At 33.0% G+C, this 72,089-nt stretch overlaps 4 protein-coding genes across 4 annotated transcripts in view; 2 read left to right on the forward strand and 2 right to left on the reverse strand.

Annotated features, from left to right (window-relative positions):
- Positions 1 to 8,108: 8,108 nt before the first annotated feature.
- Positions 8,109 to 46,808, reverse strand: LOC139498173 (N-acetylglucosamine-1-phosphodiester alpha-N-acetylglucosaminidase-like). Its single transcript, XM_071286506.1, has 8 exons — positions 46,597 to 46,808; positions 20,696 to 20,904; positions 19,312 to 19,524; positions 18,070 to 18,163; positions 17,451 to 17,584; positions 15,764 to 15,875; positions 12,135 to 12,263; positions 8,109 to 8,677 (listed from the first exon to the last, which is right to left on the reverse strand). The coding sequence occupies exons 1-8, from the start codon at positions 46,689 to 46,691 to the stop codon at positions 8,473 to 8,475; spliced, it is 1,191 nt and encodes a 396-aa protein (XP_071142607.1). The 5' UTR covers positions 46,692 to 46,808; the 3' UTR covers positions 8,109 to 8,472.
- On the forward strand, positions 27,972 to 32,835 carry LOC139498172 (uncharacterized). The gene is made up of 2 exons (XM_071286505.1): positions 27,972 to 29,749; positions 32,127 to 32,835. The coding sequence occupies exon 1, from the start codon at positions 28,219 to 28,221 to the stop codon at positions 29,737 to 29,739; it is 1,521 nt and encodes a 506-aa protein (XP_071142606.1). The 5' UTR covers positions 27,972 to 28,218; the 3' UTR covers positions 29,740 to 29,749; positions 32,127 to 32,835.
- A 15,446-nt stretch (positions 46,809 to 62,254) lies between the features above and the next one.
- On the reverse strand, positions 62,255 to 70,089 carry LOC139498188 (lipoyl amidotransferase LIPT1, mitochondrial-like). Its single transcript, XM_071286538.1, has 5 exons — positions 69,910 to 70,089; positions 65,952 to 66,488; positions 65,192 to 65,305; positions 63,736 to 63,867; positions 62,255 to 62,892 (listed from the first exon to the last, which is right to left on the reverse strand). Exons 2-5 carry the CDS (start codon positions 66,441 to 66,443, stop codon positions 62,491 to 62,493), a joined length of 1,140 nt encoding a protein of 379 aa, XP_071142639.1. The 5' UTR covers positions 66,444 to 66,488; positions 69,910 to 70,089; the 3' UTR covers positions 62,255 to 62,490.
- The window catches only part of LOC139498191 (coiled-coil domain-containing protein 43-like), an 8,013-nt gene continuing 5,958 nt past the window's right edge, over positions 70,035 to 72,089 (forward strand). The window contains exon 1 of the mRNA XM_071286542.1: positions 70,035 to 70,252. Coding sequence (XP_071142643.1) covers positions 70,082 to 70,252 — 171 coding nt within the window. The 5' untranslated portion in view covers positions 70,035 to 70,081. The remainder of the gene's footprint in view (positions 70,253 to 72,089) is intronic.

Raw genomic sequence — 72,089 nt, forward strand, 5'->3', positions numbered from 1 at the left:
TCGATTTTAATTTCATCATTTCATACTTTAATCAACATTTTGTAGAACAAACTGCTGAATACAATACATTTATGTGAAAGGTTTAATAAATCCAAAATGGTTTGTTCTGAGACAAAAATATTGATATTTAAGAGAAATTGAGTATATTTTCATTTTTTCAATCCTTCTATGAGCTTATGAATCACAAACCTTATAGCAATTTGAAACTTTGCTGTAAGATTTAAGGTAATATTGTAAAAGGTATTTATGGAATAACAAACTATAAATTCTATGTGTAGATGTTTAATAACTAATATGAAGGAATAAATCTTAAATAGCAATGTAGACTACTTACTAGTAAATAACGAACTAGTAATTAACCAAACGTCATTCTTTAATATATCATACCAACCATTGCAATTGTACACCGTAACTGCAGCTTAGACGTGCTTTCATGTTAGGGGGAGGGTTGGAATCCCGCTAATGTGTTTAACCCCGCCACATTATATGTGTATGTGCCTGTCCCAAGTCAGGAGCCTGTAGTTCAGTGGATGTTGTTAGTTAATGTAAAGGATATGAGCCGATATCAATCCCATCTGAATGAACTGTTAGATGCTTATATCTTACTTGAAACATTGTTTAACACGTCAAAAGCGAGAAATAATGCAAGTGAACTGTTAAACGCTTATATCTTACTTGTAACATTGTTTAAGACGTCAAAAGGGTGAAATAATGCAAGCTAATGCAAATTTTGTTGCGATTTATTTTCATCCAGTGTGAAAATTGATTTGTTAATAAACGTACATTTAAATGTATTCTACATGTTGGCCACTTTATACAGTAGCCCAATTTAAACAATAGACAAAAAAGGTACAGCAGAAGCAAAACCACGTGTATTACTGCATGACGATTAAGACACAGCGTATGCGTATCATGATTTGCACGTGCGAAAGGACTACTCTAAATATTTTCCGTGAACACTTTCATATGCGTTTTGTGCTTCAAAATGGACAAAGACGATGAAAGTATATTCTTAATGTAAACAGATATCGTTAATAGTGATTGTGGTGTATCAAACTTGGATTAACATCAAATGTGTATTCAGATATATTCGATTTCAGTGTGGATTTCAAAGCGGGTATAGTAATAGTAGCTCATTATAAGGATGGCAAGTTTTATATATATTACATTTCAAAATATAGCCATCTCCTTTTAGATATTTGTTATTCTACGGTTTTATTTCTTTCTGGGTGAATTACAAAAAGAAAACAATGGGAAGAAAGGTTCACGTATAACCATATCGATTTTATTTCAAATATATGATTAATATGAACAAATGAAGAGATAACAACCATTTTACATACTTTTGTTCGCTTGAATTTTCAAGACACTGTTGTTTCTCTAAACGGTTCAACCTGAATATCCCCCTTTTTGGGTGGATTTTTTCTGCCGCTGTCGTGTCGGTCTTGTTTCGGTTATAAGTGTTTTAATGTCCCTTATGTTGCTTTTTTTTAATGTTACCGAAACATGATTTTGTCTCTCGATTCCTTTTGTAAAACAACTCTTTCAAATTTTCTGTTATCACATATTGCATTATATTCATATTCAAGCAATCATATCAGACGTAAAATACAATTTGTAAATAAATGCCAAACTGAAATTTATTGATTGGTTGACTGTTCGTTGCTTAACGGCCAGTGGCAAATATGTCATGCATGTTCAGGACGAAAAACCTTATGAAACATTTGCAGTCCCCTAGTTCATAAAGCAAGTTCTAAATTAATAGACAGGGCGAGGTTTAGGTTGTTTATGTATTGCAGTACGATATATCATTCGTTAGAAGCTTTAAAAGAAATCATTTTAATTGTAGCTTAATATGATGTTTGGTAGAATAAGAGCAGCATCAGAAATCAATTTTGATAACCAAAGACGAATTAAGATATAAATCTTCTGAAAAAATAAATAGATAAAGCAACAAAAACGACTTACAACGAGCATTATCAACTAATTTAATTAGTGCTAAAGTAAAGGATACAACCCAAAACATGAGAAAATGGCTGTGATATAAGTATTGTGACTGTTAAAATCAATTTGAAAGTGATTTTTTTCTCTAAAGAAACCGATAAGATGATTGACAAAACTATTGTTTAGGAAGGTGACTTTTATAAAAAAAAAGTTTTTGTTTGTAATTGCCATTTGTTCTTTGGTTGTAATTTTTTCACATGAAGGAAAAATTGACAGAATTGATAGTTTTTGTCAGTTATTTGACTATTATTTAGCTGTAAGTAACCATTATTCTACCTTCAGCTATCAATATTTTTTAAGAAAGATGAGGGCTATTCTTTAAAATATTAGACAGTTAAAGGTAACATAATGGTTTCTTACAGGCAAATGATAGGCCAACCACTGTAATAAAGAACGGGTACAACAATAGAATGGCGTCACAATAATGTTTTAAGTGATAAATATTCGTTCATTGTCATTGAACATAAATTAGGCCGTTCGTTTTCTCGTTTGATTTGTTTTACATTGTCATTGAACATGTTGAAATTGAAATCATTGTCGTTTCCACTATAATTATGGAAATCATTTAATAACACTTTGTTTGATATTGAGCTTGATATACTAACGATATCGTGATCTTATGATAACGTATGTCACAAATTATTTTTGTACTAAATTTAATATTCCAAAGATCACGTTAACGTGAGTATATCAAGCTCAATATCAAACAAAATGTTATTAAATGATTTCCATAGTTACAGTGGAAACGACAATGATTTCAATTTCAACATGTTCAATGACAATGTAAAACAATTCAAACGAATATTCAATGAAGATACAATACAAAATCTTTGTAAAATTAATACATATATAAAAAAAAAGATGTGGTACAATTTCAAAGGAGACAACTCTCCACAAGAGACAAAATAATACAGAAATTAACAACTACAGGTCATCGTACGGCTTACAACAATGAGTAAAGCGTGATAATTTTGAATTGATAAATAGTTTTGGAAATTGAAAACAACCAAAAGCAGATGGCATTATAACAGCAAAGACAAACCAACCAAACAAATTTTTACACAAGAAACTTATTAATTGTTGTTTGACCTTCAATTCAATGCTGTTGCCTTTAATTAAATACGGGACGCATTTTCTTGAAAAAGGGAATAGTTCTTTTACAGTTTATAAACGTGTACATTTCGTATTCACCAGGCGTATTTAATTTATTCAATAGTAATGATCGCGACATTTTCAATTAATTTAAATGTCAGAAATACTTGTTTACACCTGAAGCATTTTAGATTATAAATTTATATATGTCAATATTTATGGTCAATAATTAACCTAAATCTTACGCTTATTCAATATTTCCATTTGATCAATTATGTTATAAGTTATCTCTGCATTATTTAATTTATTTAAGTGTTCTTTGTAATCTGTCATATTTGTCATATATGTATATACCTTGTATTATGCTAAAGCAGTGTTGTTGTTAATGCAATAAAGATTCATTCATTCAGTATGTTTAATTTAATACACAAGCGTGGAAACAATTTCTCTTTGATAAACGTAATCATTCTGAAATCTAATTTCTGTTGACGAAATAACCATTACAAACTTTGTTGTTAGCAACGAAATTTGGTATTTAAAGAAAAATAAATTGATATGCAAGGACTCCGTTTGGATATGCCAACGAGAGCACATGAACTGCGTTCGGATTTTCCATCGCAATCATATTTGGAGTTTATTAAATGAATTTGGACTTTACCAATTTGTTTATGTTTATTGTATTGAACTACCGACTTGTGTGTGATTAAAGAGCTAGTACCCCGCATTTGAATCTTTTCAAAAGACGGAATCCCACTCGACGCCGTTCTGGCAATGTTTTTAAGGAAAATACAAAATTTTCCTTCATAAATATACCACAAGAAATACATGTATGTATAATAACGTCATTAGAAAATAGAAAAAAAGTGTAGTAATCATATTGAATTACTATCATACAACAATCAAAACTTTGCACATACTATCAATATAGATACTAGTGACGTAGACATGGTAAATGTACTCAATGAGCACCTGAGATCACCCCTAGTTTTTTGGTGGGAGTCGTGTTCTTTATTCTTTAGTTTTCTATTTTTTGTCATGTGTGCTGTTGCTTGTTTGTGTTTTTCATTTTTAGCCATGGCGTTGTCAGTTTCATTTAGATTTGTGAGTTTGACTGTAACTTTTGTATCTGTCGTCCCTCTTTTGCATATACATGTACTATCAATATAGATGACAACATGGTCAATGTATTCTACTTGTGACAAGGTGTTCTTTAGGAAATTGAATGTTGACCAATTACTGTTCGTTTAAATAGACTGTTTTTCCTATTTGCACTTCAAGTCTGCGTCCACATCAAATATTATGTTCACTTTTAAATGTTATTGATATACTTGTTTCAAGATCCTTATGCTTATCTTTTTTACTGCAAATTCCACATCTTGATTCTAAAAAACATGTTATTTAAAGATTAAAATTTGGTTTGACTCATTCCAAAAAAAACCATTCTATTAAGGTAAAAACGATGATTCTAATTTCTAGTAATTATTATATATCTATTGATGATAATAGTAGGCATCTGTTGATAATTTATTTTTCAGGGATAATAATTTTCGCTGATTAAGGAAAATTGACATGTTAATGAATATTTAATTGCGTGGTTTTGCATACCAGCCGATTGAAAATTTGTTATTTATTTGTCGGCAATGAGTGATTAAAAAGAAACAGAAATATTATAGGTAAAAGTGTCAAATATAAGAGTACAGCAGTCAACATTGTGTTATAATCTTCATCACAACAAAACAAACATAAATACCAACAAAGAAAAGAAAAAAAAGTCATATAGACGATGCCCATTAGCAAAACTGGAACATGATAATTAACCACAGCAAAAAAAAACCACACACAATAACGGGACAATAAAGTACAGAGCCACGTCAAATGAACTAAAGAAAGACTAAACAGTAAAAGTAATAATCTACAGAGACAGCTCAAAATAAGAACAATCAATACAAAATCAGTTGAAAATAATTTTACTTCTCTGATCTATACAAAGCAGAAATACAGTTAACAAAAATACAAAGTGGACGTTGCAGCACAAATATACATTCGCACAACAAAATGAAACCACGTGCTGATCTGAGAGTACTCGCAGTTACTGACAACTAGATTTAAGTCAACATTTAACAATTAATTACAAAAATAACATGCATCTAAGACTAAAATATCAATCAGTATACATCCAAAACTAAATGGATTTAATGTTAAGACGTCATTACATGTAACAGCCATGGGAAAACTTGACCAAGTGAAATGCCATTATCGACATATTGTAGAGCCATGAATGTGCATACATGTTTGAATACAAAAATGATATTTAGTCTGATTTAATTTACTAAAACCAAAGTCAGTATCAATACCAATAAATCCAAGATTTAATTAAAGTGTTGAATTGGTAACCTTTTAAGAATAAGTTTATAATAACCTCTATTGGTTTACCTGGATTATATCTTATTTAACTGACTAGGCTGTTTGTTAATGGGTTTACCATTGTCATTTTGCTTAGTTTCTTTTCTTTTACTATTTCTTTTTTTGTTTATGGGTAATTTGAGATTCGCCTTTTGTTTTTCAATTAAATCTGCTTAAATTATGGTATTGGCCTTTGTATGAGCTATTGACGACTTATATAAAAATAAAAGTGAGTAATACGGGGCAAAATATCTTACCCGGCCTGTATCGTAGAACGAACATCTGACAAAAATCCTAAACCTGACCTAAGTCATTCTTAACTCGTAGTTTTGTCATTGCACCAATATATGGTGGCAAACTTCTCAATTCTCGAACCCATTAGTCTTACTTTGTCTAATAAGTACAACTTCACAATAGGTAAGGAAATCAATAGGAGGAGGTTGGACAATATCGTTAAATAAGAGAATACAGTTATATATATATCTTATACAAATTCTATATATGTGAACAAATGTATGCTATACCAGGCAATGAAGATTAAAAGAAAAAGTAAACAAACTTTTACACTACTTTAATATATGAACATGTATGTATTACAGAAACATTTAAAAAAAAAACAATTGACACCGCTACTTGTTTACTGTTTCGTCACATAGTGTCTCGAAACACAGAATATTTTTTGTATTTCACAAATTAAAACTCCTTAAATATTTTAAATATTTGACAATGTTTAATAAATGAATGTCACACAACCGTTACAGGCAAAATTGGTATAGTAACAAATAAATGTTTAGCGTTCATTTCGATTAAGTGTCACCAAATCCAGTTTATGTATGCATCCTTTCCTGATTATGTGGTCGAATCGATTTCTTTTTCCAACAAATCAGCCTTTTAATCAGTTTGCGGAAATCAGCTAAACAAAAGACGTATATAACTGGGTAGAAGAGCGGATTAAGCATAACCAAAAAGTTACAGTACTTAAACCAAAGCAAAGTTGCTTCACTAGATGTCGTGCATAGCGAATACACGAGCATAAATGCACTAGGCAGGTTAGCCACCAGACACAGAAAGATGACGATGCTGAGGGTTTTAAATGCTTTTAGCTTCATCTGGACAGCAAATTCTTGAAACAATCTAAAAAGTATAATTTCCAGAAGAAGCACTATATCGCTAATACTTAGGTTTAAAACCAATCTTTTAAATCTCAATTTCTTTTAGATCTGAAGATTTTGCTAATGCGACAAGTGACGACATGTTAAACATTAATGCAAAAACACAAACTATCATAACAGAGAGCATTTCTTATTGTTTAAAAAAAAAATGGTCGTAAACACACTTCCGGCAATGAATATGAATACAATGTATGTCTCACTTGTAGCTAATATATCACAAAAATATATTTGTATATGACATAAGATAAGCTAAATCTTATACTTAAGGTGGTACCTAACACTTTAACTAAAATTAATTTGGCTCGTTTAATTTTCTTAAAATTTTGACAAAGTATTTACTTTGACCCTTTGACATAAATATAAAAATTTCAAAAAATGTGAATCAACCGTTTTATCAGAAAAGTTACACTGGTTATATAGCAGTTTGACAAACACTTATTTTGATCATTGAGAAGTTTAATATTCCCTTATGAACAATAATTCATTAAAACGGTCTGCTGAATTTACAGAGTAATCTCCCTGTAGTGTTAGGTACCACTTTAAGTTGAGAAAATAATTACCAGTGACTATAGTAAATGAGCCATAATCATGATCTATTAAGTGACATAAAGAACCTATCCAATACAAATATACTTAACCACAAAATGTGGGATAATTGTTCCAAATGATGCCTAATTTCATAGAAATTCAGATGATATTGATTTTGGATAAAATCATATTGTAAATTCTTTTTTTTTTCAAATTGGTATCCAACGAATGTTAATGAACCCACAGTATTGTTAGAACCATCACAACTTTCTGTATATTTGTACAAAGTATTCAGTTTTATCATTATTATCCATAAGGAATTAAGTAACAAAACTGTCAAACTTTAAGTAAGGTAAATTAAAAAAGGTAAACTACTGTGGACTCATTATTTTTCGTTGGATACCAATTTTCGTCGTTTTCGTGGGTACAGATGAACCACGAATTCAAAAGCTCAACGAATTACACATAATCTATAGGTTGTATATGCACAGATTGGCTAAACCACGAAATCAGATACCCACGAAAATGCTGTTTTTCCTCAATCCACGAAAATTGATACCCATGAAAATAAATGAATCCACACTAACTGACAGAATCAAACGTTAGACTTTATCGATCAAAGTACTAAGAGGAAAATAGCTGCCTGATATTTCTGACTTTTTACAGATTTCCAGAATATTTTTTTTTGTGTTTATCACTAATGAACAAAATATATTGTTTATTTATCTGGGATATTTTCGTTTTCGTAATTAGTTCTAGAAGGCAGATTGACGAAAGAAAGCTAAATTGAACGACGAAGATCACTCATTCTTTCAAAAATCAGGTCAAAACCAGCAATTAAGTTCACTTCATCAAAAATACGGGCTTGGGATTTATATCATATGTACCTTTGTATTACAATGATTTAAACACATTTTTATTAGTGGAAAGAAATCTGCTCAATATATAAAATTTCAAAGTAGTTCATTCTTTTTTTTAAGTTCTCATCATTGGTCTTGTTATATGTATATATAGTGTACATTTGGTACTAAAGTACAAACAGATGGCATCTGACAAAATGGAAACAACGCTTACACTCTAAGAAAATAAAGAATCTGTCAGAAAAACAAAATTACTGTTAGTTCAATTTTCACAAATATATTTCAATCTCAACAAAAATATGCTTGAATAACTCTATATATCAAACTGAATCACTATTCAAATAGTACCCAAAGCACCGTATAAGTATTTCCTGAACATTTAATTAACGTCATTTTTTGTTTTGCTTTTTCATTCAATGATTATCAGTGTCCCGCTGTACCTCTTCTTTGATATTATTTGAATCAATAGTTCTACTTTGACAGTGTTCGGATATATTCGAAACAGTTTTTAAATCACACTCGGATTGATCATTTGCTTCCGATCTTGTAGAATGAACGCTGTGAACGCACAAAATTGTAGAAACTTTTCTTTCACATGTAAATCTGGGATCATTCTCACTAGAAAGGAAAAGAACAATGTTTACATATTCTGTTCAAACCAATTATCAACTAACTATTGTATCTTTTAAGACCTTATCATTACCTTCTACCGGTTCACAATACCATTTTACGTGATCAGAGTTGTGCTCGATTATTATTAAAACATATAAACATAAAGATTTTGTTTGAAACTAATATGTCCTATTGATCTTAACTAATAACCAAATACCGTTTTATAATTTGATGATACATTTTCGAATTACTGTCTTACTTTTCAAATTGTGGGGATTCGTTATTTTCGTAGGTATCAATTTTCGTTGATTGAGGATCACTTACAATGTCGTGGAATTTGATTTCGTATTTTTTGCCAATCTTTGCATACAAAACCTAAAGACAATTTGTAATTCGTTGATAATTTAAATTCGTGGTTCACCTGTATCCACCAAACCCACAAGAATTAGTTAATAAATAATAGATGCAAGCTATTCTTTATTGTAGTTTTAACATGGGTAGGCATTATATTCGTGATTATTTTTGCCCGAGCGATATCGAGGGCTAAAATAACACGAATATAATGCCTATCCATGTTAAAACTATAATAAAGTATAGCTTGTATCAATTATTTCGATTCTGATTAGGAAAATAAAAGGTAATTTTTATGTCAGATAGGTACAAGTGTAACGCGTTTGTGTAGGCTCTTCCATGAGTCTCCTTTTTTATGTGTAAAGAATTAAACGGCTGGTACTGTGATTTTTCAGGGCCGGGGAGAAGCTTTGAACAGCCAGCATGAATCTTTGACATATCTACGTCAAATTTGTCAATTTCTGAATGCAACACATTACAGTCATGATAAATGAATTAGTAACACCATGTGCATCATTTAATAGTTTTTAACGTGTTTAGGGTTAATGAAATATAGTAAATGCCTGTTAATTTGAGAAAATTTATTATTCTGCAGTAGTCAATATACGCATGTGGAAATAAAATTATTGGATTTAGAGCATGGGTTTGTTCACAAAGCGAAAGAAGCACTTCATATAAGAATATCAAACGAATAATAATGAATCCACAATAAACGTTTTTCGCAACAAAAAACAACTTTTAAGAACGACAGACTGATGTTTCTTGTGACAAAAACATGGTATGAGAGACAAAAAGGGGTTTAAACGAGAACATCTGAAGCTGTCATATGTGTGAGTATTTTGTGTACGAACTTGTAGACCTTTTCATATTTTTGTTGTAGTTGTCCCGAAGGTAGTATACTTAATTCAGAAAACGCAGTTGGACTATTGTGTGTACGCATTTGTTCTTAAACATTGCAGCATAATATAACTGTGTAAGCCATAAATAGAAAAAAAAAGTATTAGATTTTTGAGTTGCAATCAAATCCTCTCAGGATTACTATGACTACGTTATTATTATTTTTGGATACATAGAAGATTCACCAAGAGATCAGTATTTCAGTTGAATAGTAGACCTTTAATGATGTTCGCATATTTTATTTTTTTTTTCCAGATTTTTTATAATCCTCTGGTTTTATCCATTTGAATTTCTTAAAAACATTTGTCCATGAACCCCCATTTTTCTATTTATATATCTTTTGCGTGTATAAAAGTCTTATAAAATCTTTTTCTTTTTTAATAGTTTTTGGGAACTTTAACTTGTCATTGATAAGGCTATAAAAAATCAAGAGAGAAATTTTCCGGCAAAAATTTCAATGGCTGGTATTTCGAAAACATTATATATATATTGACCTCTATATATGTTTTGCTTTTTTGATTCCTTGATTAACCACCTATCATTATATACTAGTTTTATGAAAAGCTATTTATTTTGAAACTGCATAGCAAACTTTCTTAATATCCTCCTGAACTAGAAATAACAAATATGCGTGATGGTGTTGAAGTAAAGATTCTAGATCAGACGTTGTTAATTGTGTAAATTACGTTTTAAAATGTTTTTTTTATTTGTCTTCGTATAATATTTACCTTTGCTATGTAATCCATTGATAGTAATATACCTTTGGCGTATTTATACATCCTGACATTGTGTTATTGTGCAATGGTATTGTTTATTAATTGTCTATCATTTTTGTTGATGTGCTATGTCTAAAACCATTTATTTTTCCTTGTTGACATAGATGTTTTAAATCTCTATTCTTTGTTTTATATTTTGACTACTGCTTCAAATCTGAAATTAGTCAAAACAGAAAGAATGCCAAATGAACATGATGAAGGCTTATATATAAAAAACAATGTTTTATTTTGGTCGTCCGTTCTCTGTCACGTCTAAATCAAGCTGAACACCTTGAAATACGTTTCATAGTTTTGTAAACATAACTATATTATAAATCATAAGTATTAACGAAGACCTTCTTTCACTGCGGACAGAATTATTGAAATATAAAAAAGAAGATGTGGTATGATTGTCAATGAGACAACTATCCACAAAAGACCAAAATGACACAGACATTAACAACTAAAGGTCACCGTACGGCCTTCAACAATGAGCAAAGCCCATACCGCATAGTCAGCTATAAAAGGCTCCGATAAGAAATGTAAAACAATTCAAACAAGAAAACTAACGGCCTCATTTATTTAAAAAAAAAATGAACGAAAAACAAACACATAAACAAACAACAGCCACTGAATTACAGGCTCCTGACTTGGGACAGGCACATACATAAATAATGTGGCGGGGTTAAACATTTTAGCGGGATCCCAACCCCCCTAACCTGGAACAGTGGTATAATAGTACAACATAAGAATGAACTATAAAAAATCAGTTGAAAAAGGCTTAACTCATCAGATGGACAAAAATACAAGTAGACGTGGCCCGGTACTTATACCTCCCGACACAAAAAGACACAATGAACAGCTCTGAGAGTACTCGCAGGTATCTGACAGCTAGTTCAAAGCCACTAACAACTAATAAAAAAATCATGCAACTAAGACTATATTTACTTCGTAAGGATGTACTTAGGTGAAATTAAAAAAAAAACTAGAATTTAAAATCACATTATAAGTCGGAAGAGCATTAGTTAAGTAAAAAATATTGATAAGTCATGGAGCTTCTTATTGAGATATTTGATTTACAAAATAAAGCTGACTTGGACTTTTATCTTCTATTTGCATTGTTACTATTTGGGTCTCAAATCAAAAGAAAATATATCAAGAATCTGCTTAAATTTTGGTAAATGACTTTTCAGACCTATTCAGTCTTATATGGGAAGAAAAATGGGTGTAATGGAGCAAAATAATTTACCATGTATCGTATTGAAAAATACCAAGGAGTTCAAATATCTGACACAAATTCCGAAACCTCACCTGAGTAGATACTTACATGATGTTTTAAATATCATGATGTCATTTGAACGCAAATTGTGTGTAGTCTTACAAACACGTTAATTGATTCTTAATGAAAATGATTGGTTTGTTAAATTGCAGACATGTACGAAGTAGTTAAAGATAATCACCATTTATCTGTTGGATGATTAACTAATGTTCCATTGATGATTAGTGTTGTTGATCCTCCACCGTCCAGGTTAATTGCTTGTACGAATCCATAGTCAAGAAGGACATCGGCAAATTCATATAGAGTCATTCTGTAATCAAAGAACAAAATATAAAATGTTATAGAAATTAAGGCATTTCTATAATAATCAAAGGTATAAGACTTATCAGTGACGCTCAGTTTAAGAAATTAAATTAGTGTGCATGCTGGAGAATGTGTTCTCATTCGTGTGGTGTATGCCCTTATATTCTTACAATTATTGGTTGGAATGTGCTATGTCAAGAGCGTGTTGTTCAGTGGTTGATGTTTGTTGGTGAGGTTTATACATGATATAAATAAGACCGTTGTTTTCCATTTTTGAATTGTTTTACAATAGTCTTTTTTGGGTCCTGTGTAGCTTGCTGTACGGTGTGAGTAAAGGCATCTTGTTGAAGGCCGCTAGATGAACTATAATAGTTCATTTTTTTTATTCATTATCATTTGAATGGAGAGGTGTCTCATTTGGACACATCTTCCTACCTATATTTACGACGATTTTGTTTATTACTTTTAGAATTTTTATTATTGTTTTGTTTATTCCTTTTAGTTTATATATTCTATTTTATTCTAGTATTTTGTATTTTTAGGGAGGTTTCAGCCTTTTGGTTTCAATGTATTACAAACTACAGCTTTTAATTCATTAAACCAGACGGTTTTCGTGTGGTACGATAATCTTTGCTGACCAATATTGACTCTGTATTTTAAACAGACAAGAAACCACAATGTAGTAACCATCACTTATTTTAAATTGACAACGATCCCTTGACAATATAAGTTTGATTGAGTGAAAGTACTATAACGTTGGCGTCTTGGTGATTGGGGAAGGAGGTCTTCGATTTTGTTGTATGCGATGTTTTGGATTTTTTTCTATTTGTTTTTTATTTTAGATTCCATTTTGGTTTTCAGTTCTTTATATATTTGGTCCCACTAGTCTTCATTACCTTTTTGTTTGTCTATTTGTCTCTTTTTTTTAAACCTATCCACAAGACGTTAATCACGAGTCTCATAACGTTATTTGAAATAATCTGCTAATCTTTTGAATTATGAATTAACCCACGATGTCCGAGTGACGATTAACAAAGGATAATTGATACCCCTCATAAGAGTGTCCAATTAATCACAATTGTTTTGCCAATATTATCATATAATCATTAATTATTCTTTTAACAAGATAATCAATTAATCCAAAATACAATCCTAGATTAAAAAAAATATCAAATAATCATTAAATATAAGGTCTGGTAATCACGTAATCACTTTGAAAACAGCCTAGTAATCACATTATCAAAAACCCCATAAAGAGGCTCAAACACAACATTATCAATATATAATGGTACTTACATGCTCACTGTTATGTTTTTCATCGCTGTAAAAATGAATGAAGTGCTTTTCCCTTGTTGTATTGTTGCTTTGTAAATTAATTGTATCATTTTAATTGGAACATAATTGAAAAAAATATGTATCTGTCATATGTATATTGTCAATGTATCTAAATAGGGATGCGTATGACTATGTCAAATCTTTTAAAACTATGTTCAATTTATCTGATAATTTAATAGACTTGATGTAGAGCTTGTCATGTTTTGAGATGGTCCATCGTTGAAAGTCGTATGGTGACCTCTTAATAGCTATGTTTAAATTCTGATTGTGATATGTTGGTCGTTTTGTTTCAAGGATACTAATTTCTACCCAAAGTACTACCCAAGGTAAGTAATTCATTAATGACATGTTTGAAAATATATTTTCTCAGGCCGTAATATTAATGCATTGTCTTGTCTTTGAAGAATGAAAAGTAAATGCCTTATCACAGATGTTTCGTAACATTTTATCACAAGTAACTCGACGAGTGGCTCTTTTGATGAAACGGCATCGGAATTCGCTTCCGCGTTTTCGTCGGATTAACCTTTACTTTATATGTAGTGCTTTGTGGCTCTTCGATTGTTCGTTTATTTTTTATTGTCATGATAGTGTCTGTTTTTAGAGGGAAGTTTTTGATTATCTTATTAAGAAATGTAAATCCAGGATGCATTCCGACGAATAAAAGTGTCGTTTTCCTTTTCTAATGTTTTGCAGCACTGTTTGATACTGCTTGTTGTGGCCTTCAGTTCCCGTAGGTACCAACAGTTTAGTCATCACTTCTTCGGTGCTAGCCTGTTTTTTTTTCCAATAAAACTAGTATTTAGTGTTCTTACTATTTTGATAATACAATATAACCTGAAAAAACTATTGTGGGCACTTTTGGATTCGATGATATCGAACATGTCAAATTTTGATCTCAAACGAACCTTGTGAAAGTCTTAAAAGAAGACTTGTCATGCATTTATTATCATTAGTAAAGAAAACTTGATAATAAGTGTACTAAAATATACAGCAATAGCAAAATGGAAATATTGAAAACCCTGGTTAAGATTTGGGGGAAAATATAGAAAATAAGGACCAATTAAAGACATACTCATTTACAGATAGTGTAATCTGTACTTATGGATTAATGTCCAATATATTATTCAATTAAGAAATTGAAATAGTTTGCACGTGAAGACATTATAGTGCAATCTTCCATACGTTTGCTGAAGTTGTGAAATATATGTCTTACTAGAACACACCCGTATATCGCGCGTCCGTGTCTGAATTAAAGTATATAGCTATGCGCAAGGATTATTTTAGTATTAGTATTGTCATCTGATAAAGTCACGCTGATTATAAGATACACAGTTTTCTCTGCTTTCAAATCTTTCTGTTTGAACCCGTCGAACTGGAACTTATCAATTATTGATAATATTAATTATTTGGAAAACAAAAGGTCCTGGAACGGAGTATTTTTTAATCAACAGCATTGTCCTATATTAGTTATAAATATTTTATTCGCTGTTTTACGTCATGCCCGCTAACAAATTGAAAACTGTATCTATACGCCTTATTTTAGTCCAGATTTTTAGTATTCGTATTGTTATCTTATAAAGTCTAACTGATTAAAATACTACAATAGGTAACAATTTGACGATTAAGTAGTGTCAACCCTGTGATTATGGCCCGTGTAATACTATATAGCATATTAATCCTGAATACACCGTTTGGTGGTGCGCTTGTCAGATGCGGAACGTACAGATAAAGTAATCGGTAACAGGTGAATATACTATTGGCATCGGTATCGGACTCGACCCGGAACTTATTAATTATTGGCAATATTGATTACGTGGAAAACAAAAGGCCCTGGAGTGGTGTAATTTTTAATCTACACCTTTGTACTATATTAGTTATATATAAAGTTGAATTCTTTGATTCGTCGTTTTTACGTGATGACGGCTGACAAATTGGACCTCGTAATTTTAGTATTATAGATATGTGATAAAGAATGGATGTATAGAATGTCTGCTTTTTGCAATAGGTCTTGGTAGGCATATCATAAAATCCCTTTGAATGTCACACGGAGTTTCTTTCTATTTTACAGTAATTTTTTATTAAATCGTATTGAATTCTACTAGAATAAATACTACATAGTAAGCGTAAGTGATTAAATTTATAACAAAAACATTTTTGATATGAATATATTACCCTTTATGTTCGTTGAACCCGTCAAGCTGCATTAACAGAATGCGTCCTTCTTCATCATGTCCAATAGCTGATCTTGCTGATAGTATCGTTTTGGAATACATTTCCATTATTTCTGTAAAATATTCTTACAGCTATTTCTAGCAAAGTATTCTGAACAAACTTTACTTCGGAAAATAAAAGATAAGCTTGGCACATTACACTTTCCATTCATGAGTTTGAGCTTTTGGTTTTGTCATTTGAAGGGCTTTCCGATTTGACTTGGAATTCGCTATTTTTGTTATTCTTCTTTTTACTACAGACAAATGATGTGCTACGGTGAAAATATCAATGTTTAATACTGCCTATCTAGTGTCATAGATATTACTTATATGACTGTAGTAAAAAGTAGAATAACAAAAATATCTATTCCTATTCTACTTTTTACTACAGTCAAATGGTGTGTTACAGTAAAAATATCAATGTTGAATACTGCCTATCTAGTGTCATATCTATATGTAATAAATACATTAATTTCTTAGCAATAATTTACATAAATATATGGCCGAACAGCTGAAATATGCCCAATAATGTAACTCAAATATAGACAACAATAATTGTCCTTTTCTAAATAATCAGTTAATCAGTTTCACAAGAAAAATTTATACATATGCACAAATGTCGATCGAAAAGACGATTTTATGTTCCGTTTTTGAAATTTTATGTTTACTTGCGAAAATGTTTCTTTGACTCCTTCTTACAATGTGTATATTTTCCAATTCCCTTACTCAGTCCTGTTATGTAATGACTTTAAATTGAGTAACATTTTTTTCTTCTGTACTGATTTTTATTGTATGTTAAACTCTATCCCAGTGATTAGGATTAAAAGAGAGAAGGTTGGGTAGAAAAGAAATAACTTTATGCGCCTTTTAAAATTCAGGAATATACTCAATGATGGTATAATAAAGGCTAATGCTATATTTTATTGATAGGAAACTTTGTCTTGATGGTACGTGAATCTTTAGTTAGAAAGTTTGGGTCTAACATTATACTTTTTTTTTTCGATTTGCAGCAATAAAGAGCTCGATAGATATACAGTAAAGACAAATATCCTTTGATGAAGAATGTATAAGAAAGCCGAAAACAGCAGAGCGACATTCTAACTCAAAGATAAACTAGAGGCCCTAAAGAGCCTGTGTCGCTCACCTTGGTGCCTATCATAAACAAAGGACACAGATGGATTCATGACAAAAATTGTTTTTTTGGTGATGGTGATGCGTTTGTATATCTTCAACCAACTTTACTGAACATTCTTGCTGCTTACAATCATCTCTATCTATAAGAAACCTAAGAATCTATCCCAGTAGTTAAATAATTTTGTAAAAATTTACAAAATTTACAAAATGTATACAAATTGTTAAAAACTGACTATAAAGGCAGTGGCGGATGCAGGAATTTTCGAAAGGGGGGGTGCTAGCCCAGGGCAAAAGGGGGGGGGGGGTGCAAAACATATGTCCCGATTCAAATGCATTGATCGGCCAAAATAAAGGGGGGGGTGCGCACCCCCGGAACCCCCCCTCTGGATCCGCCACTGAAAGGGCAATTACTCATTAAGGGGTCAACTGATCAATTTGGTAATGTTTACTTATTTTATTATCTTCAGTTACTGTCTTATTCATGTGTTTGTCACATCTCTTTTTATTTGACTGACCTGCTTGTTCTTCTGTTTGACATTCTATATCTATGCTCTCTTTAAGATAATTTTGTCCGTCACGTACCAACCAAAACACACCACCAATCAACTGTTTATAATTATTGTCTGCTATTTCTGTTTTTGACAAATATCTACAATATACAATACACGCAATTTTATACAGGTATACAACCAATAATGGCAGAAAGAGCAAGTAAATACTATAAAATAAATGAGTTTTCTTTTTAACAAAAATAAATATCGGTAATCCTCAGGTAAAACCGCTGAAACGAAATCGACCGAGTTTATACGAGTGAATAAATTATTTGTCTTCTTTGAAATTGTACATCCGGTGAATGCATATCGTCATCCTCCATATAAATTTGTTACAAATAACCTTAAATGACTGTAATAAACCAATATATATAAAGTTAAAGAAAAATAATGGTATATATGTATACCAAAAAATAACATTTAGAATTCAGAAACAAACAAAATATAAACAAATAATTCGATTTTCAATAACGAATAACAATTTTTCATAAGATTTGTGTACAGTTATATCATGGTTTGAAATTGTTTTGTGGCAGTATCTATATAATGATAACGAGAGTCTTTCTAGTGTGATAACATTTACCCAAAGTGTAAAGATCCATCATTTGTTATTCCAAAATGCACGTTCTGTACTCCTTCTGACTTCATAACCACTTTTCCATCGCTAATAATGTTACCTATAAAATGTATCAACTTTAAACAGTGAAGATTTACTGGACTAACTATAATCATCATTCAAATAACTTATAACCTACTTCAAATATCGTCAATATATGTTTAATGGAACATTCCAACTTTTCCAACCAATAGCATTAATTATTGCAATTTAATATTCATGTTATTGTGCTGTTGTCTACGGAAGCCGATAAGGGCCATTCAAAAAAAATTAATTATGTCGTAATTACGACATAGCATGTCGTAATTACGACATAGCATGTCGTAATTTCGACATAACATGTCGTTTTTACGACATCGCTATGTCGTAATTTCGACATAACATGTCGTAATAACGACATCACTCTGTCGTTAAAACGACATAGCTATGTCGAAATAACGACATGTTATGTCGAAATTACGACATGTTATGTCGTTATTACGAAAGAATTTTTTTTTTTTGAATGACCCTTATCGGCTTCCGTAGTTGTCGACTTATCGTATAACAGCAAATACTTTTATTAGTTACGCAACATTTTTGAGGGGAAGCTGATTTTTTTTTTTTAAATCAAGAAGCATTCTTGTCATTTTCTTTCGGATTTATCAGAACCTCTCCATAAGTAAATTCTACTACTCACGAGGAATGTTGCACCTACTTGACATCAATAATTGAAATAAAGTTATATGAATCAGACTTTTTTTGGAAATAAAGATGGCATAGCTTTGTTAAAAATTGCAATTTTACATCAGTTGCAAGTATTCCAAATTTAAATGAAATGTTTAGCAGTATGTCACAGTAATATTTTCCAGAACTTCAAATATAACCATTAAGTTGCGACATTGTTAATAAAGGAGTTTCTCATTAAAACTCTAATGGTTGAATAAAGGTACGAAGAATATAGTGTCTACATCTTTGACAACGGAGTTTTTATGATTGATTTCTAAAATTCTGCCTGATTAAAATTGAGAACGGAAACAGGCTAGGTAATGTTGTTGGTCTAGTTTTCTCATTTTTAAATTCTCTTTCGCCCTTCAACCTCTATTCTATGTATTTTATCATCCCGTTATTCCCTATAATGTTCTCTTTGTTTTTTCATTTCCTCCTATTCTTTATTTCTTTCAAATACTCTCTTTTCTGCTAAGCACATTACGACCATCATATATAATATACCTAAACAAACGTTGCCCGGTCTGGGATCAAAGAATCCAGCATTTACGGCAACAATACAAGATTTCTGTTTTGATGTTTCCATGACAGTAGATTTTATTTGATTCTGACATCCATCATGGTCACGTGGTTCCAATACTGATATTGTTCTGTCAGGATTGTTCACAATTGTAAAGTGCCCGTATGTATCCCGTCTGGTCCCTTGTAAGAAATCTCCTGTAATAAACGTAACACAAATATACTAAAAGAGGGGCGAAAGATACCAGATGGAATTTCAAACTCATAGATCGAAAATAAACTGACAACGCCATGGCTAAAAAAGAAAAAGACAAGCAGACAAATGATAGTACACGAGATACAACATAGAAACCTAAAGACTAAGCAACACTAACACCACCAAAAACTGGGGATGATCTCAGGTGCTCCACATATGGCACTCGCCGTGTTGCTTGTGTTATAATACAAATATATCGTATACACTGGAGGCTAAATGTATTAATAATTATTAATATTTAACAGTATAAAATTAGTACATATTGAAGTGAGAAAAATATTGAATGTCGAAGCAAATAGTTACGAGAAAACGCTTGCGAAATTCGAATTTTAATATACGTATTCAATTCAATACAAAAATTCTGTTACAAAGAAAGTAAAACCTCAGATGCAAATTCTTTATAATGACCTATTTTAATTTTTTTTCTACCGGTATTAAAAAACATTTTCAAAGTTTTCCAATTTAGATATTTGCTGTTAACCTTTTTTTTGCTCAGTATAAATAATATGAAAAATATGATAAGATTTAATGACATTGTCAATACGCGTGACAATTTCCAGGACATGAAAGCAGAACAGACTGAAAACACGTTCATGGTATAGACTAATAGTATTTTCCTCATGATTTTCGCTTCTCTTCTCTTGTTTTGTTTTTTTTATTTTTCCCAATATATTCGGAATCCTCCGGTTTTATCCATGAAATGAAGTTCAAAAAAAATCCCGCTAACCTCCACTTTTCTTTTCACAATTTTATTACATATAGTTTAAAAGCTATGTTTGAAAATGCCATCAATCCTTGCTATTTTTTAATGATTTTTAAAGAAATAGGGTGCCAATGTTAAATTATAACAAATCTGTAGAAAATTATGTTCCGCCAAATTTTGAATGGCTTATATTACGAAAACAAGCACACGGATGGACCCTTCATATTTTTTCCTTTTTTTAGTTCCTTTATTTTGAAGCAGAGTAGCGAACATCCTTAATACTGTTTGCTCCAAAATATAACTGTAAGCAACAATTACAAATGATATACATGTATATACTTATTCTCTAAAACCAATTAACAAAGGCACAGAGAAGTAGACATGATAAATTATTTATAACAGAAACATACCTTCCGATATGATGACTTTCTTCGTTTCTGCTATTGGGTGTATTTTGTGTTCTGCATTAAAACCATGCGCTCTCCGTTCTGCTTTTGTTATTCTACCATATTTAGGATGCTGTATATCTATTGTTCTTCCGTGGTTTTGTCGATTTGTATCATGATCCATGATACACTTCGTCATAATGTTTGCTATTTCAGACACTTGTTTATACCACCTAAAAATAAAATGCATGCAATGCTCATAAAAAAGTGAAATAACAAAAATACCGAACTCCGAGGAAATATCTAAACGGAAAGTCCCGAGGCAAATGACAAAATCAAAAGCTCAAACACATCAAACGAATTGACAACAGCTGTCTTATTCCTGACTTGGTACAGGAATTTTGTTATGTCAAAAATAGTGGATTAAACCTGGTGTAATAGCTAGTTAAACCACTCAATTGTATGACAGTTATATAAAATTCTATTGTAATATTGACAACGATGTGTGATAAAAACAAACGGACATAAAAGGTTATACAATTGTCTAAAATAGGGGTATAGCAGTCATTATTTTTCATAATCTAAATCCCTATCAAACAAACCAATATTTCAATAAAGAAAAAATACAGGCATACAGACAAAGCACACTAGCGAAAACAAAAGGATACAAAATTTTACCATAGCACAATAACACAATGACGTGATGTACAAATACCGAACCAGATCAAATATACACTACAAAATAGACTAAATAAAGGCAACAGTAGTATACCGCTGTTCGAAATTTATAAATCGATTGAGAAAAAAAAATACGGGTTACAAACTAAAACTGAGATAAACGCATCAAATATAAGATGAGAACTACGACACAACAGAAACACAACATTAAAATGTAACACACACAGAAACGAACTACAATAATATAACAATGGCCATTTTTCTGACTTGGTACAGGACATTTTAAGAAAATAAATGGTGGGTTAAACCTGGTTTTGTGGCATGCCAAACCTCCCGCTTTTATGGCAATGTTAAATATAGCATTAAAATGACAACATTACATGACAGGACTACAATACAAATAAATGGGAGAACATATAGGACAGAGAAACACACGAATAATAGCTAACAGTAAAAGTAATAATTTACAATGACAAATAAAAGAATACTATAACACGTAATAAGAAAAGAGGGGGGGGAAACCCTAAGGACATTTAAACTCATAGATCAAAAAATAAACTGACAACAGCATGGCTAAAAAAAAGACAAACAGACAAACAATAGTACACAATACACTACACAGATATAGAGATAATATGTTTCCTACTTTTAACAGATAATGTTATAGGCTAAATGGGGTACAATTTCCTCCAAATCTTTGCGGAACATAATATTTTGAGACAAATTTGTCAGATAAAATATTTAGATACATAGTGTGCTAGTCATCTTAATAAATACGATATAAATGGTATCAGCAAATACCACCTTGACAAAGAGCGAGGCTCGAATCCGTGTATCCATATATGGAAATTATTGATTCCATACATATCGTTTTATGTCACTAAATACCAAAACGAGTTATCTTACCAACTATCTGATTTGTTCCGGTATATAAGTATTTACTTTATAGCACTTATCGGATGAGCAATTATTATTTTAGTTTATTAAATGAGAAATCTTTATATTTACAATGAAACATAAAAATAAAATAATAAATAATTTTATGTTAGGTAGTAAAAGGACAAAAGTTTCTGGCGCATAAAATTAAATTAATCAAAAATAGTATGTACACAGCACATTTTTGTCAATATGATTCACCTCTATGAATAAACATGAATAAATATGTTATTTACACCAGTGCCCTGCTTTGGATAATATTCAAAGTACAAAACATAATATATCGTGGTACACTGTTATTTATACACTGAAACCGTTATATTGACAACCCACGCAGACTGTATATACTATAATCAATATTGCGGTCTGAGTTTATTGATGTTTATATAGAGTTCACCAACGCAGACTGCATATACTACATGTATATTTTATATTGCGTTCTGGGTTTATTGAAGTTCATATAGAGCGCATCCCGTGCAGACGTTCATACAATAATTAATATTTCGGTCTGGGTTCATTGAAGTTCATATAGAGTGCATCCCACACAGACGTTCATACAATAATTAATATTTCGGTCAGGGTTTACTGATGTTTATAAAGAGTACATGCTAGCTTGTCATCCATGCAGACAATACTAACTATATTTGATATTACCGTTGTATTGTAATGTAGCGCCGGGGCGGATCCACCCATTTTCAATAGGGTTCCAAGCCGAGGATAAAAAGGGGGGTCCAACCATATGATCCCATTTAAATGCATTGATCGTCCAAACAAATTGGGATTCAAACCCCCGAAACCCCATCTCCACCTCCTTTTTGATCCGCAACTGACGTGTAATTTAAATTCCATTAACAAGTAAAGTCTATTACTTGAATCTGGAGAAGTTGAAATTTAAAATGCTTAAAATATCAATATCTTTTGTGTCATTTTGTATCTCATAAAAGTTAGGTATACGCCTCATGTGTAAATTTTAGCATATATCTTGTGTTTCTCTTTCAATATCTGGAAACTTGTCTATTGACTGGTTACTCTATATAAATGTCACCGGATATATTTATCCATTTTGGTTCATTATTATGCATTTCATATTAATTGTGTTTTCCGTGTTATATGTTTTCCATTCATATCATATTCATATTTCATATCATCATGTTTCTTGACGATTGACGACAATAGTTTTGCGCTGCATATTTTGAAATAGACTATAGCTTTATACGCTATGCTTTGCTTTACGTACTCAATATTTAAATTAGTACAATAGAAAGTTAAAGCGATTCTTATTATTTAAATGATATATATTTATATTTAAATAGCATGAGTTTTGCATGAGCTCAAAGCGCGGCAATACTAACCATATATATATTAATACAATTTCACTTTTAAAGTTAGTCACTGGTCATTATTACAATCGGGGAGGCGGCAGACTAATGTCTACGCTGCAGGTACTTGTAAATTTATTTATTCTTTTAGCAATGTTTAAAATGTTTCAATTAAAGTAAAGTTATTTTAGTATTTCATATATAGAATTCAGTATGGCTTGAAAGCCGCATTTTGGTATATAAGTTAAGGTCAGAATAAAGCTCCGTTGCATGCAAATATTTCAGTATAGATATTGTTCATATTTATTGGAACATAATTGTAAACTTGGGTTACAATTTGTATACTTGCAGATTATATAATAAAGTATTTATATATTGGACGACTCATTAAATGCAGAAATGGCCCACACGCATTACAACGACAAGTTTATGGGTTTATGGTGATTTATCCCTCATCCCAAGTCGATTTTATATGGTGTTCCATTCTTCCTGCGACATTTTGGAGGTTCCACCGAGATCGTCCAACGTTTATTGTTATACAGTCAAATTCGAGAAAATGGTTCCGGAACAATTAGTACCGCTACTTCATGGTGAGACAACAACCACTTGTCAACTTTGATGTCAGCAACTGCTTTATATATTGTGAATTTACGACTGTGAAACCCTGTTGTTTGAAAGGTATATTTGAAATTCATATTTCTTATAGTGCGCATATCTACCGGGAAGCTCATACTACATCATGTAAATATGTTTGATGTTATTTATTATTAGTGAAAGTCAATTTACAAATTTCAACTGAAACATGCACGGTCAGCATACCTGTGAAGGTGAATGTGTATTGCTTTATCACGTGACAACCTAGACATAGAAGGAATTTAATCGATCAACGTTCCGCACGGATGGAGATTTTTACAACTGTTGCCGGTGAACTGTAGTAGTATTTATTTGACATTCATTTATGAAAACAAACTGTTATAAATATTTATTGATTTAAAAATTCATTGTGTTTTATTGTTTGAATATATTTTATCATCTTTACTGTATTTTACAGATTTGATTATTGTTTGTGCATGAATAGAAGCACGCACCTGATTTAACAAGTTACGCACTAATAGTTACAGCAGCGACGTAAGAAAGCGACTTGCATTGACACAGACATATGAGTAAGTTCATCATCATTACATCATTTTCATTTCATTCATGTGTATTGTCCTTGTTTTGTTTTGTTTATTTTGTGTTGTTTTTGTCGTTGGTTAAAGTTCAAGTGATGGCTGAAGCGGAGTCAAAACAAGGTTTAAAAACTGAACCTAAGATTTCAGAAGAACACGTTCAGAAAATGATTGAGTTTTTGAATCATAATACAAGCTTTAGAGTTGTAACATCAGATGAGTTTGATAAATTAAGTAGTGAGAAGCATGTATCTTTTGGACATAGTACTCCTATAAGGGGAACTACTGCTCATACTAAGCCTCCTTTGGCACCTGTTAGGTCTTCGTCTATAGCAAGAGTGGCAACTTATGCTGCAGGTTTTGGTAATAATACTACCGTTTCTTGTTCAAACTCTTCATATGCAAAACCCAAGATACCTGTATTTTCTGGGGAAGAAAAAAGTGAAGTGTCTTTTGACGTATGGAAGTTCGAAGTTAAATGTATAATACGGGAAGGTAATTATACAGATACTATATTATTGCAGTGTATAAGAGGGTCCCTAAAAGGTAAAGCTAGGGGTTTATTGTTATCACTCCCAGATGGGGCTACACCCACACAGATTATTGAAAAATTAGATGGGATATATGGAAATGTGTTCAGTAGTGAAGCATTGCTTCAAAAGTTTTACATGGAAACTCAGAAACAAGGTCAGTCTGTTGCTGATTATGGTATGAGACTTGAAGATATTGCCCAAAAAGCTGTTGAAAAAGGTCAAATTAGCTCACAGGCTAAAAACGACATGCTTAGATCAAAGCTGTGGTCAGGTCTCAGAGATCCCCTTTTGAAAAATGCTAGTCGTTATAAATACGATACTGTTGAAAAATTTGATCAGTTATTAAAAGAGATCCGATCTATTGAATTGGACTTATCAAATTATGCCTCAGGTTCTGACAATAAGATTCAACATCAACCTGCGGTTGTTGAACAGTCAGGTATGCAAGAGATGATTAAGTCCATGAAGCTCTTGAATACTAGAATGGAATCATTTGAGGGAGAGTTAAAGAAATTAAAAGAAAGTAAACCTGATGATCATACAAGTTCGTCAAATAGTCAGTTTCGTGGCCAAGGTCGCGGGAACTATCGAGGGTCTGATAGAAGGGGTAAATTTAATAATAACCGTGGCTGGCGTGGCCGTGGTTATACAGGAAACCAACAAAACCAGAATTATAATTCTCAGACGAGGGGTTTAAACGGGTAAAGGTCTCGGTTGAGGGACAAACCAGAGACTTATATAGGCCTGAGAATGTGCCTAGTCCCAAACTTGTTGATACTTGTACGCAGAGCATTCTTGCTCAACGTATGATTGGTTTAGCAAATGAATCTTTTATTTACATTAATAATACAAAGTGTAAGGCTTTGATTGATACAGGGTCCATGATATCAACAATATCTGAAGGTATGTTGAATGAGTTAACACCTCCACCTGAATTGAAAAGTTTAGATGACTTTAGCTTATCAATTAGTGTGGCAGGAGGTACCACTTTACCGTATTTAGGTTACATAGAAGCTAGTATAAAGGTTGATTTTGTAGAGCAAGATTTTATGATACCATTGTTGGTTGTCTCTCTTACTGATTATAACAAAAATGTACCTGTTATTATTGGTACAAATGTTATCAGATTGTTAGATTCATGTTCTATGGTTGGTAGACAGCAAACTAACATAGACAAGATCCCAAGAGAGTGGGATATTGCTTTTAATTCTATCAAAGATGAAGCAATAGGTCAAGTTTACTCTACGAATAAAAATCCCATCAAGATCAAACCTTTATCTGTCTTAAATGTATCTGGTTTAGCAAGGTCTAAGACACCAGAAGCATGTACAGTAGTGACTGAGAGTCTGTCAGATGACTTGTCAGATGTGTCAGTATGTCCACGGGTAGTAAACGTTAAGGGGTCAACTTGTCGGGTCCCAGTTAGAATATTTAACATGACGGCCAAAGCTATGGTCATAAAACCTAAAACACACTTGTGTTCTCTGAACGAGGTTAAGGTTGTCCGTCATGTAGATGTGCACAGTGCTGAAAGCGCTGTTGATGAAGAGAAAGGGAGTTTGTCTGATCAGGAGTTATCATCCCTAGGAATTAACTTAGAGAGTTTCGATGTTCCTGAGGATACTAAACTCAGATTGAAAGGTTTAATTAGCAGGTATAGGTCTATTTTCTCCCAAGGACCCACTGACATTGGGCTCACAGATCTGATGGAGCACGAGATCCAGTTATCAGATGACAAACCCTTTAGACAACCTTACAGGCGTATTCCTCCAGCATTGTTCGATGAGGTAAGAGAACATGTACGTGAAATGCTGGAGGCGGGCTGTATAAGGGAGTCTAACAGTCCTTACGCCAGTAACGCGGTTCTCGTGCGTAAGAAGGACAGTTCTTTGCGCTTCTGTTTAGATTTTAGATCTTTAAACAAGAAGACAATTCGGGACAGTTATTCTTTGCCTCGCATTGACGAGACAATTGATTGTCTAGCTGGGGCTAAATACTTTACGCGACTGGACCTTCGATCGGCATATTGGCAAATGGGCATTAAAGAGTCAGACAAGCATAAGACCGCGTTTTCGTTAGGTCCATTGGGGTTCTATGAATTTAATAGGCTCCCCTTTGGTCTGACAAACGCAGGGGCATCGTTTCAAAGATTGATGGAAAGATGCATGGGAGAAGCTCATTTACGTGAATGCTTAGTATTTTTAGACGATATTGTGGTATTTTCACGTAACATAGATGACCATTTTGCTAGGCTTGAGTCTGTTTTTAGTCGTCTTAAACACCACGGCTTAAAACTCAAAGGTAGCAAGTGTGAATTTTTTAAGAAGGAGATTAAATATCTTGGTGTTATAGTGTCCGCCGACGGTGTCAAAACCGACCCAGAGAAAGTTATAGCAGTCCAAAATTGGCCAGCTATAAAGAGCATTAAGGACCTTCGTAGGTTTATAGGTTTCACTTCCTATTATAGGAAATTCATTAGAGACTACGCTAAGATTGCAAAGCCTCTTAATGACCTATTTCTTGGACACCCTACGAACAAGAAGAACCTTGGGTCTAAACGAAAGAAGTCTAGTAAGCCTAGTCCTTGGAAATGGGGTCCCGAGGAACAGAATGCTGTTGATCTTATTATTGAAAAGTTGACAAACCCACCAGTTCTTGCATATGCAGATTTTATATTCACTACGTTACACTTACCTGATAGGTTTACATAATTGGATATTCTCTCCGGTATTTGGTCTTATCTCGCTCAAGCGCTTAGCTGATCTTTTAAAAATCATCTACATCTATATCAGTTAAGCGCTTAGAACCTCAGTCTTCTTTCCGGCGAAAATCCAGCCGGTCGTGTTTTCGCTCTGAGAAAATACATTGAAATAATTAGTTTATGAGTTAAGAAGTATTAAATAAGTAATATTATGGCAGAAGTCGCTATGAACGGTTCAAATAGCGAGGACGACGTTTTGCAGGAACGTCCCAGTTTGTCAACTGACGCGAACGAAACGACAAAGATGGCGGCTCGTACTCGTTCTTCGTCTTCCTCTAAGAAGAGCAAAAGCAGGTCTACTAAGAAAAAGGACGACCAGCTAGACGCTTTAGAACAGAAATGGGAAAGCAAGTTTGCCCAATTTGATTCAAGGTTAGATAAGATATGTAATTTTATGGAAACTAGTCTAAACCCTGGCACTTCGGGTGAGCAGGTACAAAATGTTTCTACTTGTAATCAACAGGATAGCGGCTCTTCGGGAGCGCGCAGACCTTTACAAGAAACACAAACTCCTGATGTAAATTTGCCTACAGATAATGAGGCAGAGGAAAATTTACATGGAGATGTTATGTCTCTGGCACCAGGCCGTTCAGAGAGACTTAACATTGGGTTATTCTCAGATGAAGAAGATGGGACTTCAATGAGAAGTGACAATGAAAACCATAATACTGTAGCTAGGTTCAGTAAATATTTAAAGTGTCAAGAAACTGAGGAAACAGACTCTGGTATTGACAATCTTAATCAGTTATTTGGTGACGACGCCAAAACTAAATCAGTTTCTAAGTCAGTTGGCCTTGTTTTAGACAAAAGTCAGATTGATATTCTTTCTGGATCATGGCATTGTGAAAAACCAGAAAAGATAACTGCATACAATGAACAATATAAATTGTGTTTCCCAGTTCATGAAAGTTCTGAAAAACATTTAGATATACCTAGTCTAGATAGCTTTACATCAGACCTACTAGTTAAAAAACATGGTCAAAAAGCTTTTACAGTTTCTAATAAGAAAAAGACTTTATATACACCTTTTCTAAAATCAGTAGAAAAATTGGCTTATCAAGGACAAGCTGCTGCTAAAATGGGTATTGTTTCATCGTCTTACATGCAACAGGCATTAGGTACATTATTAGAAACATTATTAGACAAAGAGGTGAATATGGATAGGGCAGTACAACAAGTACGTGATATTTTTGCTATGTCAACAAAAAGTGTTGATCAGGTTGCAAGAGCAGGTGCATTTCATCACCTTATTAGAAGAAAACTAGTAATGGAAGATACTGGGTTAAATGACATAAAGGAACTTAAAAATTCTTTAATTTCTTTACCACTTTCAAGCAGTGGAGTGTTCGGTGACAAGTTTGAACAAACCTTGAAAGATAGGATAGAAAAAGACAAACAACTTAAGGAATTGCTTCCTGAGTTACATATTGGAAATAAACCTACATCTTTTCTAGGTAAAAGAAAAAACACTGCTTCTAATGATTGGCAAGCAAAACGTGTAAAACAAAATGTTAATCAGAACAGTTTTAAATCAACTCCAAGTACTCAGCGTTCTTTTCAGAGAACTAGCACTGTTTCAAGACCTGACAAGAGTGAAAATAAGTTCGAGAAAGCAGGAACTAATTTTCGTCCCTCATGGGGCAACCAGGGAAAAAACCTACAAAGAAAATGACTATTTAAAGGTAAGCAATATCATGGCTTGTCATCCGGAGATACCTGTTGGGGGACGTCTAATTTATTTTCTGAAAAAATGGGAACAAATAACAGACGATCAATGGGTGCTTTCTGTAATAAAAGAGGGTTACAAACTGGAATTCTTAGAGATTCCAAAGAACACAGGAATAAAATACACCTGTGTATCTGCAAAAGATCTAGATATTTTAGATACAGAAGTAAGAGAGTTAGTACAAAAAGAAGCTGTAGAATATGTACCTCTGAACGAAATAGAAAACGGTTTTTACAGCACATTTTTTCTTGTCCCCAAGAAAACAGGGGACATGAGACCAGTAATAAATTTAAAACCCCTCAACAAGTATCTCCGAAAACAGCATTTCAAAATGGATTCCCTTTCTACGGTTCTCAATCTGGTGAAACAAGGAGATTGGGGAATCAGTCTGGACTTAAAGGACGCATATTTACATGTCCCAATTTACAAAACACACAAGAAATATCTGAGGTTTTGTCTAAAAAACGGGAGAGCTCTTCAGTTCAAGGCTCTACCTTTCGGTCCAACCTCAGCCCCAAGAGTTTTTACAAAAATTGTGGCAGTAGTAGCTGCCCATTTAAGGTCAAGGGGCATAAGACTGGTTGTCTATCTAGACGACTGGTTCCTTCTGAATCAGGAAAAAAGTCAATTAATATTAGATCGAGAATTAGTACTCAATCTCCTTGTCGAACTCGGATTCATAATAAACTTAAAAAAGTCCACTTTGGATCCAACACAACAGATAACATACTTAGGGGCAATGTTTCTCTTGAATCTGGGGATCGTTTTGCCAACAGAGGAAAGAACGTCAAAATTAATAGCTTCATCCCAGGCAATGATCCTTCAAAATCAAGTAATAGCCAGAGATTTTCTTCACCTTCTAGGGATAATGTCATCCTGCTTAGAAATAATTCCCAATGCAAGATTACACATGAGACCTGTTCAAATACATCTGTTAAAATTTTGGAAACCAGTTTCTCAGGATCTGGAGTTCAAAGTCCCAATTACTGCACATCTAAGAAGCCATCTAAAATGGTGGTTAGATCAAACCAACATAAAAAAGGGGAGATCATTGAAACATTGGGAAACCCATGCCACTATGACAACGGATGCCTCAACATCAGTGGGTTGGGGAGGTCACATGGGGACTCAGATAGCACAAGGAACCTGGAACCTATCAGAGAAAAAACTCCATATCAACTGCTTAGAAATGGAAGCAGTGATAAGAACGATAAAACACTTCTTATCCCAATTGAGGGGGGAAAATGTATTAATACGTTGCGACAACTCAACAGTGGTACAATACATCAATCGTCAAGGGGGGACCAAATCAATGATTCTATGTCTAAAAACTTGGGAATTATGGAATTTGGCAATCGATCATCAGATTCAATTGAAAGCAGCCCACATTGCGGGCAAAGCAAACATTCTAGCGGATTTATTGTCGAGAAACAAAATAAGACACACAGAATGGACACTAGAAAAATCTGTAGTACAAAAAATATTCCTAAAGCTAGGGTCACCAAAAATAGATCTGTTTGCATCAATCCACAACAAACAAACTCAGATTTTTTGCACGTGGTTTCCTCACAATCAAGCTTATGCTCTAGACGCACTGTCAATTCCATGGCAGAATCTGTTCGGGTATGCATATCCCCCAATATGCCTAATACCAAAAATTCTACAACACATGTCCCAGTACAGGTGTCAAATTCTTCTAATAGCACCACATTGGCCAAGAAGACCTTGGTACCCAGACCTGTTGAAATTACTAGTAGATTACCCTTTAAAAATTCCAATCGGAAACAATCTTTTACACCAGCCGGAATCACGGATTTATCATCCAAATCCAGAAATATTCAATCTAACTGTATGGCCTCTATCAACAGACTCTTTAAAAAGAGAGGCTTTTCTAAGGACACTAGACAATTATTGTCTGCCTCATGGAGGGCAGGAACGCAAAAAGATTATTCTGGCAAATTCAAAAAATTCTGTAGCTGGTGTAATGAAAGGGAAATTGATCCCTATACTGCCTCTTTGACAGAGGTAGCAGATTTTTTGACAGGTCTGTTTACTAAGGGACTTCAATATAGAACAATAGCTGGATATAGGTCCATGTTATCTACAGTCTTACCGCCTATAGAAAAAATTCCTGTAGGCCAACATCCATACATAATAAGACTTTTAAAAGGTGTATTCAATTCAAGACCACCTAAAATTAAACTTTTACCGGAATGGGATCTTTTGAAAGTTTTAGACATGTTACAAAAAAGTCCATTTGAACCAATGAAAAACAGTGTTTTAAAATATGTTACTTGGAAAACTATTTTCTTATTTGCTATTACTACTTTCAGACGCTGTAGTGATCTTCAAGCATTGAGAATAGGAGATGGTAATATTAGTGTACATAGTACTGGTGTGTTTTTCATTAGAGAAGGCCTTTCAAAGCAGGATCGTCCTGGACATAATGGTTCAAAAATATTTGTTCCAAGTTTTAAGGACAACAAATTATTGAATCCGAAAAGGTCATTGTTTTATTATTTGAAAATGACGGATAACTTCCGTAATTGTGACAGAAGTAACAGTAAACTGTTTTTAAGTGTAAATAGTCCGCACAACCCGGTCTCTAGTCAGACAATTTCGAATTGGATTGTCCAAACCATCCAAATGGCATATAATGACAAAAACAAGTCTGTCAAGGCGCATAGTACAAGAGCTATTGGTCCTTCATGGGCCCTATTTAATGGTTCATCTATGAAATCCATCATGGAAGCAGCAGACTGGAGTAGAGAGTCTACTTTCACGAAATTCTATTTGAGAAATCTAGAACCAAGCGTTTTATCTTAATCGTTGAATAAGAAAAAAGAAAGAAAAAATATATAAAAATAAACTTTAAAAAAATATTGTACATTCATGTATATAATATATAGATATTGAAATCCTCATTTCCGACGAGATGCGATGGAATTTTAGATGATGAATATAGACTACAAAGTGTTTGAATGATAGAAAAACAGAATATTCATTATAGTATTAGTGTAAATAATAGATGAATTTTAAATGGAGAAGAGGAGGAGTGATTTTATTGTTTTAAAAATGTACAGTGTATATATATAAATTGAACAAGAAATTACTACCAACCACAGAACAAAGTACTGCTTTGAACTCTGGATGTATCCAATTATGTAAACCTATCAGGTAAGTGTAACGTAGTGAATATAAAATTATATAATTTGGTTCACAAATTTGAATTTTGTGAACGGAGTTACACTTACCTGATATACTACCCACCTCCTCCCCTCAGTAATTTCTTTTGGTGAATTCAGCTGGATTTTCGCCGGAGAAAACTGAGGTTCTAAGCGCTTAACTGATATAGATGTAGATGATTTTTAAAAGATCAGCTAAGCGCTTGAGCGAGATAAGACCAAATACCGGAGAGAATATCCAATTATGTAAACCTATCAGGTAAGTGTAACTCCGTTCACAAAATTCAAATTTGTGAACCAAATTATATAATTTTTCATTACCTTTCATTGTAAACGTTGATGCAAGTGGTACCGGTTTAGGTGCCGTCTTGTATCAAGAACAGGAGGGTAAAGAACGGGTGATAGCTTACGCTAGTCGTAGCTTACGTGGCCCAGAGAAGTTATATCCAGCCCATAAAAGAGAATTTTTGGCGCTTAAATGGGCTGTAACTGACAAGTTTCATGATTATCTCTTTGGTAGCAAATTTACCGTTAGAACGGATAATAATCCACTTACGTACGTTCTCGGTAAAGCTAAATTAGATGCTACCGGCCATAGATGGGTTGCTTCATTGTCAAACTATGATTTCAGCATTGTGTATAGAACAGGCAAGTCAAATATTGACGCTGACGCTCTTTCTAGACTTCCGTCCGATTGTAAAGAAGTTTTTAGTGACGTAGTTCAGGCTATTTGTAAATCTATAGTATTAACTCCAGATACAAACCCTGCTATTGAAACTGTATGTTTGTCACATGATATTCAGTTTATAGACAGCGATAGCGAGATTTTAGCAGATACATCCAAATTCGCTGATATAGATTGGACGTATGAGCAGAGACAAGATTCATGCTTAAGTAGAGTTATTGATTTAGTTACAACCGGTCATAGACTCACTAAGCGTCAGATGTCTCATGAGACGGATCTTGTCCGAAGATTATTGAGAGAATGGGATAAACTTTGTCTGAAAGATAAGGTTTTATATAGGAAAAGCTACATTAATCATGAAGCTGTGTTTCAACTAGTATTACCTTCTATTTACCATGAACTAGTACTGACTGCTCTGCACGACGATGTAGGTCACCAGGGGCGCGATCGTACTTTATCACTTGTGAAATCAAGATATTTTTGGCCGGGTATTGATAGAGACGTAGAGAGAAAAGTTTCGAACTGTCAGAACTGCATACTCAGAAAGTCGAAGTGCAGGAATTCTGCATCATTGGTAAATATATGTTCTTCCTACCCTTTGGAGCTCATTTGTATAGATTTTCTAACTCTTGAGCAGTCAAAGGGAGGATATGAGAATATTTTGGTCATTACGGATCATTTTACGAGGTACGCTCAAGCTATACCTACGAAAAATCAGTCCGCTAAAACTACAGCTAAAGCATTATGGGAAAATTTTATTCAGCACTATTCTTTTCCATCTCGATTTCACAGTGATCAGGGACGAAATTTTGAGGGTAAGGTTATCCAGGAACTGTGTAGATTAGCAGGCATAAAAAAATCTCGCACTACTCCGTATCACCCGCAAGGGAATGGTCAGTGCGAGCGTTTTAACCAGACTTTATTAAACATGTTGGGTACTCTTGATGATGAAAAGAAATCCAATTGGAAAGTGTATGTTGCGCCGTTAGTACATGCCTATAATGCAACAAAACACGATACAACTGGATACAGCCCACATTATCTGATGTTTGGTTGGCACCCGCGGCTTGCCATTGATGCTTTTATAGGTAATCCAAACCAGTCTGTTACAAAAGATCACTCTGCATACGTGAGTGATTTGAAAAAACGACTGCAGTTTGCCTATAGAACAGCTGAAAAATCAGCCGAAAGGACTGGGAGACGTCATAAAACGCGATATGATTTGAAAGTCAGACAGTCAGTACTGGAGCCTGGTGATAGAGTTCTACTTAAAAATGTGGCGTTTAGAGGGAAACATAAATTAGAAAATAAGTGGGGTAAACAACCTTATGTTATAGTTTCAAAACCTGACTCTGATATTCCGGTTTATATCATCAGACAGGAACACGGTCGGGGCCGTAAAACAGTACATAGGAATATGTTACTTCCCATTACTTCCATTCCCATTTTAAACCCTCAGTGTAGTGAGAACTCCCAAGATAAGAGAAATGTAGTTTCAAAGAAGAAAGATTGTCCGTCTGTATTAGTAGACAAAGTTTTAGACTCTGATAAAACAGTGGACGAAATCACTACGGACGACCAAGTTGTTTCAATTACTTCATCTGATATTTCTGAATCTGATTCAGAAGAAGAGTTTTTAGTGCACGATTGCCCGAGGCGTCGAGTAGATATAGTACTGCCTCTGAACCCTTTAGCGGATGAATTTCATCCGGGCATTTTGAATCTAGATGAAGTAAGTCAGCGATCTAGTAGTCCTGACAGTAGTATTGAACAATCTGATGGTCAGAGGTCAAGTATTTTAGATGTATCTGAGTTTAGCAACCCAGTTCCCGTCAGTAGTGAATCAGAAACCAGTCCTGATAATCAAACGTCAAGCGCCTCTGATAATCATGCGCCGAGCGCTTTAGATTATGTCCAACCAGAGTCTGAAATTCAAGTGCGGCGGTCGAGTAGACAAGTGAAACCGCCAGTCCGTTTTCAAGATTATGTTAGATACTAGTATTTTAATGTTTTAACCTTTGAATATTTTTTTATTGATATTTGGGATTTAGTTTTATTTCTATTTAGTTTCATTTTTGTTTGTTTCACAGAAATGAATCAGCATACATATATTTACACGTCTAGTAGAGGAAAAGTTCTAGAAGGCAAAGTTCGTTGTAAAACGTTAGTACGTGTAGTGCCTGGAGGAAAATTGGAAACTTTGTGCAAATATGCATATGAGGATCTTAAAGATATAGACGGTCTGAAAATCGTGTATTTCATAGCTGGAATACCGGATATTTGTTCTTTAGAAAGGAATCGTAGATCAAATTATGAGGAATCATTTCTTAAAAGAACTGACAATAGTTGTTTTGAACATGCATTGAGACTAAAGAATACTATAGTAAATACAGAAACTAAATTGAAAAGTATAAATTGTAAGGTAGTTTTTGCTACTATTACAACTATGAGTTTCTGTCTTTGGAATTTACATAGATTGTCTATTGGAAAAACAAGTCATTTAAAGTATGAGAATGCATACGATAGGATGCAGCTAGAACTTAACTCCATTATACAGGATGTAAATAATTTTATTACAGAATTTAATCATACAAATCATGTTATCACTCCATTTTTTCATTCTCCTGTACATAAATGTAAGAGTGGAAAATTTAGATATTTGTATAACAGATTAGTGGATGGGGTACATCCTACATTTGATTTGGCAAGAATTTGGATTGATCGTTTGTCAACGGCAATTCAAAGCAATGAGGAAAGATTTTTTTTAATTTTATTTAACTTTTTGATATTTTTTTGTTCTGTTATTTGTTTGTGAATCCTATTGGTTGTCTTGAATTTTGGTCATTGCTATATGGTATAGAGGCGTTTGCCGCATACCTATCTAGAATGCCCAAATTTCAAAAGTGTCATATTGTTGTATAAGGTTTGATATATTGGTTTCGATATAGTTTCGAGACGAAACTTTTTGTAGGAGGGGGTGTATGTCACCGGATATATTTATCCATTTTGGTTCATTATTATGCATTTCATATTAATTGTGTTTTCCGTGTTATATGTTTTCCATTCATATCATATTCATATTTCATATCATCATGTTTCTTGACGATTGACGACAATAGTTTTGCGCTGCATATTTTGAAATAGACTATAGCTTTATACGCTATGCTTTGCTTTACGTACTCAATATTTAAATTAGTACAATAGAAAGTTAAAGCGATTCTTATTATTTAAATGATATATATTTATATTTAAATAGCATGAGTTTTGCATGAGCTCAAAGCGCGGCAATACTAACCATATATATATTAATACAATTTCACTTTTAAAGTTAGTCACTGGTCATTATTACAATCGGGGAGGCGGCAGACTAATGTCTACGCTGCAGGTACTTGTAAATTTATTTATTCTTTTAGCAATGTTTAAAATGTTTCAATTAAAGTAAAGTTATTTTAGTATTTCATATATAGAATTCAGTATGGCTTGAAAGCCGCATTTTGGTATATAAGTTAAGGTCAGAATAAAGCTCCGTTGCATGCAAATATTTCAGTATAGATATTGTTCATATTTATTGGAACATAATTGTAAACTTGGGTTACAATTTGTATACTTGCAGATTATATAATAAAGTATTTATATATTGGACGACTCATTAAATGCAGAAATGGCCCACACGCATTACAACGACAAGTTTATGGGTTTATGGTGATTTATCCCTCATCCCAAGTCGATTTTATATGGTGTTCCATTCTTCCTGCGACATAAAGGTGCAGTGCAATCTATTATCTAGTAATAATCTATTATAACGGATATCATTTGTATCACCTCTTCTATCTTTCGTAGCATATTGTCCTTTATAGTTTACTGTTGTGTTTTGTAAACTAATGCTTGTCCCTTAGTTTCCTAATGTGTTTTGTAGACTTTCTCTTACTTTCCTGTTTTGGTTTTGGTTTATAGACTGTTGCTTGTTCTTGAGGTTCCTGTTTTATTTTCCAGACTGGTGTGTATCCTTTATTTTCCTGTTTTGGTTTGTAGACTAATGCTCGTCGTTCTTGAGTTTCCTGTTTTGGTTTTGGCTTGTAGACTGTTGATTGTCCTCTAGTTTCTTGTTTTGGTTTGTAGACTAATGCTCGTCGTTCTTGAGTTTCCTGTTTTGGTTTTGGCTTGTAGACTGTTGATTGTCCTCTAGTTTCCTGTTTTGGTTTGTAGACTAATGCTCGTCGTTCTTGAGTTTCCTGTTTTGGTTTTGGCTTGTAGACTGTTGATTGTCCTCTAGTTTCCTGTTTTGGTTTGTAGACTAATGCTCGTCGTTCTTGAGTTTCCTGTTTTGGTTTTGGCTTGTAGACTGTTGATTGTCCTTTAGTTTCTTGTTTTGTTTTGTAGACTGCTACTTGTCGTTTAGTCTAGTTTCTTTTTGTGTTTTGTAGACTGTTGGTTGTCCTTTGTTTCCTATTATTTTTGTAGACCGTTTCTTGCCCTTTAGTTTCCTGTTGTTTTCTGTAGACCGTTGTGATCTACGAAAGCCGAGAAGGATCATTCATAATTCAGAATTCAAAACTCGCAAATCAAGAAAGATAATCCTGTTTTATTGCAGTTGCAATCCAAACACAATAAATATTATCTTAATCTGATCAACTGATCTGATAAAATATACCGTAGATTAATAATATAAAAGTGCACAGACAAACATTATAACACTTTTCAAAGGATATGTGCCGACATTATGTCAGACAAGTGAAACATTTCTTGTTATCACTTTTACTCTGGAAGAGAGAGATATCGAGTGTCACTTCAATCCTTATTCGATTTTTTTTCTTCTTCTTTTCATGACTTGAGAATCTTTCATAATATAAAAATAAGAAGATGTGGTATGATTGCCAATGAGACAACTCTCCACAAGAGACTAAAATGACTCAGAAATTAACAACTATAGGTCAACGTACGGCCTTCATCAATGAGTAAAACCCATATCACATAGTCAGCTATAAAAGGCCCCGAAATAACAAATGTAAAACAATTCAGACGAGAAAAAAAATTGATATACAACAAAAAACGACAACCACCGAATTACAGGCTCCTGACTTGGGACAGGCACATACAGAATGTGCACCATCCTCATTTATACAACACAAAAAAAATGTCGTCCATTTTTCGGTGCAGTGAACGAGAATTATTGTCAGGTGTGAAATTAGAGAATAGGCAGGCGAAGAATGGAGATCGTAGCGTTGTTTTTTTTATCCACACAGGGAACACATTGAGAGTTTTATGCTGTAAGAAATTAAGCATTTCGCATTGTGTCCGAAAAGACAAATTTTCTTTCATTGTAGAGGATGCTTACATAGTTTTGACATACTATATTTGATTGTTATATAAAATTTCAACTGGTTTTTTTTAATGATTATTTATTAATTTATTTCTGTTATTTCTTTAACCCGAAACCGAATTTGAAACTGGTGAAAATGTTTTGCAATGTTCCTAGATAGCAATTTTAACAAGGGTTTTCGGATTTTTTCATTGCTGTCATTAGGAAATCTAGTGTCAAAATATTACCTTCTAAGTAAACACTGAAAACTTGATCTTGCAATGTTGGTTCTGTTTTAGCAAAGACACTATAAGTTAAAAATTCACAAGAAAACTTTCTGGTAGTAACAATAAAAAAGATTTGCACTAAAAAATAACATTTCCAAACAAAGTTATCATTTCCCTCCTAAAATAGCTAAACGGCGAGTACAACAGGCTACAGAAACTTTGTGTATAATAAAGATAAAAAAAGAAGCTTTGTGTCAAATTAGGTGAAAATACTCATATGCGAATATATTCCTGGAGTACCAGCTTTACTTTATGTTTTTACCGGCTGTATACCTCTCTGGAACATGCTTATTATCCGCATATGTATCAAATGTACATTTTGGTTCAGTGGTGCTGATGGCATTTGAAGCAGTCCTCTTTTTCATATAATGACATCGGGGTTTTATATGATTTGCTATGTGGTATGGGGTTTGTTCTTTGTTGCAGTGATAATAAGCATTGTATGTAACTTTCATAACGTTTGGTTGAGGCAAATAAAGTTAGAGCGCGTAGACGACAAATTTAATATTTTTTCCATTTATAAATGGGCTTGAACGGTGAAAGTGATGCCAGCCAAGTTTTAACTTGATCTCAGTTTGGTGTTAATTAGCATTGTGTATAAGTTTCATAGTTTTTGTTTGAGGCAAAATAAAGTGAAATTGCGGAAACTTCCAAGTTGTAAATTTTCCCATGAATACGTACGGACGTACAGACCGGACAAGCGTTAAAATTAATGCCCCCTCCACTGTAGCTGAGATTATTCCGGCGGCACGTCTGTCTGTGTATACCTTCGTATAGAAATATGCCATTTATAAGAATGGATAAGTTTGAAAAAAGTTTGTGTGTGGAAGAGGGGGGGGGGGCAAACTTCTGAAAGTGACAAGAAAAAAAAACTATTTTCTATGTAGTGTAATAATCTTAAATTTAGTGATTGTTCTCTTTCATTTTCATTTTTTATTTTCAATTTTTGTCTTAAAATGGGAGGGGGCATAGTTTTGTCCCCTTTTTGCCCCTGGCTCCTATACGCACACTGTTATTATGACATATTTTTTTCTAATAGCAATGAAACGAGTCATTTCGAATACCGGTATAAAAATGAGACTGTTCTATGACGACTTTTATTTATTGAAGGCACTAATTTATAAAATACAAAATTATTGTATTTATTGGCTCTTTGTAATGTTCAATAGCGTATTGGAATAAAATTTCAAAGAATTAAATTTACTACAATACAAACAATTCTTAGCTCTATTTTAGAACATGTAATTTAAACTTGTTGAAACGAAGATATTTTAAAATTTGTCAAATTAAGCTTTAAGAATTCTTTTTTTTTCAATTTGTCGTTTAATTTAGATTTATCATGCATGTCTCTAAACAAAGTATGCGACCCGTAACAGTTTATAAGTCTTGGTGTTCTCGTATATGCATTTTGCATTTTGATACCGTGCATTTATTATGGATATATTTCAGACTCCATTTATGAAAGAAAATCTATAGAGCAGAGCATTTTGGTTTTTTGTAGCTCTATTTTAGAACATGTGATTTAAACTTCTTGAAATGAGGTTAGTTTAAAATTTGCCAAAGTAAGCTTTAAGAATTCCTTCTTTTATTTGAGATTTATTATGCATGTCTCTATACATAGTATGCGACGCGTAACAGTTTATAACTAAGTGTTTTGATATATAAATTTGATACGGTGCATTTGTGATGGATATATTTCAGAATCCATTTATGAAATAAAATCTATAGAGAATTTAGATTTTTTTTTGTGTATCAATTTAAAATGTAGATTCAAATATTTTCCACTTCAAACGATAAAGTAAAACTTCTTCAAAACTTATATATAATGTATAGTTCGGCGTCCGCGAAAAAGAAGCCATACGTATTTCATTGAATCTCGATATTTATCATGTTTATAATTTTTCTAACAATGACGTTCTACCTCCATAAATATAAGCCTGGAAATGTCATGGCGGGTCACAATTTTAATATATAAATATATAGGTACTATATATTAGTTAATAATATATAAAAATGGGTACATTGTTGTAGACAAACATAGCACACCCCTACCAAAAAAAATCGAAGGTAACCCCTCCATCCAGATTAAAATTGACAATTCCAAGATTAAAGTTGGAAATTGCAAGATTAAAGTTGATAATTCCAAGATTAAAGTCGACAATTTGAAAAAAATAAATAAAAAAGGATGACCCTTATACGCTTTCGTAATAAATGGAATTACATAAGTAAATGCCAAAAGTATCATCTTTCGTCAATCATAGACCGTAACTCCCAAATAACATAAAGAAAAATCGTCAAAATCTTAACACGAATTTTGTTGATATAACAACATAAAATTATCAGAATTTGATAAACGATACACAAAATCTGTCTTTTGTATATACATATTTTAATAACTAGATTCTTCCGTTGGAAAACTAGGTATTTTATAAGAAATTTGTTGTTGTTTGCTTAACATCCAGTGGTAAATATTTCATGCATATTTAGACTTTACGAAAAAGCGATAATTTCAATTTTTCCAATTGTGAACGTTCCATTTCAGTGAAGCGACTTTCCAGCTGTAGTAGTATAGGGCTCGGGTTTCCTTTCCGATATCCTTGATAGAGGGTTGCTACTTGCAAGGACTCTGTGTTACCAAGGGCTTCAAATGGTTAAGTTGGATGTATACCTATGAAGGTGTAACGGACCCTTTGCCTTGTTTCAATGGGTTCGTGTTCTTAACAAACTTTCTAAAATAGCTTTCAGTAGTATATTCAAGTGTAAAGTGCGATCTTTTTTGGCTTTCGTAAGCGCGGGGAATCATGATAGATTAATGTAGGATTTTTGAGTTTTGAATTTTGAATTTTGAATTTTGAATTTTGAATTTTGAATGATCCTTCTCGGCTTTTGTAGTGATCTATGGCACTACATTATTTTATTTAAGAAAATTATCTCTGAGGGGCGTTTAAAAGGGCGGGGTATCTGCACGGAAGAACGCGATATAAAATTGCCAATTCACGATGAACGAACAATTGTAATTTTAAAATGTCTTGCACATTGATCTTTTTACCGATTTCACGAAACACGGTGAATAACAAACCTTTTTCACGGTTGCACGCGAAATAAAAATGGCAAAACAGGTTGCACGAAAATAACCCTTTACCACGCTCATCTCTCGGGACCATTTGTTACACAATTTTTATTGATTATAACCTGAAATATATATAATATATATATATATATATATTTATAATTCTTTAAAATATGTAAATACATTTACGGTGAAATAGAAAACATCAAGACACTATTAAGGAAGCTAGCTTGTCCTGTTTTGGATTTTTTGTCAGATTTTCGGAATTCTCTGGTTTTATCCATTTGAATGCATTGACAAAATTTGCCCGGTAACCCCCATTTTTCTTTTTGAAAATCTTTTAAATGTATAATGATAAGCCATCTGTCAAAGTCTTTTTTAATAAAATTTTAATTACTTTTTAACAGTTTTCGAGAACTTCAACTTGTCAATGATAAATCTATGAAAAGTCAAGAGAGAATATTTTCCCGCCAAAATTTCAATGGTTAATATCTCAAAAATAAGCACGGTGACCTATATATTTTTTTTTGCTCTTTGGATTCCTTTATTAATCCCCTATCAATATAAACTAGTGTTTTGAAAAGTTAATTACTTTGAAACTGAGCAGCGAACTCCCGGCTTAACGTGATATTTGAAAATAAAGTGGTGGTCAGATAGTTTTAATTCTTATGCAACCGGTTTAAAGTAACCGCAGTGTCTTTGAGAAATTAAATATCTTATACATTTCTATAGAAAGATTCGGTATAAAACCTTGAGAAATTATCAAAAACTTGAGTATCACAATATTCAACGCCTTTGTTTGACCGAAGAGATTTGAAGGTTTGGGAAGTGACCTATGAGAGAATGTGGTACAGAAAGAGAACGACTTGTATTTATCCAACCTGTGTTTAAGTTAAAGCAAAGCTGGTCTTTGAACATTCTACTATATAAAAAAAAAACAATCGTTCGTCTTATCAAAAGGGCATTTTTTTTCATATTCGGATGTGCATCTATGCTTTTCCGATTAAATGATAAATTAGACTTTTACAGAATCTAAAATAATTATTTGTTGTTGCTTTGAACTACATTGTAGCTGTCAGTAACTGTGAGTGCTTTCAATTCAGAAATGAATCTCTTGTTGTTGTTGGGCTTTACTACAAGTACCCGGCTACTTACACTCTGTGCTTTTGTTAAATGTATCGATCTTATCATTTGAGCCTTTTTCGGCTGATTTTGTTAAAGTTCGTTCTTATGTTGTAAAGGTACACCACTGTCTCAAGTTAGGGGAGGATTGGAATCCCGCTAACAGGTTTAACCACGCCATATTGCGAAATCACCGGTACTTGCGCTGCAGGTTACTTCTGTCTAGCTAATATGTCTATACCAAACCCTGCAAGTCAGGAGCCTGTAATTCAGTGGTTGTCGTTTGTTGGTGTGTAACGTATTTGTTTTTCGTTTATTTTTTTTTTGTATATAAATAAGGTCGTGAGTTTTCTCGTTTGAATTCTTTTACGTTTGTTATTTCGGGCTTTGTAGCTGACTATGCACTTTGGGCTTTACTCATTGTTGAAGGCCTTACGGTGACCAAAAGTTGTGAAGTTTCTGTGTCAATCATACCACATGTTCTTTCTTTATATTCAGCTGACCCCTCAACAAGATTGTGTACATGTCAAGTTCAATGATAAGGTGGCGCAGCGTAACGTTATCTCAATATGTTTATGAGTTCAAGATACACAAAAACCCAGTTCAACTGTGCCACCCTAAAGTGTCTTGTATCAGGCTTAAGTGTCTTGTATCACCCTAAAGTGTCTTGGGCCACCCTAAACTGTTCTCCCACCCCTATCATATAGCTACTCCTCTGTACTGGAATTAAACAACCTTTCGTCATTATTGTTAAATTAATAGGGCTTGTAAGTAGTTGACAAAACTTTCTCACAATAAAAGCACAACATAAATCAGTAGGAATTTAAAAGCGGACGATAAGCCAAGACAGAAAAGTAACACAGTTCTATGAATAAATAAATTTGGTGAATTTACTGTCTTCTGATTGGTTAAAATAATTAGCTTTATTTTCAATGTTATCAATTTTTATGGCGACACGCCCACTCTAACGTTGTGTATTCATACGCAAACATCTGTGTACGTTGTTATTCGTATTAATATATATCTTTGAGCCTTATTTTTGATCGAAATTTATTTATAATGAATGGCAATAATTTATTTTGAATTTATTGAACCATAAAATTAATTTTTGACTCTTCACATTTAACATAATCCGCTTCGCGGATTATTCAATGTGAAGAGTCAAAAATTAATTTTATAGTTCAATAAATTCAAAATAAATAACAGCCATTCATTAAATGAAAGTATTCATATCATTCAAAACCGTTTAAATGAATCATATGGTTCAAAAGATAAACATTTGAAATCAACTGAATTAAATCCTACAAAAATCAACTCAACTGAATTTACAACAAACTAATTATTAAAACATATTTCTTCGAAATGATATAAATTCATATGACCCCATGAAAAAAAAATAAACACCATTGACAAAATCGGATTTACTAGTACAATAAATATAAATAAAACAAGAAGATGTGGTATGATTGACCATAAGACAACTCTTCACAAGAGACAAATTTTAACAACTATAGGTCACAGTACTCCATTCAGTAATGGGCAAAGACCATTCCGCATTGTCAGCTATAAAAGACCCCAGCATGGCAAATGTAAAACAATTCAAACGAGAAACAACTAACGGCCTAATTTATGTACAAAATAAACAAGAGTGCACACACTGAAATGTCTCGCCTTCTTTACTAATCATTGATATTATGTTGATAGTCTAAAGTATAAAGCTTGATTACAACTGTCACATAAACTTAACATTAACCAAGATAGCTAAACAAAGACCAATGAACCATGAAAATGAGGTCAAGGTCAGATGAACCATGCCAGGCAGACATGTACAGCTAACAAAGCTTCCATACGACAAATATAGTTGACCTATTACTTATAGTTTAAGAAAAATAGACCAAAACACAAAAACTTAAAACACTGTGCAATGAACCGTGTAATTGAGGTCATGGTCAAATAAAACCTGCGGGACTGACATATAGATCATAATATATTTCCATACACCAAATATAGTTGACCTTTGGCATATAATATTAGATAAAAAGACCAAAACTTAAAAACTTAACTTTGACCACTGAACCATGAAAATGAGGTCAAGGTCAGATGACATCTGCCCGCTAGACATGTACACCTTACAACCATTCCATACAACAAATATAGTAGACCTATTGCATAAAGTATGAGAAAAACAGACCAATTAAAACACAAAAACTTAACTATAACCACTGAACCATGAAAATGAGGTCAAGGTCAGATGACACCTGCCAGTTGGACATGTACACCTTCCAGTCCTTCCATACACCAAATATACTAGCCCTATTACTTATAGTATCTGAGATATGGACTTGACCACCAAAACTTAACCTTGTTCACTGATCCATGAAATGAGGTCGAGGTCAAGTGAAAACTGTCTGACGGGCATGAGGACCTTGCAAGGTACGCACATACCAAATATAGTTATCCTATTACTTATAATAAGAGAGAATTCTACATTACAAAAATTTTGAACTTTTTTTCAAGTGGTCACTGAACCATGAAAATGAGGTCAAGGACATTGGACATGTGACTGACGGAAACTTCGTAACATGAGGCATCTATATACAAAGTATGAAGAAACCAGGTCTTTCACCTTCTAAAATATAAAGCTTTTAAGAAGTTAGCTAACGCCGCCCCCGCCGTAGCCGCCGTAGCCGCCGCCGCCGGATCACTATCCCTATGTCGAGCTTTCTGCAACAAAAGTTGCAGGCTCGACAAAAACGAAAAACAAATCTGTAACAAGCAACAAACGACTAGACTATGGAGTGTGTGTCCGAGCGATGTTGGTGACCTTCTGTTGTTGTCTGTTCTTCCATGGTCGGGTTGTTGTCTCTTTGACACATTCCCCATTTCTATTCTCAATTTTATTTTACATAATTATAAGAAATATTTACTAAGTTCTAAATCTTTAATCGAAGTAAATATATTATATTATGTATTCAAATAACACAACAACAATAATTCAATAATGCTATAAAAACTCTCATTAAAAAAAAATTAAATAGCATGATAATAAATGCAAGCAATCCCGTTGTTTTTAGAGGAGGAACTAAAAACTATCGATAATTATTCAACATTACTACAGCACGATCTAATGTAATTTTAACTAATTTGAATCTTACCGTATTTTTGTTGATGAATCTAATAACATGTTTGTCTCGGACGTGCAAATAAACATACAGAGATAGACAAAAACATACATCCAATATAAGCCCATGATAGACAGCAACGAACTATTATTTATAAATTTACCAGTCCAGTAAACACGTCAGCACTTCTTCATTGGTTTCACATTAAATTTGTTCACATCTATACACCTTGTTTAATTACCCACATACATAAGATTTGTTCACACTTGTAAACTCTGTGTCATTTAAATGTTCATGACGTAGAACTGAATGCAAAGTTTTCGGACAACTTTTCTAGCAGTAAGGGAACGACCATTTGACTTCAAATGGAGGGGGGAGGGGGGAAAGGGGGGGGGGTTGTATCGATGGAAATAATTCAACCCCAATTTGGTAAAAAAAAAGGTCCTTCAGATGGTACAAAAAATATTCTAAATCAAGTGTTTTGCATACATTAGTGTTAAATGTTGAAAAAAAAATTGATTACCAGCATCGAACAAAAAAACGGAATAAAACGTTTGCGCACAAAAATTTCTGGCTCAGATAAATTAACAAAATACCCCCCCCCCCCCTTTTAAGTTAAGTGGTTGCTTCTTTAAAGTCATTTTGATGATTTGCAGTAGTTTAAAAATAATAAAGATGTCTCGAATAAGCGGCTGCAGCAGCGTGCTTACAAGCGAAGAATATATATTTGTATTCTCATAAAGCCAATGCATTACATCGGTACAGAGATTGAAGGAGAAGAAGGAATGATATATTAGGGATCACTATATTCCTATCTTTTCTGTTTGTTTCAAATGGTATTTCTTTTCCAAGGTGTATTTGGCAAAGGGAGGGGTAATGTTGGTTTTTTTTTTTAGTTTTAAGGGTGATTTAACGGATCCGAGATACATGTACTAGACAAACATTACATTTACCTCACACTTTTTAAGTAATGCATTTATGAGTGAATCGTTGTTTGAGTAAAGACCTGTGGAAAACATTTCTGTTCAAGTCAAGTCGATTCGGAAAGACCTTAATTTTCAAATAAATTATGTGTTCGGCAATGATGCTGCTTTAATTTGAGTCTTGATAAGGGCTTAATAAAGCTACGTCAAATTAAAAAAAAAAAATATATCAAGTTTAGACAAATATTTCTGTAAAGAACTTTATTAATAATTGTTATAAATATCAATTTTATTCAAAAATTGTTTCTTCCTTAAATATACACGGTGAAACTAATGTTTTAAATGCCTAGTTTTGTGTACACTTAATAAACACAAGGCCTACATCGAGTATCGACTGCATGTAGACAAAACATGTGAACACGGCCTTAGTTGATTATTTTTGTAAAGTGTCACCATCCATTACAGTATGATATGTATTTGTATACGCTCAATATACTAGTACACAAAAGTCATTAAGCTGGGGTCACACATTCACGATTTTTACTGCGACCATTGCCGATTAAAATTTATTAAAAGTCTGATCAAGATGCTATGAATCGTGGATGGAAATTGCGCGTTTTTCACGGATTTCAACATGGTGTACGCTTAAAAATACGTCTCCCAAGAAAAGAGGAATTAAGCGTCGAGCTGATATTTTGTGAAAATATAACACAAATGGACACAAAAGATACTACACTATATTTAACCTTCGTTCTAAGAAAAACAATAAAATATAAATTTTGATCTCGACTTTTTTGCGCCGATCTGCATTTCATTTTTTTTTCTTTCACATGCGTAGATTTCGTTTAATTATAAACTCCATTTCAACCAGTAGAAAACCATGAAAAAACGTTGATGACGTCACGGTCACATGACTAAATTATGTCTATGGGCTGATAACGTCAGCCAATCAGAAGACGCGTTACATCTAAAATTAAATTATAGATGTTTAACATTTTGTCATGTCGGGGTCTTTCATAGTGACTTTACGATATGATGTATTCATTGTTGAAGGTCATCCAGTGGCCAACAGTTGGGGAAATCTCCTGCAGTTGGACTCTGTTGGATAGTTTAGTTTATCTATTTATCTATAAGGCAATCTAAAGTACTACTCCGACGAAAAATCATGCAAAATGTGATGGATGCGTTGAAAGCTTACATATATATTCATTTTTTAGATTTTTGTTAAGATGAAAATGATATAATTGAAAACCCACCTTTAATCCTCTTTTACTAATGATCGTTTGATATATAAATTCTAAAGAATGCACTATGAAAACTCTAGAAAGGGAGAAAAGGCAATTTTCTAGAGTGCATTGAAAATAGCAGTCTTTTAAAAAAAATACTAGCCAGCATGAATAGAATAATTATCCATTTCATGGTGTTCACTGAATTCAATTATTTTTTTATGGCTAATCAAATTTCATAAATTGCGTTTCATCCTACATGGTAGACTATACTTGGAAGATCTACAGCAAATGCGATTTTTTAGGAGATTTTTAGATTTGAAATGAAGACATTTTACAAATGCTGATCTACTTATCTTCAGCAAAAAATCAAATATGGAAATATTTCAAAAAACCCGTGCAACGTTTAATTTGGTATAATATAAAAAAAAGTGTCAAGTTTTATTGGACAAACTTTTAATATGACTTCAGTTTATATGAGGTCAGGTAACCCGACAAAAAGGGCGTCTTTTAGATATCAAACATTGACAAGTGTAACACCTCAACCATTATTCTAGGCTCGTTACTAAAGAAAAACAAATTTAAATCGAATTGAAAAAAAAAAATCCGTAAATAAATAACTACGGCAAAACATATGAAACGTTATATATTGAAACGTATCAGTCGATGACCTTCTCAAGGTTGGCAGTTGTGAAGTTTTACTTTTTTCTGAAGGTCAGTGAAAGCAACAAAAAGCAACACGTTTACAAAGTATCATAATAGAAACTTGTAACGTGTAAGTGTTAGATAAAAAATATAAGTTTACTGAGGTATACATGGTATATCTCAGTTAATTACAAGGTCTGGGGATTTAATTCACCACGACATCGACCAAGCGTTGGAATGTTAACTATTCAATTTTCTTTTTATCAACAACAACCTGCAGGTCAAACATATGTAGGTAAGAATAATTGTCTCTCAAAATATATTTTTTTTACTTATCATGCGTGGTAAAAAGTATGTAGTATCCAGGGAGGCGTAAATCATGTAAATGTAATTATAAAAATCATAACCCGTATCTTAATTGAATTATTTGTACTTTAAAAAAAATCTTTAAACATTAAGTACTTGTAGCACCAGATCACATATTGAACAAAAGTGATATACGTGATCTTTTGAGTTCAGCGAATTGGAACTGCTTTGATATTTAGTGCGTAAGACTTTTCTTATTTAATCAGTCGCACTAAAAAAAATCACATGAAAAATGATCGCAACTACAGTGATCATGCATTGCACCAAATGTCAAAATTAATCGCTTCAGTAGCTTATTACTAGATTCTATTGTTTTTATAACATTTTTTTGGACTTTAATCATGCTGTTGTACATTGTAAAGTCACGACCTTATGTAATTGTGTTAAAAATACATTCAAATCAATTTATTTTTAAAACACAGGCACTCAAAATTGTCTCAAAACATATTATGAATTTTGTTATATATGGGGGGATTCTGAGACACGTGCCTGCGTTTCAAAACGTAAATAAGCGTGATAGTTTTCCCATCATGCTGAATCAACAATAGCAATACTCGCATATATGACAGTTAAAATGATTTATCTGGATTCGCACTTTATATACACTGTAAACGGAAGAGAGATCTAGAAACACATATTGACGGTGTTTGAGAGCTGCCATGAAGCTCTCATTTGTATTGTTTACGTCCGAGGACTTTAATAACAGACAATATGAAGGTATGAATTTTCTCACTATTGAATTCCGTGCGATGACCTGTAACTACTGTATCCACTTATTTGATCTCTATAGTGGATAGTTCTTTCATTGGCGATCATACCACATATATCCTTATATTTATAAGAGGAAATGAGACATGATTTGATAACACGGAGAACCGTGGTGTAGTAATTGCTGCATCCGTCTACTAACGCAAAGGTTTCTGGTTCGATCCCTGCTCCGGGAGAAAATTTCAGGGACTGAGTTTTTGGCTCTCCCTGGATACCATTTGCGAGTATGGTCTTGAGAAACGATGATAATCCTTCGGAAGTGGACGATAAATAGCTGACCCGTGTTAAGCGGGAGCAATTATGGCATATCTCTTGCAAGTAAAATACACCCTTGCAGGCTTATGCCGCTACAATTAAGGCAGCACTCGCACCGCAAAGTGGAAAGGTATTAATATAAGTATATAAATAATTATGTTTAAACTAACATTAGTGGTAGAAGTTGTGGAGATAATTGTGCAAATCGTGATACAAGCATGAAATTTGGTATAGAGGTTGACTAAATGATAATTAAAAAAAAATCAGCTGCTGGCCATAAAAAAATTCCACTTTTTCAAGATGGCCACCGCTCATTTTTAAAATGGCGTCATATCCAATTCGCTACATTTCGTAAATCCTTTGAAACCTGTTTTATAGGTATAATCCAAAGTAAGGTTTGATCAAACGAAAATAACAGTTCCTACAGTACGATACAACAATATATAAAACACGAAAAAGTTACTCCCGGTTCCAAAATAGTGGCAAAAACGTTAAAAATGGATACATTTCGTGAGTCCCTTGAAAGCTGTCTTGTAGGTATAATCCAGTGCAAGTTTTTTTTATAAAACGTTGATTACTGTTTCTAAAGTACGATGACACAATACATACACAACAAAAAAGTAACTTCCGGTTCCAAAATGGTGACAAAAACGTTTAAAATTTCATTTTTTTTTCGTTTTTTCTTCTTCTTCTAATTTAAAAGAGATGTCACTTAATTTGTTATGTTCAAATACCTAGTTTGGTTAGAAAAGGCAGTTTGCATTACGGATAATTATCTGACAAATGCCAACACACAAACGCGTACAAAGTAGGCCAGAAAGGAATCGTTTACAGTTATCAACAACGCCATTCATACTGAACTTACTTACCCAATACCAAGAGTGGTTGATCTGCAGCTATAATTGATGTTTTGCCGGGATTTTGACAGTTTAACCACTTTTTTCACCAATCCATCGTATGATTGATCAATTCAACTGAATGGGCGTGTTTTAAAACAGTGGCATCATAGAAGTTACAGTTACTTGAATAGAAGAGTATATTTTTTAGAGGAATGAAATGACGACCAAGATATGTTTACGAAATTCCTCCTCTGTTTCATGAACTATGATTTACATCAGTGTGTCCTGGTAGTGGGTGCAAATCGCTCTGTATGTCTATAAGTAGTTTGCGCATGCAAAAAATTGATAAACGTATTTGATTCATAACCTTAAATAATTTTATTAAACCAATTCATAATATGTTTGTCATTCTATATTCCTAGCGTTTCAGATGTATGTCATTCTGTATCCTTTATGTTATTAGATATATGTCAGTCTGCATTTTTATCGTTTCAGATTGATGCCATTGTGTATCTTTACAGTTTCAGATGTATGTCATTCTGTATCCTTAACGTTATTAGATGTATGTCAGTCTGCATTTTTTTCTTTTCAGATTGATGCCATTCTGTATCTTTAAAGTTTCAGATGTTTGTCATCCTGTATTCTTAGTTTTTCAGATTTTTGTCATCCTGTTTCCTTAAAATTTCAGATATATGTCATTCTGTATCCTTAACGTTTCAGATGCTTGTTATCCTGTATCCTTAGTGTTTTAGATATATGTCAGTCTGTATCCTTAGTGTTTTAGATGTTTGTCATCCTGTATCCTTAATGTTTCAGATGCTTGTTATCCTGTATCCTTAATGTTTCAGATGTTTGTCAGTCTGTATCTTTAACCTTTCAGATGATTGTCATGCTGTATCCCTAACGTTTCAGATGTTTCTCATCCTGTGTCCCTAACGTTTCAGATGTTTGTCATTCTGTATTCTTAACGTTTCAGATGTTTGTCATCCTGTATCCCTAACGTTTCAGATGTTTGTCATCCTGTGTCCCTAACGTTTCAGATGTTTGTCATCCTGTGTCCCTAACGTTTCAGATGTTTGTCATCCTGTGTCCCTAACGTTTCAGATGTTTGTCATCCTGTATCCCTAACGTTTCAGATGTTTGTCATCCTGTATCCCTAACGTTTCAGATGTTTGTCATCCTGTATCCCTAACGTTTCAGATGTTTGTTATCCTGTATCCCTAACGTTTCAGATGTTTGTCATCCTGTGTCCCTAACGTTTCAGATGTTTGTCATCCTGTGTCCCTAACGTTTCAGATGTTTGTCAGCCTGTATCTTTAACTTTTTAGATGTTTGTCATCCTGTATCCTTAACGTTTCAGATGTTTGTCATTCTGTATCCTTAACGTTTCAGATGTTTGTCATTCTGTATTCTTAACGTTTCAGATGTTTGTCATCCTGTATCCTTAACCTTTCAGATGCTTGTTATCCTGTATCCTTAATGTTTCAGATGTTTGTCGTTCTGTATCCTTAATGTTTCAGATGTTTGTCATTCTGTATCCCTAACGTTTCAGATGTTTGTCATCCTGTGTCCCTAACGTTTCAGATGTTTGTCATCCTGTATCCCTAACGTTTCAGATGTTTGTCATTCTGTATCCTTAACGTTTCAGATGTTTGTCATTCTGTATTCTTAACGTTTCAGATGTTTGTCATCCTGTATCCTTAACGTTTCAGATGTTTGTCATCCTGTATCCCTAACGTTTCAGATGTTTGTCATCCTGTATCCCTAACGTTTCAGATGTTTGTCATTCTGTATCCTTAACGTTTCAGATGTTTGTCATTCTGTATTCTTAATGTTTCATATGTTTGTCATTCTGTATCCTTAACGTTTCAGATGTTTGTCATCCTGTATCCCTAACGTTTCAGATGTTTGTCATCCTGTATCCCTAACGTTTCAGATGTTTGTCATCCTGTATCCCTAACGTTTCAGATGATTGTCATCCTGTGTCCCTAACGTTTCAGATGTTTGTCATCCTGTATCCCTAACGTTTCAGATGTTTCTCATCCTGTATCCCTAACGTTTAAGATGATTGTCATCCTGTGTCCCTAACGTTTCAGATGTTTGTCATTCTGTATCCTTAACGTTTCAGATGTTTGTCATTCTGTATTCTTAACGTTTCAGATGTTTGTCATCCTGTATCCCTAACGTTTCAGATGTTTGTCATCCTGTGTCCCTAACGTTTCAGGTGTATGTCATCCTGTATCCCTAACGTTTCAGGTGTATGTCATCCTGTATCCTTAACGTTTCAGATGTTTGTCATCCTGTATCCTTAACTTTTCAGATGTTTGTCATCCTGTATCCTTAACTTTTTAGATGTTTGTTTTCCTGTATCCCTAACGTTTCAGATGTTTGTCAGCCTGTATCCTTAACTTTTTAGATGTTTGTCATCCTGTATCCTTAACGTTTGATCCGTTTGTCATTCTATATTCCTAGCGTTTTAGATGTTTGTCATTCTGTATCCTTAGTGTTAATAGATGTATTTCAGTCTGCATTTTTTTTCCTTTTCAGATTGATGCTATTCTGTATCTTTAAAGTTTCAGATGTTTGTCATCCTGTATGCTTAGTGTTTCAAATTTGTGTCATCCTGTATCCTTGACGTGTCAGATGTTTGTTATCCTGTGTCTTTAACGTTTCAGACGATTTTCATCCTGTATCCTTAATGTTTCAGATGTCTATCATTCTGTATCCTTAACGTTTTAGATATTTGGCATTCTGTATCTTTAACGTTTCATATTTTTGTCATTCTGTATCCTTAACATTTCAGATGTTTGTCATCCTGTATCTTTAGCGTTAGATGTATGTCAGTCTGCATTTTTATCGTTTCAGATTGATGCCATTCTGTATCTTTAACGTTTCAGATGTTTTTCATCCTGTATTCTGAGCGTTTCAGATTTTTGTCATCCTGTATCTTTAACGTTTTAGATATATGTCATTCTGTATCCTTAACATTTCAGATGTTTGTCATCCTGTATCTTTACGGCCTAGCCACAATCAGATGTGCATTTTGTGTTTCACATGAAGTCAAAAATGAGTATCACCTCAGGGAAAAACTCTTTTGGTATTTTGGTTCAAAAATGGTTTAAATTATGAAAAATTGCCATCGTTAGGCTAACACTGGAAGCCTTAATATAATTAGATCCAGTTTTGGAAGAAATATTTAATATTTTTATTAAATAAATGGTGTTTAAAAACTGTATAATTTTCTTTAATGGTTGCCTTCAAGACATTGTCACCAGTGTCAGATTTTTGGTCAATGACAAAGACAACAAAATATGTTTTGAATTATTGAATATCAAACATTTTAATTGAAAAAAAATTGACAAGAACATGTTTAACTCACAGTTATTTCAAACAACAGTAGCTTACTTTGATCATTAATCTTATCTGATAAAACTGTATCTAAACTTATCTATAGATAACAAAACTTCCAAAAAAAACCTTTCTTTTGGTGTATAGAACATTAAAATAACTTGATGCATATTCGTACAATAAACAATCAAACTTAGCAATACAATTTATATGTTTTGTCTACGGACAAGACATTGTATTCATATTTAATGAAATGAATTATTAAAACCTAATTTTGATATTGCTGAAAGTGTTCTCTTGAAGAAAAAAAACATACATTTTATCAGGTTTATCTATCAAATGATGCTTAACTTCGAGGAAAATGGAAACAAATACATTTTGATAATGTCTACGGACAAGACATTTTATTGATATTCAATTAAATGCTTTCAAAGATGATTGTTAAAGTTAAGATTAAAAGTTACAAATTAAATTTTAAGTTGTGTTTTTTAAATTTTGGAAAATATAAAAATGTATCCACAATTCTTTACATATCTCAATAATTTATTGATTAAGCCAAAATGAAGACACATTCTTTTAACTGAAATCCATATTTCTGACTGTTTAAAACAATCAAACTATTATTAAAACTCAATTTTGACATAGTTGAATGTGTTCTCTTGAAAAAATAACATACATTTTACCTATCAAATTATGCTGAACTCAAGGAAATTGGATACAAATATATTGTGGTGATGTCTACGGACAAGACAATTTCAGTTAAAAAAAAAATCTGTTAGAATTAAATGTGACTATATTTATGTTGAAAATACTGAGTTTTAATTTGAATGGATAACTTTCATCACCTATAAATAAGATTTAAGTTCCATAGCAGACATATAATTGAATTTAATACTTGTTATGTACAAGTGTCTTGTCCGTAGACACTTCCTCATCTGCTGTTAATACTGAAATGCAAAAGATAAAGTTAAAGAGAGAGAAATACTTTTTCTTCATTTGATTTAGTTAATCTTTTAAGGTATGCAGCAACTGGAATAAACAATATTGGAGTAAAATAAGGTATGCTTTTTATGACTGATAATCTGACACTTTTTTAAATCCACTCCTGTAAAGTAATTTTACAAAAATTGAGAACACTTAAATTACCATTTATTTATTAAAAATAAGATATTTCTAAGTTTAAACAACACATAGGACTTATTAAGACCCATGAAGCCAAGCAATATTGATAAAAAGACATGTCTACGGACAAGACATGTGTCTACGGACAAGACATTCTCACATATTTTTGAATTTTTTCCTCTATTAATAGATGGTAGAAAAAAATGTTAGTAGCGTTTTCATATCTACAAAAGAACAGGAACTTAGCAATGTAACATTAATGTAATTATGCTTCCAGTTTACTAGGGAATGCATGTCTACGGACAAGACATTTTTTCACTTTATTTGTATATCCAACTTTGATGGCATATATCTCCAGCTAGGGTACTGCATGAGGTATTTTTTTATAATGTATATACTAAAAGAGAAAACAAAACACATAATAGCATAAATTTGATTTATTTTACTCTTTTATCACTACACTGAGCAAGCTAAAATCAAAAGTACAAAATTGCATAACAAGCGCATAGTATTCAACTTTTTATCATAACTTTGTAACCACTGAAGATTTTTTGTTGCAACAACCAGTAAAAGAAAGATGAATAAATTGTCTGTAACAGTGAACCAATAATGTAGTTCAAATTAAGTTCACTTATTAACTATCAAATGATAAAAACAGCGAAATTTTAAATGAAACAACATAACGTGAAATTTTGCCCATTTTCAGCGTGTATTTTAGTGTTTTTTTTTCAAAACGGTAACACCTATACATAATATTTGATATTCATTGTGAAGCCCTACATTCTCTTCTTCAGTTCAAAGATGTATTACTTATGTAAAGTTTATCTTCTTGTCTTTACAAGCCTATAACAAAGACCCAATATGAAATGCACATCTGATCTTGGCTAGGCTGTTAGTGTTTAAGATGTTTGTCATTCTGTTTCCTTAACGTTTCAGATGTCTATCATTTTGTATCCTTCCAACGTTTTATAGGATTGTCATTCTGTAGTCTTAGCGTTTCAGATGTATCTTATTCTGACTTCTTAATGTTTCATATGTTTGTCATTCTGTATCCTTTATGTTTGGGATGTTTGTCATTCTGTATCCTTAATGTTTCAGATGTTTGTCATTCTGTATCCTTAATGTTTCAGATGTTTGTCATCCTGTGTCCCTAAAGTTTCAGATGTTTGTCATCCTGTATCCTTAATGTTTCAGATTGTTGTCATTCTGTATTCTTAACGTTTCAGATGTTTGTCGTTCAGTATCCTTAACGTTTCGTATGTTTGTCATTCTGTATCCTTAACTTTTTAGATGTATGTCTTTCTGTATATCTAACGTTTCAGATGTTTGTCATTCTGTATCCCTAACGTTTCAGATTATTGTCATACAGTATCCTTCATGTTTCAGATGATTGTCATACAGTATCCTTTACGTTTCAGATGATTGTCCTCCTGTATCCTTAACGATTCAGTTGTTTGTCATTATGTATCCCTAACGTTTCAGATGTCTGTCATTCTGTATCCTTAACGTTTCAGATGTTTTTCATCCTGTGTCCCTAACGTTTCAGATGTCTGTCATTCTGTATCCTTAACGTTTCAGATGTTTGTCAGTCTGTATCTTTAACCTTTCAGATGATTGTCATGCTGTATCCTTAATGTTTCAGATGTTTGTTAGTCTGTATCCTTAGTGTTTTAGATGTTTGTTATCCTGTATCCTTAATGTTTCAGATGTTTGTTATCCTGTATCCTTAATGTTTCAGATATGTGTTATCCTGTATCCTTAATCCTGGAATACTTTCTCAAAAGTTGCTAAAACATGGCTATGAATCAATCAAATTAAGGTCATCACTCAAGAAATTTTACGGTCGCCATCATGAGCTGATTGGCCATTATGACAAAAGTGTGTCAGAAATCATATCTGATATTCTTCCTCTGTCATAATAACCTTCCATCATTACCGAACTGAACAAAGAAATAACACGACGGGTGCCGTATACGGTGCAGGAAATGCTTACCCTTCCGAAGCACCTGATTTCACTCCCGGTTTTTAGTGGAGTTCGTGTTGTTTCTTATTTCTTATTTATAACTGTTGATGTAAATGTCCTTTGGTTTTGTGAGTCTTTGTTTACTCCTTGGTTTGGATTGTTATTGCCTTAACGTTTCAGATTTTTGTTTTCCTGTATCCCTAACGTTTCAGATGTTTGTCAGTCTGTATCCTTAACGTTTCAGATGTTTGTCATCCTGTATTCTTAACGTTTCAGATGTTTGTCATTCTGTATCCTTAACGTTTCAGATGTTTGTCATCCTGTATCCTTAACGTTTCAGATGTTTGTCATTCTGTATCCTTAACGTTTCAGATGATTGTCATCCTGTATTCTTAACGTTTCAGATGTTTGTCAGGCTGTATCCGTAACGTTTCAGATGTGTGTCAGCTTGTATCCCTAACGTTTCAGATGTTTGTCATCCTGTATCCTTAACGTTTCAGATGTTATGTTATTAGATGTATGTCAGTCTGCATTTTTTTTCTTTTCAGATTGATGCCATTCTATATCTTTAATGTTTCAGATATATGTCATTCTGTATCCTTAACGTTTCAGATGCTTGTTATCTTGTATCCCTAGTGTTTTAGATGTTTGTCATTCTGTATTCTTAACGTTTTAGATATTTGTCATTCTGTATCCTTAACGTTTTAGATGTATGTCATCCTGTATTCTTAACGTTTTAGATATTTGTCATCCTGTATCCTTAACGTTTTAGATGTATATCATCCTGTATCCTTGACGTTTCAGATGTTTGTTAACCTGTGTCTTAAACGTTTCAGATGTTTGTTATCCTGTATTCTTAACTTTTCAGATGTTATGTTATTCTGTATCCTTAACGTTATTAGATATATGTCAGTCTGCATTTTTATCGTTTCAGATTAATGCCATTGTGTATCTTTAACGTTTCGGATGTTTTTCATCCTGTAATCTGAGCGCTTCAGATTTTTGTCATCCTGTATCTTTAACGTTTTAGATATATGTCATTCTGTATCCTTAACATTTCAGCTGTTTGTCATCCTGTATCTTTAGTGTTTAAGATGTTTGTCATTCTGTTTCCTTAACGTTTTAGGTGTATGTCATTTTGTATCCTTACAACGTTTTATAGGATTGTCATCCTGTATCCTTAATGTTTCAGATGTTTGTCATCCTGTATCTTTAGTGTTTAAGATGTTTGTCATCCTGTGTCCCTAACGTTTCAGATGTCTGTCATTCTGTATCCTTAACGTTTCAGATGTTTGTCAGTCTGTATCTTTAACCTTTCAGATGATTGTCATGCTGTATCCTTAATGTTTCAGATGTTTGTTAGTCTGTATCCTTAGTGTTTTAGATGTTTGTTATCCTGTATCCTTAATGTTTCAGATGTTTGTTATCCTGTATCCTTAATGTTTCAGATATGTGTTATCCTGTATCCTTAATCCTGGAATACCATCTCAAAAGTTGCTAAAACATGGCTATGAATCAATCAAATTAAGGTCATCACTCAAGAAATTTTACGGTCGCCATCATGAGCTGATTGGCCATTATGACAAAAGTGTGTCAGAAATCATATCTGATATTCTTCCTATGTCATAATAACCTTCCAACATTACCGAACTGAACAAAGAAATAACACGACGGGTGAGGTATACGGTGCAGGAAATGCTTACCCTTCCGAAGCACCTGATTTCACTCCCGGTTTTTAGTGGAGTTCGTGTTGTTTCTTATTTCTTATTTATAACTGTTGATGTAAATGTCCTTTGGTTTTGTGAGTCTTTGTTTACTCCTTGGTTTGGATTGATATTGCCTTAACGTTTCAGATTTTTGTTTTCCTGTGTCCCTAACGTTTCAGATGTCTGTCATTCTGTATCCTTAACGTTTCAGATGTTTGTCAGTCTGTATCTTTAACCTTTCAGATGATTGTCATGCTGTATCCTTAATGTTTCAGATGTTTGTTAGTCTGTATCCTTAGTGTTTTAGATGTTTGTTATCCTGTATCCTTAATGTTTCAGATGTTTGTTATCCTGTATCCTTAATGTTTCAGATATGTGTTATCCTGTATCCTTAATCCTGGAATACTTTCTCAAAGTTGCTAAAACATGGCTATGAATCAATCAAATTAAGGTCATCACTCAAGAAATTTTACGGTCGCCATCATGAGCTGATTGGCCATTATGACAAAAGTGTGTCAGAAATCATATCTGATATTCTTCCTATGTCATAATAACCTTCCATCATTACCGAACTGAACAAAGAAATAACACGACGGGTGAGGTATACGGTGCAGGAAATGCTTACCCTTCCGAAGCACCTGATTTCACTCCCGGTTTTTAGTGGAGTTCGTGTTGTTTCTTATTTCTTATTTATAACTGTTGATGTAAATGTCCTTTGGTTTTGTGAGTCTTTGTTTACTCCTTGGTTTGGATTGATATTGCCTTAACGTTTCAGATTTTTGTTTTCCTGTATCCCTAACGTTTCAGATGTTTGTCAGTCTGTATCCTTAACGTTTCAGATGTTTGTCATCCTGTATTCTTAACGTTTCAGATGTTTGTCAGTCTGTATCCTTAACGTTTCAGATGTTTGTCAGTCTGTATCCTTAACGTTTCAGATGTTTGTCATCCTGTATCCTTAACGTTTCAGATGTTTGTCATTCTGTATCCTTAACGTTTCAGATGTTTGTCATCCTGTATCCTTAACGTTTCAGATGTTTGTCATTCTGTATCATTAACGTTTCAGATGTTTGTCATTCTGTATCCTTAACGTTTCGGATGTTTGTCATTCCGTATCCTTAACGTTTCAGATGTTTGTCATCCTGTATCCTTAACGTTTCAGATGTTTGTCAGTCTGTATCCTTAACGTTTCAGATGTTTGTCATCCTGTATCCTTAACGTTTCAGATGATTGTCATCCTGTATCCTTTACGTTTCAGATGTCTGTCATTCTGTATTCTTAACGTTTCAGATGTTTGTCATCCTGTGTAAATTTCTTCCCTCCCTAAATAAGATGAGTTTTCCCAATTGTTGTCTATGATTATTCTCTCAAACTTATCTTAGAGTCTACATTGTAATGAATAAACACTAAACATTTACTTTTAAAAAGAACTTTATTTTTAACTTAAAAGGGGGAAAATTTCTTATATTTTGAACAACTTTAAAAGAAGGGGGCCACTTACTTTTAAAAATAAAGAAGATATAAGTCCCGGAATATAACAAAATTCTTGGTTCCCAGATCTTCCCAACCTTTTGAATAGATTTCTTCATAACAAAAATTTTTTTTCTAGACCATTGTAAATGAAAAAGTTGTGAAGTAAAACTATGCTTGAAACATGTGCGTCACTGAAGTGACTTTAAAGTACCCACTCAAATCAATTATCTATATCAAAGTCAAAGGATAAAGTTTTAAATCAGAGATAGTTCTTGCTTTTGAAGATTTTTCATCATAATAAGTTTTCTTTTCTGGACTATCATTAAAAGAAGGAGAGGAGACATCAAAATTTTGCTTCAAACAAGTACGTCGCAAAGTGGTTAATAAATCCTTTATGTTACATATGATGGACGCCATTTAACCATATCATTCCGTCAAACAATACAATCAACACCTTTATTAGTCCTTTGTTGTTGATAGCTATAAAATGCAATCAGCTGATAATTGATTTTCTGTCAAAAATGTGACTTCCGAATATTGTCCGATCAGGTAAAGTCTGAGAAACCCGAAAAGTAAATAAACAAGATGGTTGAAAATAAATCGTTATATATATTTCTTTTGCCAAATTCTTTCGCCAATGACGAATTTTAATCGCCACAATTATTAAACCCTGGATATTACCATATTCGGTATATATTCACCATTGGTGTAACAATTTTTTGCATATATATATATATATATCTTGGCTACAACCTTTGGTCCAGACAATATGTCAAAAAGTGATGGCTTTGCAGCATATAATATACTCATATGAAGACATTTGGTTTACCACGCATAAGGGGTTTTAAAATACAAATTAAGATTCATGTAAGAACCTAAGTATGGCCATTTTCTAGAAACGACAAACATAAAAATCAAAAGTGAGCTTTCATTACTGTTTTCAGAACTAATTTTACAAGTTTGCTAAACCATCGCAGACTACTGAGGAATGAAAATTGTTTATTTCTTATGAATCAAGAATCTTGCAATATGATTATTTGATTACCAAGGTGTTGATTTTATCTTTTATTGCAAAAAAGTAAAACCCTGACAGGTTTAAATGCAAACAATATAATATACACAAGAAACATACAATACACGAAAAAAGTGCTAAACAAATCAATATCATATCAATTATTATCCATTTTTCAAACACATATATCTATACTATGCATAATAGCATTAAAAAATATAAAAAAAATAAAAGGGATATTAAAGTACATTTTTTTAAATTTCTTGATTTACATTGATGTATTATCAAACACATAAAACTTTAGATAAACAGTTAACAACCCAAGAATGCAATTCAATCTCTCCAAAATGTCTCGACTCCTGTTTAATTGTATTTAAACTCATTTGTAAATCATTCAACCAAAATCTAGTCCCTATTAAATGTTCTTGTATCAATGGCCTCATTTTTAGGTAGGTCTCATTAAAATTAGTTTCTATGTCAATTTTTGATATCCGGCCTTTTTCTATGTTGACATTTACAGTAATTTGATGTTCAATATAGTATTCTAGATTTTTAACAAAATGTCTAGTCAGGGAGAAATTTGGAGTTCGTCCATAAATCCATTTCCAATCACAAAGTTCATCATAAATCTTCTGTAAACCTGGGAACTGTGCTTCTGATGGATTTATAAACTGGAAATTGTCAATCTGTAATAAAAAATTCGACCATAGGTTATCTCCCAATTAAAAGTTCATCTCAAAAATGTGTCATGATAATATTAACAATAAGTAAAATGCTGTCACTGTCACAACAATTTTATTTAAAAGGTGACCACAACTTTAAATGTTCAATGTAGTGAAAAATTTCTATATATGCATTTATGCAGATGTTGGCAAAACCTGCATACCTTCGGTATATGAAAAATACACCAAAAAAATAAAAATTTCTTCAATGCACAAAAAAATTGTACCCATGAAAATAAATAAATTCATGTGTGAAGGGAAGTTCTGAACTAAGGTTAGTTCAATAAACCATTACATCAAGATCATAAAATGAGCTTGAAACATTGTACAACATTTGAAAGACATAATGCTGGCCTTTAGATTTTGGTTTGTGAACTAATGGGTTGCTTTCTCACTGACATTGTACCCTTTATCTCCTTCATTAATATTTTAGAAAATGTTTTCTAAGAAATTCATGTACAGTAAACACTAGCCTATCAACACTAAATGTGTTAGTTCAGTTAACACTAGCCTATCAACACTAAATGGGTTAGTTCAGTTAACACTAGCCTATCAACACTAAATGTGTTAGTTCAAACCCTACACATTGTGTTTGACTTTTATCTTAATTTAATAGGATTGACTATTTTCCTGTGAAAGGTTTGTGATTCCATAAGGGTACCCTGGCTTTTTCTACCAGTAAATATTGGCTGCCATGCTATACGACCAACAGTGCTGAAAGTGGTATTAAACACCAACATTCAATCAATTATATTTAAGGCCTGAATTACCAAATCGGATAAATCAAGTAATTTCTACAATAATTACATTTTTCTTTCCCTGTAAGAACTGTTGACCTATCACATCTACCAGAGAATCATATGTAACCCCAGGAATGCTGTCAGATAGATTCTTAACTCGTGACTTCAGGCTCTGTGTTGCTCTACTGTGAACTCCTACCTATAAAATAAACAAAAAGTATAGGGTGAAACATATAAGTATCATCAAAAGTTTCTTCAAGAGATAACATCAATGCTACAATTCCCTTTTCAATGAATATATGCAGTGGCGGATCCGGCCATTTTAAAAAGGGGGATTCCTAACCCAGGGTAAAGGGGGTTAGTTACAATGCTCCCATTCAAATGCATTGATCGGCCAACCCCTGGAAACCCCCCCCCCCCTTGATCCGCCACTAATATGTATTGTCATGTCAATTCCAATATACAATAAAATCTGCTTAAGAGACCACCTGTATTAAGCAAAAATCTGTGTTAAAATACAATTTATTTTAGATTCCTCTGTAGTACATTTCAAATTGATTAAACCTGTATTAAAATACCACTGTCTTAGGAGACCACATTTTTGCTCTCCCTTGAGTGGTCTCTTAAAACAGATTTCACTGTATATGATGTCCTGAAAATACGTGAAATGTTTGCCACTGGACATTAAGCAACCAACAATCAATCCATCAATTTCAATATAATTACAAAATTTATGTAACTTGTAATAATATTGGACATTTTGAAACTAAGTTGCATAATGTGGATTCATTATCAGTCTTGGAATATAAAATATTCATGTATTTGTGCGGATTTCTGGGTTAAAGGTGAATTACACATTTACATGATCAACAAAGTGAAAAATTTCAAAAAGCATTTATGCAGAGTTTTTTGGCAGACATTGGCTTATATTTAGCATGCTTTTAAACTTGACAACATGTCCCATTATTTGCAGTAAAAACTCTTTGAAATAATTTCTGAATTTACAGCACATGAGATGCTGATGAAATTCCCCTTTCTGCATACAGAATAGTGCTAACGAATATAGGGGCTAACAGGGGTGTAGCCACAATTAATTCTTCTCTCTCGAGGAATAAGAAATAATATGGTTTAGGTTTAATGTTCGAACACATTTAGATAATATAATAAGTAATACTGTTGCATCTTGTTAACTAAAATCATAGACTTGCATTGTCCTTATAACTCATTTTTTCTGATATCTCAAATAGGTCCTTTCATGGTTATTGCAGCTATGTTCAATAGGTGATAAATTTTCATAAAAGAGGTAAAAATGGTTTGAAAGAATACAGGGAAAAATCATAGAAACAGAACAGTACTAGCAGAGTAGCAAAACTAGCTTGGATACATGCACAAAATTTTTTGTACGTTCATACTCTTTCCATCTCTACTGAAAAAATCTGTTCCCCTTTTTGATATGGCTGTAGTAACCGTGAAGTGGCCTATTGTTCTCGTCAGTCAACTGTATTATTTGATCAGATTGTTACCGTTGACATTGGGCTGTCCAAATATTCAAATAATTTATCTTTATCCACATCAAATATTAAGGTGAAGTGGTGATAGGTTGTATTCCGTCCAAGTTTAGAGGCTGTTCCTGAGACCTAAAAATATAAACATGAAAGTAAATTTTTACATCAATTGTGAGCATAGCTGATTTCTGAACAAATAATTACAGTAAATAAATTACAGTCTTCTTGTCTTAGAGGATTTACAAAATGTATATTTGTATACTCATTTTTTAGGTTATCAAACATTTCATTAAATGCTTTCATTTTTTTTTACTTCCACAAATTAAAATAAGATCATTTCAGTTGAAATGTTTTTCTCAGTATCATGTGACTTTTGAGAGCTGCTATTATTATCATTGTACATTTTTTATTAAATTCCATAAAGGATGAAAAGTTATTATTAAATGCCTAGAAAACTTTAATTGTACATGCTCATGCTACAGATATTGTCTTTCAATCATGAAAAAAGCTTCTGTCCAAGTTTAACACATTTTCCATGAAGTTTTGACAAGATTATTAATGTCTAAAAAACATAACGAAACAACAGACTGCCCTTAAATTGATAATGCTGGCTGATTAAAGGATAGAAATGTCTCTCTCAAGGTTTTTTGTCTGCTAAGTCTGAGGGAGTTGTAACCTTTGATTAGGACATTTTAAAAAACAATCATCCTTTATAAGAAATTTTAATAATTTTTTTTTCAAAGATTGTGATTTTTCTCATTCAGTTTAATTTTCTCACCTTATAAAACCCATCCAATAATATATCCTCCCTAGTATTTATACTAAGATCTACATTCCAATGGGATGACAAGGCTTTTACAACAAGGTCAAGATTGCTGTACCTGTTGTATAATGATCTGTCTTTAATAAAAGAGCAATTTATGTTTCCTTCGTCATGATATACCGCTCCTCCACCACTTTTACGTCGAGCAAGACTCAAGTTTTTTTTAGCTATCTTCCACACGTCACATTCTAAATATGGATTCTGATGACGTCCAATTACAACAGTAGGTTTATTCTTCCACATCAGCAAAATGGATTTGGCCTTCACGTTTTCGTTCTCATACAGCCAATCTTCAAAGGCTAGATTCATAAAAATGTCATTGGAAAGGGAGACAAATACAAGGTCTCCTGATTTGGTAGAATACCATTTTAGACGATTCCACGTTTGAATTTGCTGACAAAACTGTAATTTTATCTTCATGTATCTGGTCACCATGGTAACCATCATTGTTGTTGGGTTTTTTTTGTCTTCAATAAGAGCTACGTTTTATCACTGAAAAAAGAGAAGAAATCATACTTAAGATATCATTTGAGTTTACAAGTCCTATTCAACTTAAACATATTACAAGTCAACTTCAATCTGATTTTCAGTTAGAAACAATCCCTTGTCAAATCATTTGAACTGTCATGACTGTAATCTGTGTATTCAGGAGCATGAGAAAATAAAAGCTTTATTTTCATAATTATATCAATCATGTCAAAATATATATTTCTAACCATGTTATTGTTTTCTTGGGACCAACTTACATTTTTTACATGGCTTGAGGGCCTTAAGAACTAAAATCATCATTTCCACTATTCAATATTTGGATCATTTACACATGCACTGTATATTTGGATCATATATTAACTCGTGATTTTTTTTAACATGTTTAAAACTACTTAGAAAACAATTCCTTCTGCAATTATTATTGTAAAATGTCTAAAAATTACTCTCTTCTGTATACAACATATTTTAAAAGGAAATAAGAGTTATCTCCCATTTGGTACTACAAATAATTACATTTATTGCAGAAAACCATTATGTCTTGATTTTTTTCTTTCTTTCAAAAACTTATAGTACTAACAACAAATTTATCAAATTGAATTTATTATGTTCATCGTTTACTGGCCATGGACAGTGAAAGATGAAATAAAATAACATAGATAACATATACATGATATACACAAGTACATGGACAATTAAATTAAAAGAAATGTCACTGTTTAGCAACACCTGGTAATTTTCCAGAATCATTTTGTACTGAATTCATTACTAATCGAATCACTATACAATGAACTGAATTTGTGTTTTTATAAGATAATATATAGAATGTTAATTGAAAAATGAAAGTTTGGACTATTTTGATGATTCAATGTTGGACTATTTCAATTTCTGTAGCATATTGTAGGTACCTTTTTTGTTAATTTTCCAGACACTCTAGGTGCCCTTTATATAAATGTTTGCACACTCTTGGTGCCCTTTTTTAAAATGTTTACACGCTCTAGATGCCCTTTTTCGGTTCAGATACCATGCCCTTTTTGTGTGTTAGGGGAAACATTGTGGGCAAATGGTTGTAAAATGACAAAATAAAATACAAGATAAAGTTTCAACTTATACTTAAGTTTTTGTAAAAATTGCTCTGTACTATACACAAAATTCTTTTCAAAACTCGAGAGTGACAATTTGTGAATACATTTAAGTACAATTTAGGTCAGTGGCGATTGTTTCCTCCACGCTTCCAGAACAGTTCATCCAAACATCGTCGCATGCTTTGAACTAAGCGTCGTAATGTTCTAGCAGGAATTCTTTGCCAATCTTCAATCAAGGCTGCTCGTAATTACTGTTAATTCTTACTAGATGGAACCCTGTTGTTGATTTTTTCGACCAATATAATCCAAAATCAATGAGATTCATATACGGTGACATGGGTGGAATAGTGTCAATTATCTCTTGACGTAAATAATCTGAAACAATACATGCTCTTTGTGGCCAGCTAGCATTATCGTCAATGAATATTGGTCTAGTTGCAAGATTGTGATCGTCAATATGTGAAACAACAATATCCCGGATGATGTTATCGTGATATGTTTGACCTGTCATAGTCCCATCCAGAACATAAAGGTCCATTTTGCAGTCGAATGTAAAGCAGCCCCAAACTGTCAAACCCCCACAATCAAACGCTGTAGTTCCAAGGATGTACCGTTGCCTAAATGGTGTTTTCTGAGGACGACATACGTGCATGTGCTCATGAATATGATGTAGGATGAATCTGTACTCGTCAGACCAATGAACTTGACGCCATTGTCTTAAAGTCCAATTGCAGTGACCTCGTGACCACTGATGCCAAGATTGACAATGCATACGAGTCAGCAATGTGGTCTTTTGACTTGTCTATGGGCATGTAAATTGACACAATTTAGTCTGCAGTTAACATGGTTAACAGTTACAATTCATTGCAAGAAACTTGCAAGGACAAAACTTTTATGTAGCTTTATAAAACCTGTTTTTAAGGTACATGTACCTAGGAATAAAACATCTGCCTGAATTCTTTCCTATCAATTACCAATAGATTAACGAAATATATGGAAACAAAGCAGTATCAAATTTAATTTTAAAACAAAAAATAACAGCAAAAAACATTAAGGTGTTGCTTAACTTTTGGTGAGGTGTATATATAATAGTTAAATAAATAGTAAATTAGTGCTATTTCCTTTATAAAACTTAAAGAAACTGGGGATGCAGATCTAGACAAACAGTTACACAACTTGAGAGGGCTTACTATGCCTGGCTGCCAAATCCAATTGAATTTACTTGAATAAAATACTGTTTGAACTCAACCAAACACAACTGGACATTGTGCTATAAGGAAAAGAATGCCTTTTAAAATCAGTTGTATTGTGAGTGAAGTTGTATGCAGTAATCATAAATTGTTTCTGAGATACGGTGTAACATGTAAAAAAAAACAACTTTTTTTTAAAAAATTATTCAACAACTCTAAAACAAAATTTTGAATCATCACCAAAATGTATACAGATCTTAAGATTAATATAACTAAGAAGTGTGTAAAAGTTTAAGCAATAATCATAAAAAAAGTTTTAGAGATAAATACAGTGCAACATGTGACCCCCCCCCCCTTTTAAAAAAAAACCCTCAATAACTTTAAAATAAAATTTTGAATCATTACTAATAAGCATACAGATCTTTAGTTCAATATAACTAAGAAGTGTGTCAAGTTTTCAGCAATGATCATAAATCATTTTTGAGATACGGTGCGACATGTGAGGGGGGATAGGAGGGGTCATGATCCCGAAATCCCGGGTTTAAAAACACAAAATCCCGAGGTCCCGAATTTAAATAAATAAAAATCCTGGATCCCGAAATTCGAAAAAAAGAATTCCCGGATCCCGAAGGAGTAAATCCCGAAATCCCGAGCTTAAAAACACCCGATCCCGGAGTCCCGATAAAGGTCCTATCCCCCCTCACATGTGAAACAAGTATACAGATCGTTTTACCATTATAAGAAACAGCTATGTTAAGTTTCATGAAATTTTATTTATCAAGTTACGGTGCGGTGCAACATGTGACTGCCGGACAGACAGATGGACAGACAGACAGACAGCGGGACATCGGACATTTGTATACCATAAATTATACGTCCCGTCAAACTTCTGACAGGCGTATACAAATATGGTCTTTCGTGATCAGGTCTCAAGACAATTATGAAAAAGCGAAATGGAATAACTCTTGCAAGTATGGTAAATTCTTTCTCATTAATTTATCATCTTAACTATATTTACTAAAAAATAAGATTTCCAAATTATTTACAAAACAAAAAACTTGAATGACTTTGTGCTACAAAAAATATAAGTCATATCATGAAATTTGTGATGATGAAATTCTAAAGCTAAATACGGGATGGACAAACACTTACAGTCCTTTTTTTTTCGTAACATATATCGTAAACAGATATAAGATTTGTCAAAATTGATTTTTTATCATGTTTTCATGGGCGCAGCCATATTGGTAATTTTCGAGGTTCTCGGACTTTAGTGAGGTATTTGAGAGACAAAAAGACGTTCCGTTATTCCAAATGCTCTAGGAAAATGGCAACAAGTCAGCAGCCTTTTGAGGAATGGCTTTGTGCCAAACTGTTATCACTGGACCCAGAAATTGATACTGATGTATTTGTTATGTACATTAACGGAATTTTGGACACAGACGATCCTTCCGATGAAAAGAAAGAATCAATGTCAGAAATTTTATCAGAAGTGTTTGTGAGTATCACTTGTTCATGTTGTTTACATGTATACATTGGGTGTCCAACTTGGGGGGTTCTAATCCAAGCTTACTGTTTTGTCAGATTCCTGTATCCCACTTACACTATGTACATAAGCAATTCTCATTTTTGTGTAATTTCCCGTGTCCCGCTAGACTTCATTTACCGTTTTCACGGAACAATAATTTGACTTTCACGTGTTACACTAACAAAAAATCGGCAATCTGGCATCACGCTGAGACCCCAATGAGACCCACTACATCATCTAGTCCAAATAATTATGACGTCTTGAAAGGCTATTATAATTTTTTTCTTTGACGCCTTACATGTACATCGATGTAAGGCGTCAAAGAAAAAAATTATAATAGCCTTTCAAGACGTCATAATTATTTGGACTACTACATCATCCTGCTCAGTTAACAGATTGGGTGAAACCAATGATTTAACCCTCTTGCTGCAGACCGTTTTTCAAGATTGTATTTCATGTGCCAGAAAATACGACAGCTCAACGTCTGTGATGTAACATGCCACACAGTGACGTCATATATGTTCATGTTTTAATTAACGCAAGTTTCTCATCATTGTCATGATTGTTGTATAGATCTCTTTCAGTTGCAAATAAAATACAAATGTACAATGATGTACCAAATCTTAAACAGTGTAATTATTTATCTTCAATGGGTCAACATTGTAATGTCATTTGGGTATGACATCAATATCAAATGTTGTTATAATTTGTTGTGCTGGTGAAATCACAAACGTCCAGCTGTTGTACATGTATTTCTAGCACATTAAAAACATCCATTTATTAATTCAGACCTACCAGCAGCAAGATGGTTCACCAAAACTGGCAGTGTTCTTCATACAGTTGAGTTCTGCAGCACCTGCAGAATATTTTCACTGTGAGCTCAGCTCAAAGCTAGCATTGGCCCAAAGTGCCGTAAAACATACATGTATGTGCCTGTCCCAAGTCAGGAGCCTGTAATTCAGTGGTTGTTATTTGTTATTATGTGATGCATATTTGTTTTTCGTTCATTTTTTTTTTATATAAATAAGGCCTTTAGTTTTCTTGTTTGAATTGTTTTACATTGTCATTTCAGAGTCTTTTATAGCTGACTATCATAATATGCGGTATGAGCTTTGCTCATTGTTGAAGGCCGAACGGTGACCTATATATGTACATGTAGTTGTTAATTTCTGTGTCATTTTGGTCTCTTGTGGAGAGTTGTCTCATTGGCAATCATACCACATCTTCTTTTTTATATGTAGTCTTTCAGGCTACAATTACATTGAAATTAAGTTCAGAACCTACAAGCTTACACTGAACAACAAGCTATAAAGGGCCTCAAAAATTACTAATGTTAAACCATTTAAACTGGAAAACCAACAGTCTAATCTATATAAAAAACGAGAATTAAGAAACATTTATCATGCTTATGAACCACATCAACAAACAACAACCACTGAACATCAGGTTCTCATGACTTAAGACAGGTGCAAACAATTGCAGCGGGTTTAACCATGCTAGTAGGAACCTTCACCTTTAAAACTGGAACAATAGTGCAACATCACAACATAGAAACCCACATTAAAAAAATATTGAAATCGGCTTAACTGAATTAAAAGGCATATTAACACAAGTGAACGAACATATACTAAATGATTTGATCTATGACACAATGTGAATACCAAATCAATAAAATAAGGGGAAAGATGTTAAACAATGTCAGAAAGACAAACATTATCTTGAACAAAATGTTGCCAAATCTACATGTACATGTACATATGTGAAGACATGAAAGAAACATTTATACTGTAGTTGTGTGGTTTACATA

This window comes from Mytilus edulis, chromosome 12, assembly GCF_963676685.1.
Source record: "Mytilus edulis chromosome 12, xbMytEdul2.2, whole genome shotgun sequence".
Lineage (NCBI taxonomy): Eukaryota > Metazoa > Mollusca > Bivalvia > Mytilida > Mytilidae > Mytilus > Mytilus edulis.

Coding starts and splice junctions, on each gene's coding strand:
- LOC139498172 (XM_071286505.1), top strand. CDS start 28,219: ATGGCAGAAGTCGCTATGAACGGTTCAAATAGCGAGGACGACGTTTTG.
- LOC139498188 (XM_071286538.1), bottom strand. CDS start 66,443: ATGATGGTTACCATGGTGACCAGATACATGAAGATAAAATTACAGTTT. Junction 65,306..65,951: donor TATTGGATGGGTTTTATAAG/GTGAGAAAATTA, acceptor TTATATTTTTAG/GTCTCAGGAACAGCCTCTAA. Junction 62,893..63,735: donor TCTTACAGGGAAAGAAAAAT/GTAATTATTGTA, acceptor TTTTTATTACAG/ATTGACAATTTCCAGTTTAT.
- LOC139498173 (XM_071286506.1), bottom strand. CDS start 46,691: ATGGGCTTATATTGGATGTATGTTTTTGTCTATCTCTGTATGTTTATT. Junction 17,585..18,069: donor GATGGATCTTTACACTTTGG/GTAAATGTTATC, acceptor TGTATATTGTAG/ATATTTGTCAAAAACAGAAA. Junction 8,678..12,134: donor AATCATCCAACAGATAAATG/GTGATTATCTTT, acceptor TTTCCTTTCTAG/TGAGAATGATCCCAGATTTA.